Consider the following 72,089-nt stretch of genomic DNA (forward strand, 5'->3'; position numbering starts at 1 on the left):
TCTATTGTGGACCAAAGTAATTTGTATGCTGGTCAATTCATTGCCGCTAATCCCAAGTCCTCCCTTGCCAGAGATTGGAAACCAATTACGGTTTCCAAATTTAAGACCTTTCTGGGCGTATCCCTCGACATGGGCATAAGTAAAAAGCGTATGTTGGGGTCATATTGGTCCACTGACCCAATTCACCATATGCCCGTGTTCTCTGCCTCCATGACCAGGGCACGATACGAGCAGATCTTGCGATTCATGCATTTCAACAACAATGAACTCTTTTGCAGCCTTGTTTACTCCCCATCAAGTTGTCTTCGTGGATGAGTCCCTGATTACATTTTCTGGCCGCTTGTCATTCAAACAGTATCTTCCCAGCAAGCGTGCCAGATACGGAGTCAAGATGTATAAGCTCTGTGGCAGGGCCACAGGCTATACATGTAGTTTTATGGTTTACTAGGGAAGAGATGGTCACGTAGAGCCGCCAAACTGCCCAGATTACATAGGGAGTGCTGGCAAGATTGTGTGGGACTTGGTGTCACCCTTATTCGGAAAGGGGTACCATTTGTATGTGGACAATTATTACACGAGCGTGCCGCTTTTTAGTCACTTGTTTGATCATCAGATTGGCGCATGTGGCACTGTGCAATGTAATCACGGGGCTTTCCCCAGCGGCTTGTAGATTCCCGTCTTAGGCTGAGGGAGAGAGCCTGCTTGAAGTGTAATAACTTGCTCGCTGTGAAGTGGAGGGACAATAAGAATGTTTTTGTTCTTTCCTCCCTTCATGCAGACACGACGGTCCAAATTCCTACGGCGACTGGTGTTGTGGAGAAACCCCTCTGTGTCCACGAATATAACCAAAATATGGGAGGGGTGGACCTCAACGACCAGTTGTTGGCACCGTACCTAGTTGCCCATAAGGCCAGACACTGGTACAAAAAAGTGTCTGTTTATTTATTTCAATTGGCTTTGTTGAACGCTCATGTGCTATACAGAGCTTCAGGTCGGACTGGATCCTTCCTTAAATTCCAGGAAGAAATCGTCAGAGCCCTTCTGTTTCCAGACGGTGCTCCACCTCACCTTCCCAATCCAAATGCAGTAAGCTGGCTGCATGAGAGGCATTTTCCGTATGTCCTCCCGAGTACCCCTACCCAACAAGTCCAAAGAAAATGTGTCTGTAGAAAGCGCGGTATAGGCATGACACCCGCTATTTTTGTTTTCAGGTATGCCATTCAGCTGCAGCGTGGATTTATTTATCTTGACAGCAACAGCATTTGCTCCCACGATACATAAAGCCGTGACTACAGCACTGTAGGAGGTGATTTCACCACCACAGTTAAAAAAAAAAAAAAGCATATATGCCGAAGCATGGGGGCAGCAGGGGTGGAGGAGCGCTATGCTTCTAACTTTTGGGGCGGATGCCCCCATGCTTCGGCCTATATTTTTTAGGCCATTCAGCTGCAGCACTGATTTATTTATCTTGATAGCAACAGTGTTTGCTCCCACAATACATAAAGCCGTGTCTCCAGTGCTGTAGGAGGTGATTTCACCACCACAGTTAAAAACAAAATGGTGCATTGTATGCCCATCATTAAAAATAGGTAGTTAATCCCGCGCTATCATGTATGGGTATCTAGAAGTGTGGAAAAAGCTGCAAAGGGCCCGACTTGGCCCTGTAATAGAGGGTATGGTGCTGCGCTAAACCAGTAAAAGGTAGACACTGTTGTTCAAAGTAGTAATATGAGTCGCAAGTCTTAATAAGTAAATACGTGTACTGGTTTAGTATCACAATGTAGGGCTGTGAAACTACAATTAAAGTGCCAAGTGCATAAATAATAGGATAAGAGTAAAAATAGACGCTAATAATATAAAACGTGTTCAAGCAGGTGACTCAGTGCAAACACTTCAATGCAAACAAATATAATGCCCTAGTGATGGTATACATTCAGATGCTCAAAGACATAAAAACATAAATACAATAATAAGTAATAGTATTTTAGCGATAAATAAAATGTAACTGGTGAAAGTGCAATACGATGCAGTGTAAAAATTACTACAATCGTGTGTATCATGCACACATAAAAGTACACTGTGATCTCAACGTGTCTAACGTGAAAATACACACAGTGACAAATATTCTACATAAATGCCAAATACATTGTATAGAATATACAATACATATAGAAAGGTGCACAAAGTAGTGCCTAGTGAGATAAATAAAATAAGTGACAAAAGTATTAGTCCATAATGTGTTAATAAAACATCCAGTGACTTCACACCAAGCAAAAAAGATTCTTCACAGGGCATATAGTGAGTGTATGCCATAAAGTGTATCAACCATGGAAAACCAACACAGTGACTCCTCTTCGTGACAAGACTCTTGCACTAGTAAGTAATGGCCCCTTACCAAATCTTACTGTGGTAACAGCAAAGCTGATACTGGCTCCTTTTCATAAACCTGGACCCGGCTCTGCTCTCCAGATTCTAGGTCCCACTTAGACCAGTTCCACTTGGACAGAGTTCTAGCTCCAACAGTATCTATCTTTTACTGGTTTAGCACAGCACCATGCCCTCTATTATGCCCATCATTAGAAGTGGGTGGATGAAGGGAGGTTTTCTAATGGTGGGCATACCCACCGATCAATTTTTTTTTTTTTTTTTTTTTGTTCAGCCCACAGGCTGCATGGAAAAAAAGATTACAATATATGCCCAAAAAGGACCAGCAACGTACTGGTATGTTGCTGGAATTTGAGTGGTTATACCAGAATGATGCCTGCGGGTTTAGGTATCATTCTTTTCAGACAGCGGTCGGCTTTCATGTAAAAGCAATCCTAGCAGCTAATTAGCCTCTAGACTGCGTTTACAAGCAGTGGGAGGAAATGTTCAACCCCCACCCCACCATCTTCCATGGTTTTCTCTGGCTCATCTATACCAGGTGTTATGAGTGACCCCCGGGACGCCGCTTCACACCGAGATGCCTCGTGTCGTGACGTCACGGGGTTGGAGGACACCTATACGGCGGCCTTGTTCCGCAGTTCTCATAGGCCGGCGTGGGACCCGGAGGTCTTTGGTATCAGATCCAATTCAAGTAAGTCTTTACCCCATCACAACCGTGCATCCTGCCCACCGCCCTCACTACAGCCTTAAGTGTGGTTGGGGCAGCATTGCCATTATATTTACTATCTTTATTCGACTTCACTTTATAGATTTTGGATCTGGGTTACTGACTTCTGGCATCTACAGGCATATAGCCTGTATTCAAGCATTTACCCACTAATCTTTTTTGAATTTACTATCGGTTAATCAATTGAATTCATCATCCGGTGCCCCCATTTTTCACTCATAACACCTGGTATAGGTATATATTGGTCCTAGTTCTTACTTTATTCACAGTTATCTTGTCCTGTGTTTGTTCTGGGTTCCACCATTCACCATTGTATTCACTATTGGTATCTCTACCCTTGGTCTACACACCAGTAACCCTCTGCACTTCCCCTGATTATTTCTCCAATTCTTGGTTGCTCATTTATCATTAACATCCTTCACTATCACCATTCAGTCATGGTTTGCTTCTGGTCCTATCACTATCATTTTTCACCTTTTTTTTTTTTTCACACTACCCCTTCTGTTTTCAACTCGGCCGTTGGTATGGACTCTTCTTCCTGATTCTCTCCACCTTATTCCCAATGGTGTTTTTTCCTATTTACCCTTATTCTTTTGATTATATTCATGTATATTATTCATATACACCCCTTTATTCCTTACCTAGATGTTTGTCTATTTGTGGCCTGATTTTGTGCCCTCCCCAGTCGCCGTGGGAGACTTTACTGGGTTTGCTATATATAAAGTGCTCTGTGCAATATTGCTAAACGTAAATCCATAAAATCACATAGATAGTGAATGTTAGTATACAGTGGGTGCAATACACAGATCAGCTGCTACTTGCCAATAAACCACATAAATAAAGTGCAAATTTCAATAGATACACAATCGGTGCTACCCAATTACTGGTGAAATATATATTGTGTACTTAACAAAGTTAGAGTAATATAGTGCTGATAAATAGTCCTAAATAAGTACCATCAGCTGGGCTACTACACAGGGCTCTTAATAGCAGTCTCACTGGAAAGCAAACAGCATCTCTTCGGCCTGTGCTGTCAATCGATCACCATGGATGTTGTAAAGTAATGCCTCTGATGTAGATACCGATATGGATGGCTGATGTTCATAACAGATAGGTCATATACTTGCAGATGTCAACCCCAAAAAAAGAGAAAGTCAATATGGTGAAGTATTGTGGAGCTAAAAAATCACTTGCGCATCATGGCGCTACTCACAGAATCCACGGTTGCAATCAGGCATGTCATAAAACTTCCGCGATCGCCGCTTGCAGCGTGCATTCCACGGAAACAGGAAGATGAGTCACTGGTTAGACGTGAGCCGGATGTTTCGTCAACGTGTTTCGCCCCTCCCCCAGGGCGTCATCAAAGACTTAACATCCAACCCACGGATGTTGGGATATATAAGGTGTATGGACTCCTCCCAATGAGGAAATGAAAAAGGTGACAGCCAATCAAGGCTAGTGGGAAACAAACACCACCATTTGTCCTGATTCATCATATCCTGTTGCAACACCAAAAAACTTTATTGTAAAAAATACACAGCATACAATTGGTATACATAAAGACTTAAAATATGTAGACACCTAAGTCTCACATAGATAAGATATACCTCACATCTAGGGATGAGCCGAACACCCCCCGGTTCGGTTCGCACCAGAACCTGCGAACGGACCGAAAATTTGCACGAACGTTAGAACCCCAATGACGTCTATGGGACTCGAACGTTCGAAATCAAAAGTGCTCATTTTAAAGGCTAATTTGCATGGTATTGTCCTAAAAAGGGTTTGGGGACCCGGGTCCTGCCCCAGGGGACATGTATCAATGCAAAAAAAACTTTTAAAAACGGACGTTTTTTCGGGAGCAGTGATTTTAATGATGCTTAAAGTAAAAAAAAAAAAAAAGGGACATATTCCTTTAAATATCGTACCTGGGGGGTGTCTATAGTATGCCTGTAAAGTGACGCGTGTTTCCCGTGTTTAGAACAGTCCCTGCACCAAATGTCATTTTTAAAGGAAAAAATCTCATTTAAAACTGCTTGCGGGTTTAATGTCATGTCGGGTCCCAGCAACATGGATGAAAATCAGTGAGACAAACACCATGGTACCCCCCAGTCCATTACTTGTATGGATATTAAGGGGAGCCCCGCACCCAAATTAAAATAAGGAAAGGTTTGGGGCCCCCAGGCCCTATATACTCTGAACAGCAGTATACAGGCGGTGCAAACAAGACAGGGACTGATTTGTTGTTAAGTAGAATCTGTTTGTAATTTTGAACTGGTACATTTTTAACGTGTTTAGCTCCAGCCAAAAAATCTTTTTTAAGCTTTTTGGAAAACATAGGGAAGGGTTATCACCCCTGTGACATTTGTTTTGGTGTTCTGTAAGGGAACAACCTATTACTACTGTTCACAGGATTGGTTTGTTATATATCCCTCCACACAAGGTGAGACCTTCTATATATGCAGTGCTGGCTACACTGTGAGCTTTTGGACTATCTAGCTAGTCTCTTTTTTTCTTACTTGCAGAACTTGCTGCTGTTCTGCTACATACTTGTACAGCTATAGTAATTGGCAGTGTAATTTATACTATACTGTTTGTATTTAGATCTTTTACTATCCATTGCGGCTCAGCCATTTTCAGGCTTAGCCTGGCAGCACCTTGTGTCCAGCTATCAGCATTTTTTATCTTCTACTGAGGTAGGCCTCATTATACAGATCTATTCTATATTACTAGCCCCCTCTCTTTCTGCCCCTCTTTTCCTCCCCCCTCCTCTCCCCCTCCTCCCATTTCCTTTTTTCCCCTCTTTTCTTTCCCCCCTCCCCCTTGGCCTCTTTTCCTTTTTATCTTCTCCCCTCGTTTTCTCTCTCTTCCCCCTTTCCTTCCCCTTCCTCCCCTCCCCCCCCCCTTTTTTTTTCCCCCTGTTTTTCTCTTTCTTCTCCCCCCCCTCCCTTTCCCCCCTCTCCTTTTTTGGTTCTTCTGTCTCATTCTTTTTTGGTAATCGGGACTTTTCACCCCATTATGGCTCCAGGCTTTACACATTTTAAGGCTTCGTTACCAGACACGTCCCCACATGTGATTGTTTGTCACCATATGCTTGTTGGTTGATAGATCCACAGGTTGGCTCCCCTATGTTGTCCATTAATACTAACTGAAACGCTATTAACAAGACTCTAAGTGAATATTAACATTATGTATTATTTTGGTGTCTGTCCTTTCTTTCTCTCTCCCCAATATAGGTGACCTAAATTTCTCCTGAAGAAGCATTCAATTGCGAAACATGTAGAGCCTTTTTAGCTTGTCGTCTCTTATTTTGAATAGAGGGTTATGGTCTCCCTCCCTGGTTTGAGGGCTATCCCTCTATATCCTTTATCCAAATGTGAGAGAGCATTAGTTATTGCCTTGCGTTGTACTGCAATGCTTTTAAAAATTATTTGTGTTTCTTGATTATTGTATTTTTTGTATAATAAAATATTCTTATTGAATTTTACGATTTGGTGCCTACAAAGTCCATTTTTTTTACTCTCTTGGGTATAGTTTTGACACTCCACAAATAGAACCAGATTTAAACAACATACCCAGACTTAACAGGGGGCGTAGGAGTGCCCCAGCAGGAAGCTTTGACCTTCATGTATACATAGACAACATAGGGGTCCCTAGAGGGGTCCCAGATGAGTTCAAAGCAAGAGACCAAATAGCAGCAGGATTTGAATCTTGATCCCCATCATCACTGTAAATAAAAATGTAGACTGGATAAATTACATCTACTATAACCTACAAAGGTTTGTTAATTACACCAGAGATGCACTCCAAGGTTTAGCCGAACAACTAGAAGCCGGGTCACACATGACTTTCCAAAACCGCATGGCCTTAGATATGGTCCTAGCTGAAAAGGGGGGTGTGTGTAAAATGGTGCCTAAAACAGGTACATGTTGTACCTACATCCCAGACAACACTGGCCCAAACGGTAAGGTGACTTTGGACATCAGGAAACTTGAGGATTTGTCTGAAGAATTAAAAAAGAATTCAGGGCTCACCAACCCTTGGGATCAATACTTCACCTGGGTTAGGGGAGGGTGGCAGGGATTACTAACACAGATAGGAATAACCATCCTAATAATCTTGGTGACCTTGGCTGTCATAGTTTGCTGTATTCTCCCCTGTTTAAAAAAGTGTGTAGGGAAAGTTACTAACCAATGTTCTTTCGTTTTGTGAATCAGGAAATACCAGATGAAAGTTATGAAATGCACTCCGTTACAGTCACCTCCCCTCGAGATGCAACAACATAGGGCTATAGGGATAGATAGCACCTGGCCACATTTTGCCAGTTGTATCGAGGGGAGTGGGGAGCTAGTCACTGCCCCTTCTCTACATACAGCTTAAAAGAGTTGCAGAGGTAAAATGGGCCGGGTGGGGTAGGTTTTTTTTTTTTCAGCGTGAGGGACCGATTCTTAAATAGACATTTTCAAGGGGGGAACTGTAATGGATGTGAATAATAATTATATCAGGTGTTACTAGGTGAGGTATATTAAAATGTCTATTCCAAACATTTTATATCTGTATCAGAAACATTGAATGTTAAAAAAGGTAACACTTTTCAGATATTTTGCTACTTCCTCTTTTTCTGGCTGGAACCAGACCGCATTGAGTTATCAATAGATTTGTAGCTTCCTGTAGCTTTCTGTTACTTCCTCATTCATCTCCCAGAAATTGCATCAAAACCAGACATGATGTCAACATATAATAATAGCTTTGATTAATTGTCAAGTTTGTTGAGATTATTGCTAAAAGTTACTAAAACTGCTGACTTTGACATGTTTTGCATATGCTGTACTATTTTGTGAGGGTATAAAACCCACTGTAAAGCAGAAATTAAAGACTAGAGGTTTCTTATTCCGAACTAAGTGTCAGAGCGTGATTACTTCTTAATGGCATGCATGCTTTAATTTGATAAAGGGGTGATATAATAATTTCAGAACTTTTATTCTGAATCCAAAACATGTGCTCCCACAATATTCTGGATACCTGGTCCAGGTAATCAACTCACACTTCACTCACCTCACCCAGCATTACCAATCCCCCCCTCCCAAATAACAGAAACTAAGGTTCAACATTAGGCTTTAGAGCTACACCAGCTAAAATGTACAACATTCCACTTTAACATAGTGCCAGGGGATTCCCCCTCACGGCGCATCCATGCAGATAAATTTAAAATGTGACAAAGTGACTCGAATATACTCCCTGGAGAACTGGAAGGAATAAAGAGACAAATTTCGGCTATAATTGCCCCCACCCACTCACAGTTTGTTCCAAATAGGGATGTTTGGGTGCCTCTGAGGGACGCCCGGTTTCTCTATCAGTCCGACAGAGTCCCCCACATGTCTCACCTTACTTTCCTTTTGGGTTAGACCCAAATGGTTCCTTAATCTTATGCACCACCAGGATTCTGTGGATAGTACTAAAAGTTATTATTATCTTGTTTATGAATGGAATCAATCATTTCTGTACGACTGTAAACTGATACTTGTTTTTATTCTTGTACATTGAAAAACCTAAAAAACTTTTAAACAAAAAATAGTCATATGGCTGTTAAAACATAATTATGTAATATTCAATAAACAAGAGGCGAAGAAGCACAAGAGCACCACCCAATGCACAGGAGGAGTAACCACAGGATAGTAAAAGTTACTACACTATGCAGCTGGGGGGGACTTGCTGATCTCAGGCTCTGTAACCTAATTATTCCATCAATGTATCCAACGATTCCTCAGTCAGCTGCAACAGAGTAATTAAGATCTTTATTTCAATCATGACAATAATATACTTACCATACACGCCTGCTATAGAACAATTGCAAAACCCACAATTTATTACACTTGACAATGAATAGTAAAATAGAGAAGAAAACCAACAAAAATAAAAAAAAAAAAAACATACATTTGTGCAGATATATTGAGCAGTTATAGATTTACAGAAAAAAAGTCTACAGTCTTCTAAAATGTCTTACCGTCACATAGGACATGAGGCTTGTACAAGTCCCAGAGTACATCCAACACATCCATCTTGTAATTAATAGGTGACCGAAAGCATGTTAAATGATTTCCACCTCCTCCAATATTGAGGGGGGTTATCTTTTGATCTAGAAGAAGACACAACACAGCACCTGATAAGGCTCCATAATGGACATCATGCACAGTTATGTCACATGTACTACCGTATTCCTGGATAGACTCTCTGGAGGCATTTCTGCTTTCCAAGGCAGGTGGACATATTTTAAAACATCCAAAGCAGAACACCTCTCAGAGGCATTGAGGGCCAACATGTCCCAGAACATCTGCCTGGCTTCAATAGAGAATTGTCGCCACTTTCTTGGTGACAAGGTCAGATCCTTCTGTGTTTGCCACCAAGCAAACTTCTGATACTCGAGGTCATGACTCCCTGCTTCTCTCCAGGGGAAGGACCCTGTCATAGCTGTGTATATCATGACCCCAAAGGCCCAGATGTCAATGCTCGGGTGCAGCAGCAATGTTTCCCCTTGTTTTAGGGTGCACAGTTCCGGAGCGGAGTACGGTATAAACCATGGCATAAAGGGCGCTTGAGTTCCCTGGAGCATTGTCAGTCCAAAATCTGCCAGCTTGACATTATTACATTGGATGTCCATGAGCAAAATGTTGTCCAGTTTAATGTCCCGATGGACCATTCCTTTGCTGTGCATAAAGTCCAAAGCATTCGCGATCTGTAGAACACAGCTCTTCACTATATCTTCCTTCAAACCAACCTATAGAAAAAAAAATACAAAATTATTTACTAGACACCAACATAGCAAAATGTTACCCAACATATGAAACTCATCTTATCTCTTGCACAGGAAAGCAGAAGATACATTAGCTGCGTACACAAGGAGTATACTTAAATGAAACCTGCATACAAAGTGGGAGCTTCTATTAATGGTGCAAGATCCATCTTAACCCACCTTACTCCTTCCTTATTAACTTTGTTCACAACTGAGGGAGTCACATACCTAAAATAACAATCTTATGCTCATTATAGGTCCCACCAACTCACTGCACTGGGAGAGGATTCCTTAAACCTCAGAAATGCTTTAAAAGGAGCAATGGATAGAAATTATAACTTTTTAAATATCATTCAATTTCTGATACAAACTTACCCTTTCCTTTACTATTGAGAGAAGATCTCCAGCTGGCGCCACCTCCTGGACAAAGACATAGTCACTGCTGGTATGGAAAACGATCTCGTGGGTTGCAATGATATTTGGATGGCTGCTGAGACTAAGAGACATTCCATATTCCATTAGGAAGTTGTCCTTTGGAGTTGTCTCCTTGCTCATCAGTTTTACAGCCACCAACTCATCTGTTGGAAAGAGGGAGAAAAAAAAAGATAATTAGCATCATAAACCAAACAATGATGAAGCACGCTAAAAACCTACTGAATTTAGTTAAAAGCTTGTGTAAATCTAAAGCACTGAATTATTAGGATCCATAATCATCACTTAAAAACTGGAAGTGAGGGGTTGCTTAGAAAACTTTAAAGAATGCTGCTCAAAGCATTGGAAATTTTCTGCAGCTGAACCATTCTGTGGATTCTTAGATATTGGATGTCACGCTCATATCTCAGTTTAGAAGTAGAGACCCTCTAGGCATCTGCTCAAACTTTCTTGATGTTTTGCGCTAAATAGAACTAAATCCCCAGAGGAGCCCCAGAACATTGACTATACTCTCTAAAGCCCCATACACACTATCAGATTTTCTGCTGATTTTTTTCCTTCAGATTTACTAAAACCATATAATATGAGGTCAAACCTTAGGAGTTTCAATTTGTATGCAATCAGGCAGGCCCTTGCACTACATGTTTTTGGTAAATCTGAAGAAAAAAAATCAGCAGAAAATCTGATAGTGTGTATGGGGCTTTAAGATCATACTTGCACATTATAGTAGACTTGCTCACTGTAGTTTTCCCTCCTCTAGTGATGCAAGGTCCCCTGATCACCAAAGAAACTTTACCTGTTAGTTATTTTTTATTTAGATTTGTTCCACTAATTTAGAAACACAAATTATTAAAATAAAAATGTTTTCTTTACATGAATGAAGCTACAAAGTTTACCTGAACCCCGATGTTTGGCCAGCAGAACCTTTCCATACAATCCACTCCCGAGCTCTTTAATGGGGTCAAAGAAGTCAGTCACCTCCATCATCCTCAGGTTTTCAGAGGTTTCAGAGATGAGCTCAAGGAGATTCTTTGCGGTGTTCTTGGTCACGTCCTCAATGTTAGAAGCCATTCTGGAATCACAACATCAGAAAATACAAATTAGTTTTATTTGACATGAATCTATAATAAACAGCATTAAACACAAGAGATACAACTATAATTCTAGCACTTTAAAAGACTCTGTTTCAGCCATATCTGGAGTATGTTGTCCAGTTCTGGTCACCAGTCCTCAGGAAGGATGTGCTGGAACTGGAGAAAATCCAGAGAAGGAAAACAAAGCTAATAAGGGGGCTGGAGGAACTCAGTTACAAGGAATGACTACAAATAATAAACGTATTCTTCCTGGAGAAGAGGTGCTTAAGAGAAGATATGATGGCAATATAAAAATATCTCAGTGGTGATTCTAGCATAGGGGAGCACTATTCATTCTCAGGTAGCTTAAGAAGACACATGGCCATGTAATGAAATTGGAGGAGAAGCTATGTAAGCTTAAACTGCATAAGGGTTTCTCTATTGTCAGAGTGGTAAGGGATTGGAACTCCCTTCCACAATCGGTGTCAGCGGAGAGTGTTGATAATTAAAAAAAAAACTTAGAGGCACATAATAAAGAAAGTAATATATAGGGATATGGAAAGTGGTAGTGACAAACACAAAAACACACTCACATAGGTTGAACTGGATGGACTGGTGTCTTCATTCAACCTTACTAACTATGTAACACCCCTCTGGATATGACCAAACATCTAATAATTGTAACCTTCATTAGATGGAAGGGTAGTACTGTAATTAAAGACAGTTATTTTAAGTTTTAAGGAAGGTATATGCTTACAGTTCTTTTTAAATACATTTTGGGCCTATAAAGATTGGCTTTTATTCACAGCAAATGGGTATTGTATTCCTATATAAGTCTATGGTAATGCAAACCCTACTTGAAGTAACCTTAAATTCACCTGTCATCATATTATATATATTATTTTAGAAGGGTCTCAAATGGACATCAAACTGATTCTATTTACATAAGACTTTAATCTGATGTTGGAGATGCATACAATTATAGATTATAAATACAAACAGAGAGACAAACAGAGACAGAGAGAGAGACAGAGACAGAGAATGACACGGGGCAAAGGACCTAGAGCGCCATCATTCCAAACCAACACATGTCTACAACAAAGTAACAACTTTCTAGGATTTCACCCAGAGATATAAATTCAAAACATATACAAATCAAATCTACAAAAATATTTCCAAATGTATTAGTCATGTTTAATTTTATTTTTATGTTTTGAATTTATATCCCTGAGTGCCATCCTACAAAGTCCCCAGTTTTACTTTCCTTTAGTAAAGTAAAATGAATTACTAAAATCTCACATAGAGTCAAATACATGACTTCCTTATACTTTAGGCACAAATCCAATCCAAGAATTTGGATAAAAAAAAAAAGAACAGGTTAGAACATCTGTAAACTTTTTATTGCCATTTCCAATGTCAGTGGGAAGGTTTTCCCTCACTTCATATGTGTGGTCAACAAAAGCTCTTTAACCACTTGCCGCCCGCCCACCATCAAATGACGCCTGGGCGGTGCGGCTCTTGTTCTGGGTGAAGAACACAATATTACAGCGCACATGTGCAAAAAAGACATTTACCTCCTGCAAGGCTTATTTAAAACAACTAGACATTTTCAAAAGACATTATCAAAAAATATGGGGATTTGGTCACACCATATTGCTATATTGCTATATGGTGCTTAAGCCCACTTACTGCAACAAAGTACCCCATGATTAGTGGGTCCTACACTATCCATAGACTGGGAGATCCTACTTCTCTGAACCATGGGAGACATACACTCCTCTATATGGGAGAACTTGAGGTCTCCACCCATGACACAGGTGGACACTAATATTTGCAAACAGTCTCCCCTGACAAATCAATCTTCTTACAAAATCTCAATGTGCAAACACAATTTGAATTAATGTTTGCCATCAAAAATGCCAAACATGACCCATCCGGACTGTACTTACTGGGCATATATCGCATTTCCATCTACTCTCTCCACCAGATTTAGCATATCAATAGATGTCAGGAAGGGGCTCAGTGATATTGTTTTGGTGTTCTCTAGATGTTAATCTTATTCTGATATTCAGTACTGTGTACCTTGTAGGATGCTAATATGATATCTGAAAGTCTTCTGCTTACTATTCCTTGTTTTTGTTTTCTAAAATTCCTTATTGCTCTTCTATCAAGAGTTATATATGTACAAACTACTGAATAATGTACTGTATTTACTATACATATGTTTGCTCATGTATGTAATATGTATAGCTCTCTTTTATAATTCAAATACAAATTTATAGAAAAAAAAATATTTCAGACCCAACTAAAAATTGTAACAGTGTAAAAGACAACCTAAGAAGATCCCTTTCATTTTTTAAGGATACATGAACAAAGATGTAGTTGGGGAGATATCATATTCTGTGTCATCTCCAGTGATGGATACATATGACAGGTAAAAGCTGACAGAGATTACAAACCAAGAAATGGGTTTTGGTTGAAGATGATCTCTAAATTACAGCACTAGTAGAGAGCGGCTGGTTAGAATTTATGAACATTCTAGTTAATAGAGGTGCAAATGTCACTGGTATTGTAACAATAAGGCATAAGAGAAATTAAATAACACTCCCGTGTAAATTAAAAACAAATAGGAATGGTGGAATTTGGAACCCAAACTACTATTAAAGAATTGGATTGTGCTTTCACACCCAACTGTTGGATCATGGAGATTATCAAATAACCTAAGATTTCACAGTTCAATTTTTACTTCATAGATATATGAAGACAGAATATCTCCATGTATGAGGTTGGTTATATTAAAAAAAAAAAAAAATAGGTCTTGCAAGAGAATGTGGATTTCCAATCCATGTATGGATCTCTACTCTGACCATAACTGGCAGGAGAAATAAAAAAAAAATCTAAATTGAAACGACATTAAAGAGTTTGCCTATTTAGCTAACTGCTAAGTTATAGGTTCCAGAGAGTAGACAACAGGTTCTAAAAGAAAGATCCTAATATTTTAGAGAAAACTATGACTAACCTGAGAAAATGAAGGTACAGATGGGATCTCACTGGGTCTTCACTAGTGGAATCTTTGTAGACTTCCCAACGTGTTAGTTCTTCTTGAAATAGTTGCGGGATGAAGTAGTCAATAGAAATACAAACTCACTTTTGCTTCAAGTAAAAGTAAGATTGGTATGGACTGGATATACTGTATGTGAGGTTTATATGTGGGCAGAGAGTGGCTTTTGCTAATTGATGGGAGAATCCGATTGGCCAACACACAGGAGCTGCTGATTAACATATGACTGGAGACTTTGGAAAGAGATCTAGAAGGGTGGAGCAGGTAGGTCCATATCAATCCATATCAATGGGGATTGATTATTCTGTTTTGTTGTATGGAGGGTTGAAACTTGAGCCTGAAAATAAGTAATCTGAAGGATTTTAATAACTTATCTAAAAAAAATCAAGCCACTACATTCCAAACATTCAAAAATGTTGAAATCAAATACATTGACACGCTTTAACTATAATTCTATGTTTTAAAATCATGTATAAAAACATCTGTATTAGTAAACACATTCCTTCTTCCAGATATAGATCATAAATACAGTATACAATCATAAAAGTAGCATAGAACTATATTCATCTTAGAGACTAAAAAAAGGGGGGACCAATATAATCTGCCATAAAATGTTGAAATTCTTTGTGAATGGGCCCTGAATTTGAAGTTATTATTTAAACAACAAAGACTCGATCACCAAAAGCTTCATGATGCTCTGCAGACTCTTGTGGTGTACACGAATCTTATACAAGGAGAGGATTTACATATAAAGTTTGAGGATAAAACACACTTTTCTGCTATGGTGCTGCATTACTAGTCATTTTTAGTGGAATGGAACTGCTAAGAATCCCCCATGTGCTCCGACATTTATATGTTCATTGGAGAGATCTGAAGGAACTTTCCTTGAAATGATGATATTTGTATCTTTACTGTCACATTGTATTTGTTGTATTTTGTTTCCACAATCTGTCCACGTTACTCTAATGCCCCGTACACGCAGTCGGATTTTCCAACAGAAAAAGTGCGATTGGATTGTGTTGTCGGAAATTCCGATCGTGTGTGGGCTCCATCAGACTTTTTCTGTCAGAATTTCTGACACAAAGTTTGAGAGCAGGCTATAAAATTTTCCAACAACAAAATCCGATCGGTTAAATTCCGATCGTGTGTACACAAATCCGACCCACAAAGTGCCATGCCTGCTCAGAATAAATTAAGAGACAAAAGCTATTGTCTACTGCCCCATTTATAGTCCCGACGTACGTGTTGTACGTCACCACGTTCAGAACGATCGGATTTTCCGACAACTTTTGTGCGACCGTGTGTATGCAAGACAAGTTTGAGCCAACATCCGTTGGAAAAAATCCATGGATTTTGTTGTCGGAATGTCCGATCAATGTCCGATCGTGTGTACAGGGCATAAATGTTCACTTTGATATCACAAAACAAAAAACAGAGTGTGCCATTGTGACAGACCCAGATCACATTGGGGGGCAAACTCTTTAAAATGAAGAACATGACATGAGTAAAATGCACAGATTTTTGGGGGGTGAAGGTAAGGAGGTGACCTCACCAGTGTACCCCATGCTGCCTGATCTTATTACAAGGCATAAGGAATCATAGAGCCAATGTGGAGGAAATGCAGGAAATACCCAACTACTCTGTATTAGGTTGGATAATATAACATGACTGAGAATTACCTTGTAAATTATTAGATTGCTGGATTTCCATATTCAGGTCCTTTTACTGTACCCAAAAAAATGTTGTGGATGGATCTCCACTTAAGTGTCTGATCCTATTACCACTGGTTATACAAGTCTGATAATATCGTCACCACAACCCCTACATCTGTTTATGAAAGTAAAGTCATTTTTGGGGGGTTTAAACTGATCCAGATTACAATCAGTGATTGCCACCATGGCAATACTATTTACTTGAAGTGGGTACCTTGTTGTTTTAGTTGGGGGAGGGGGGGTATTAGAATAACTCTAGGAGGGAGAATGTACAACATTTTCATTATTATATTTATATATCCTGAAATTTTATGTGAAAAGTATATGGGAAGAACCATTAAAATCTGGTCAGTTTAATAGGGATTATAGACCGAACAGGAAGTGTGTTTTGTTTGTTTCATTTTCTTAATTGTTTGTTCTGTTAATAATGTAAGAAAATATTGTTTTTGTGGGTTGGCAGATTAAACTTTTTTGAAAAGCCTTGTTTTATCTTAGTTTATTCTGACTTGATCCATTGAAATGCATTGTATTTGTGTGAAATTAAATCTAAAAGCAGCCTCAGGGAATATTAAGCACCATCACCAGCACCATCTTAAGTATTGTTTTCTGAGTCCACAGTAGAGTGTATTTCTGCCCTTACATTGAGCACTTCCTGTACTGTTAACCAAGCCTCCTTCTCAATCCAACGTTTCTATGGCAATCCAGCTTTACTGCTCATAGCTGACTTGTTATATTTCATAGTATTTACTTGTGCCGATTATCTAGTGTTTGCCTTTGTCAGTCTTATCAGCTTCAGCTGATAAGGCTGCAGTAATGCTGTCTGATGGCCAGGTTTACACTGCATGTGATGTCACATGGTCACATGGGGTGTAGTAGGAAGCTCTGAGTGATTGTGAAGTCTCGTGGGATTTCAGAGTTGTGCCGTAGGAAGATCTGATAATAGACAGTCAAGTACACAGAGTGTGCCGTAAATCAGGGGAGATCTGGGCATGCTCAGTGAAGTCATTCTAAAGAACAAAAAGGATTACAACAATACTAAGCAAGTAAGGAGATATCTACAAGCCGTGTTCATTAGGGTTTTTTATGCTGATTTACATGGGACAAAGTTGTCGGGGAGAGTTTACAACCACTTTAAAGATGTATATGGTCAGTGGATCCGAATATGACATATTTTAAGTTTCTTCTGGCATTCCTATGGGTATTTGTCTATAATTTTTAATATTCATTGCCATTAACACACAATATTATCAGTAGTTGGTGTCATTCCAGGCATACAAAACTGCAAATATTGTTGGTTGGTGGAAATGGAAGCCATTGTCTGTCTAGCGTTTACCTCTACTATTGTTTCAGTGTTGGATTGGAAGCCATTGTCATTGTCAAATGTTAAACTAGGTGATCCCGTCTACTATTGTTTGATTGTTTACTGCAATTACTGAATCCTGTCACCATTGTTCTCAGCTCCTCCTCTGTCTATTGTTTGTTGGGTGTAGACTGAGACCACTCAGGGTAGATCTTATTGTTATGGTAGATTTCTATACCTCAGCACCTTGGCTGTACTGAATATTCCAGGCTAACACTATGGGCTTAACCCAATTCTATTTTTTTATTTTCTTTGTGTTATTTATTTATTTTTCCTATAGCTTCTTTTCTTGCATTATCTTAACTTGATAGTGTAACTCTGAAAAGTATGAAGGTAATTACTTGAAGACCGTGCGTACCATCTGCTAGAAATGGCTGCCATGTCTAGTATGGAAAGCTTTACAGCTCATACTCTTAAGCATAAGAGCATTTTTTTTGCTAGAAAAGTACAGAAATGTTTTTGTTTTGTAAAAAGTCTTACAGTTTGATTTTTTTTTTTTAGATTTGTTCATGTTATTAAAGGAAAAAAAGCTTGTTTTTTTTTTTGTTTTTTTCTTTTAAGCCTTAACAGCGATTTTTTGCAAAAAAGGGGACACTCATAGGAGTACAGAAAGAACGTCCTTTTAACAGTGATTTTTTATTTTATATATTTTAATATTTAGATTTTGTGTCCACTAAATGCACTGTATTTTTTTTAGAAAGGCAGAATAATTTTGGTAAAAAAATGGTATTTCTGTTGAATTTTTTTTCGGTAGTTATTGGCATAATACTGTCATTGTTTACTGTTCCTATTGTCTGCCTGGGAGCAGTGGTGTAGCGTGGGTTGTCAGCACCCGGGGCAAGGCAAGTAATTTGCGCCCCCCCCCCAACCTGCGGACTTTTAGCTATCCCTGAGTCCCTTCAAATACAATAGTACTGACCTACCTGATTCCTATACTGACCACTACACTGAGAACTACACTGTCCACTACACTATACTGACCACTATACTATACTGTCCACTATATTACACTTACCACTACAGTGACCACCATACTACACTGTCCACTATACTACATTACACTGACCACTATACTATACTACACTTGACCACCATACTACACTGACCACTATACTAGACTATACTGACCACCATACTACACTGTCCACTATACTGACCACTATACTACACTACACTGTCCACTATACTACATTACACTGACCACTATACTACACTACACTTCACCACCATACTACACTGACCACCACACTATACTATACTGACCACCATACTACACTGTCCACTATACTACACTATACTGACCACCATACTACACTATACTGACCACCATACTACACTGACCACTATACTACACTGTCCACCATACTACATTATACTGACCACCATACTACACAGACCACTATACTACACTGTCCACTATACTACACTGACCACCATACTACACTGTCCACCATACTACACTGACCACTATACTACACTATACTGACCACCATACTACACTGTCCACTATACTACATTATACTGACCACCATACTACAATATACTGACCACCATACTACACTGTCCACTATACTACACTATACTGACCAACCATACTACACTGTCCACTATACTACACTATACTGACCACCATACTACACTGACCACTATACTACACTGTCCACTATACTACACTATACTGACCACCATACTACACTGTCCACTATACTACATTATACTGACCACCATACTACACTGACCACTATACTACACTGTCCACCATACTACATTGACCACCATACTACACTGACCACCATACTACACTGACCACCATACTACACTGACCACTATACTACACTGACCGCTATACTACACTGTCCACCATACTACACTGACCACCATACTACACTGACCACTATATTACACTGTCCACCATACTACACTGACCACTATACTACACTGACCACTATACTATACTGTCCACTACACTAACCACTACACTGACCACTATACTACACTGACCACCATACTACACTGACCGCCATACTACACTGTCCACTACACTAACCGCTATACTACACTGTCCACTATACTACACTGTCCACTATACTACACTGTCCACCATACTACACTGTCCACTATACTACACTGACCACCATACTACATTGTCCACTATACTACACTGTCCACCAGACTACACTGACCACCAGACTACACTGACCACCAGACTACACTGACCACCAGACTACACTGTCCACCATACTACACTGACCACTATACTACACTGTCCACTATACTACACTGTCCACCATACTACACTGACCACTATACTACACTGTCCACTACACTTCACTGACCGCTATACTACACTGACCACTACACTACACTGACCACCATACTACACTGTCCACTATACTACACTGACCGCTATACTACACTGACCGCTATACTACACTGACCACCATACTACACTGTCCACTATACTACACTGACCACCAGACTACACTGACCACCAGACTACACTGTCCACTATACTACACTGTCCACTATACTACACTGACCACTATACTACACTGTCCACTATACTATACTGTCCACTATACTACACTGTCCACTATACTATACTGTCCACTATACTACACTGACCACCATACTACACTATACTGACCACCATACTACACTATACTGACCACTATACTACACTGACCACCATACTACACTGACCACCATACTACACTGACCACTATACTACACTGTTCACTATACTATACTGTCCACTATACTACACTGTCCACTATACTACACTATACTGACCACCATACTACACTATACTGACCACTACACTGACCGCCATACTACACTGTCCACTACACTAACCGCTATACTACACTGTCCACTATACTACACTGTTCACTATACTACACTGTCCACTATACTACACTGTCCACCATACTACACTGTCCACTATACTACACTGACCACCATACTACACTGTCCACCATACTACACTGTCCACTATACTACACTGTCCACCATACTACACTGACCACCAGACTACACTGACCACCAGACTACACTGTCCACCATACTACACTGACCACTATACTACACTGTCCACTATACTACACTGTCCACTATACTACACTGTCCACTATACTACACTGACCACCATACTACACTGACCACTATACTACACTGTCCACTACACTTCACTGATCGCTATACTACACTGACCGCTATACTACACTGACCACCATACTACACTGTCCACTATACTACACTGACCAGACGACTACACTGACCACCAGACTACACTGACCACCATACTACACTGACCACCATACTACACTGTCCACTATACTACACTGTCCACTATACTACACTGACCACTATACTACACTGACCACCATACTACACTGTCCACTACACTACACTACACTACACTGACCATACTAAACTACACTGACCACTATACTGACCACTATACTACACTATACTGTCCACTACACTGCCCCCCATAGTGACACTACACTGACCTCCATACTATACTACACTACACTGTCCTGCCTACAGTCTCTCTCTCGCCCCCCCCCTCCCCTCCCCCTCCCAGTAACATGACTCTCACTCACCTTCTTATCCTGGCTGCATCGATCCGGATGAAGAGGAGAACTCAGCGGTGGCTCACTTTATTCTCTCCCCTGCGCTCTGCTTGCTGCCATGTTCAGTATCCAGCGCCCTGTGATTGGGCGTATGGGGGTCATGTGCGGAGGCGGGACTTCAGGAGCGATCGAGGACAGGCCAGCCCTACGCCTCACATGACCCCCATACGCCCAATCACAGGGCGCCGGACACTTAACATGGCGGCCGGAGCCTGGGGACACAAAATTAGAAATTAGGAGGAGGCAGCCAGTGACACATACTGGCGCCCCCCTAAATATCGCGCCCGGGGCCACGGCACCCCCTGCACCCCCCACGCTACACCACTGCCTGGGAGGTTCACCTGTACTTATGTTCATTGTATGTTTACTGTTTGTAGTCTATCCCATCACCATTGTCCACCATATCTCCTGTCTATTGTCTATTGGGTGTAGACTCTGATTATTCAGGGCAGATACCATTGTTATTATAAAGTTTGTGTCTGAAATCCTGTGTACGGAATATTCCAGTACATGGATCACAATCAGGCCGATTCAGCAGGGACCGCCTGAGTTTTCAATCCATGTATGGGCAGGCTGATTGTACATAAGTCGATCTATACCCAAGTCGATCTATCGATTGACTTGGGTAGAACCAGCCTGTTGGATTTTCCTACATATAATTACTGCCTTTATATGAATGAGGTATCATCAATATTATTATTATACAGGATTCATATAGCACCAACAGTGGACGTAGCACATTACAATAACAAAGGGAGACAATATCATTACAATACAATAAAATATAAGAGGATTAAGAGGCCCAGAAGAGCTTACAATCTAATATGGTGGGGCAGGTTGTACAAAAGGTTGTAATTGTGGGGAATGAGCTTATGGAAGTGGTAGAAGATTAGTTGGAGGAATGATAGGCTCCCCTATTATGAGTGGGGTGCTCCAGCCCAAAAGGATTTGGTCAGAATCCATACAATAGACAAAGTCCCCCATCAGTGCCTCTCATTAGTGTCCACCTGTGTCATAGGTGGAGACCTCAAGTTCTCCCATATAGAGGAGTGTATGTCTCCCATGGTTCAGAGAAGCAGGATCTCCCAGTCTATGGATAGTGTAGGACCCACTAATCATGGGGTACTTTGTCGCAGTAAGTGGGCTTAAGCACCATATAGTAATATGGAGTGACCAAATCTCCATATTTTTTGATAATGTTTTTTGTTAATGTTTAGGTGTTTTAAATAAGCCTTGCAGGAGGTAAATGACTTTTTTGCCTGTGTGTGCTGTAATGTTTTGTTCTGTTGTATGGTCTTATGGCTGCACCATCTTTAATTCATCTTTTAGGGTGTGCCCCCCAAATATCTTGTTTGGTTGTCCTTCACTCACACTAAATTCGCCAACACACTGACAAGAGTGCTGTGAAGTCGCTTTATAGTGTATGGGCTGAAACTTTACTGTGACCCAATATTGGCCAACCTCTTGTACCTGACTAGAGGTCAAGTATATGAACATTGCCTGAGCCAACGATCGCTCAAGTAATGTTTCGGGGGGACATTTGGTGAGAGGAATTCCATCCAAACATCCTTAAAGTTCAGATCTTCTCTAAACATTGTTATACCAATATAATGCTGCGCTATCCAAATGTAATCATACGGGAACCGTACTAAATCATAATATTACTGGCTGCAGATAAATAGTGGTGGTGAGATATTCTATTCCTATATAAAAAATCTAGTGAATATAATAATGCAATCTTATGTGATTATAAGTTGCAATCATGAATTAAAAATTGCGATCCTCCCAATGACAACCCGTGTAGCATACACTCCTCTATATACACATGTAGCATTCATATATAATAGAGAAATTTGCAACCCTGTGCAATAATCGCAGTGACCACCTGTAATTTACATAAATCTATATAAAAGTGCATCAATATACAATAATCAATATAGAAATAAAGTGAACCGTGTTTAAAGTGCTCTTGTAAATAATAAAAGTGCTGCGCAAATATATTGTCCATTCAATAATAAAACAAAACAATAGAAATAAAAATAATAAGATTGGGAGATGGGATGGGAACACCAGTGAATGGTAAAAACGCCAAGGATAGGATCAGAGGTGACTGAAAATCCCTTCACCATATATGGATGGCCCCTCACCTGCAATCTTCGACCTGAAACAGGTCACACAGCATGTAAACCAAACAGAAGGTAAGCTGAAAACCGGGCGATAATAGCTTCTCATAAGCTGCTCCCACTCTCATCAGATGGCATATAGAAATGAAGCATAAACAATATAGTGCTCTCCGTTTCTAAAGTTTATTGCTAAAAATGAAAAAAACCAGTACACTCACATAACACAGCACTCAGATCCGAGTGCCGGCTGGATGGCGTGTGATCGTATACTGGCTGACAGCCGCGGGTGACGTCATGCGCTCCTGGCCCCCGTACGCGTTACGTCCTGTGGGCAGGACTTCATTGTCTTCTCTGAAAAGAGTGTTTGCAGTTTGAACTTATGCTCCGACCTAATGTTTGGGTCTACCCTACATATCATCAAGGCCGGCGACAGCATAAGGCAGCCCAGGAGGGCGCCAGGAGATGGGGGGGTGCTAATTTTGGGGGTCCCTCAAGAACAGCTTATGCTGGCGCTGACTCTGCTCACACATTTACATAGCTTAGCCCAACACAGCAGACACAGTGACAAAGCCTGAGGAATAAATTGGAGATGGGAACATAGGGGCAACTGATCTATGGGGGCACCTGATCTATGGGGACACTGATGGGGGCACCTGATCTATGGACTCTGATGGGGGCACCTGATCTATGGGGGCACTGATGGGGGCACCTGATCTATGGACTCTGATGGGGGCACCTGATCTATGGGGGCACTGATGGGGGCACCTGATCTATGGGGACACTGATGGGGACAACTGATCTATGGGGGCACTGATGGGACACCTGACTGATGGGGACAACTGATCTATGGGGGCACTGATGGGGGCACCTGATCTATGGGGCACTGATGGGGGCACCTGATCTATGGGGACAACTGATCTATGGGGGCACTAATGGGGACAACTGATCTATGGGGGCACTGATGGGGACAACTGATTGATGGGGACACCTGATCTATGGGGACACTGATGGGACACCTGATCTATGGATAGACTGATGGGGACTCTAGATTTTTGGGACATCGATGGGGTCACCTGATCCATGGTGACATTGATGGGGACATCTGATCTATTGGGACACTGATGGGACACTTGATCTATGGGGACACTGATGGGGGCACCTGATCTATGGGGACACTGATGGGGGCACCTGATCTATGGGGACACTGATGGGGGCACCTGATCTATGGGGACACTGATGGGGGCACCTGATCTATGGGGACACTGATGGGGGCACCTGATCTATGGGGACACTGAAGGGGGCACCTGATCTATGGGGACACTGATGGGACACCTGATCTATGGGGGCACTGATGAGGACTCCAGATCCATGGAGACACTGATGGGGACACCTGATCTATTGGGACACTGATGGGGACACCTGATCTATGGGGGCACTGATGGGACACCTAATCTATGGGGACACTGGGGACACCTGATCTATTGGGACACTGATGGAACACCTGATCTATGGGGGCACTGATGGGACACCTGATCTATGGGGGCACTGATGGGACACCTGATCTATGGGGGCACTGATGGGACACCTGATCTATGGGGGCACTGATGGGACACCTGATCTATGGGGGCACTGATGGGACACCTGATCTATGGGGGCACTGATGGGACACCTGATCTATGGGGGCACTGATGGTGACACCTGATCTATGGGGACACTGATGGTGACACCTGATCTATGGGGACACTGATGGGACACCTGATCTATGGGGACACTGATGGGGACACCTGATCAATGGGGACACTGATAGATCAGTGATCTATGGATACACTGATGGGACACCTGATCTATGGGGACACTGATGGGGGCACCTGATCTATGGGGACACTGATGGGACACCTGATCTATGGGGACACTGATGGGGGCACCTGATCTATGGGGACACTGATGGGACACCTGATCTATGGTGACACTGTTTGGGACATTGCTGGGGACACTAATCTATTGGGACGCTGATGGGGACACAAATCTATTTGGACGCTGCTGGGACACCTGATCTATGGGGACACTGATGGGGACACCTGATCTATGGGGGCACTGATGGAGGGGCTCCTGATCTATGGGGACACTGATGGGAGGATCCTGATCCATGGGGACACTGATGATGACATCTGATCCAGTTTAGTTTGGAGGAACTTGACTGGCCTGCACAGAGTCCTGACCTCAACCAGATAGAACACCTTTGGGATGAATTTGAGCAGAGCCAGGCCTTCTCGTCCAAAATCAGTGCCTGACCTCACAAATGCTCTTCTGGAAGAATGGTCAAACATTCCCATAGACACCCTCCCAAACCTTGTGGACGGCCTTCCCAGAAGAGTTGAAGCTGTTATAGCTACAAAGGGTGGACCAACTCAATATTGAACCCTACGGACTAATGCCCCGTACACACGGTCGGACATTGATCGTACATTCCAACAACAAAATCCATGGATTTTTTCAGACGGATGTTGGCTCAAACTTGTTTTACATACCCACGGTCACACAAAGTTGTCGGAAAATCCGATCGTTCTGAACGCGGTGACGTAAAACACGTACATCGGGACTATAAATGGGGCAATAGCCAATAGTACTTTTGATAATATAGTTGTGTGTGTGTATATATATAATGTATATATATAATATATATATATATAATATATATATATATATCTATATATATATATATATATCTATATATATATATAGATATATATATATATATATAGATATATATATATATATAGTCTATCCCACTTTATTAGGTACACCTGCTCAGTTGTTGGTAACACAAATTGCTAATCAGCCAAACCCATGGCAGCAACTCAATGCATTTAGGCCCCTAGATGTGGTGAAAACGACTTGCTGAATTTAAAACTAAGCATCAGAATGGAGAAGAAAGGAAATTTAAGTGACTTTGAACGTGGCAGGGTTGTTGGTAGCAGACGGGCTGGTCTGAGTATTTCTGGGATTTTCACACACAACCATCTCTCGGGTTTATAGAGAATGGTGGGAAAAAGAGAAAATATCCAGTGAGCGGCAGTTGTGTGGAGGAAAATGCCTTGTTGGTGTCAGAGGAGAATGGGCAGACTGGTTCCAAATGATAGAAAGACAACAGTAACTCAAATAACCAATTTAGTTTTATCCAAGGTATGCAGAATACTGTCTCTAAATGCACAACACATCGAACCTTGAAGCAGATGGCCTACAGCAGCAGAAGGCCACACCGGGTGCCACTCCTGTCAGCTAAGAACAGGAAACTGAGGTTAAAACAGCTCCGACATTCAGATGTTGGGGTCAGAATTTGGTGCATGGATCCATCCTGCCTTGTATCACCGGTTCAGGCTGGTGGTCGGGGTGTAATGGTGTGGGGGATGGGATATCATTGGTTCAGGCTGGTGGTGGGGGGTGTAATGGTGTGGGGGATGGGGTATCACTGGTTCAGGCTGGTGGTGGGGGTGTAATGGTGTGGGGGATGGGATATCACCGGTTCAGGCTGGTGGTGGGGGTGTAATGGTGTGGGGGATGGGATATCACCGGTTCAGGCTGGTGGTGGGGGTGTAATGGTGTGGGGGATGGGGTATCACTGGTTCAGGCTGGTGGTGGGGGTGTAATGGTGTGGGGGATGGGGTATCACTGGTTCAGGCTGGTGGTGGGGGTGTAATGGTGTGGGGGATGGGATATCACCGGTTCAGGCTGGTGGTGGGGGTGTAATGGTGTGGGGGATGGGATATCACCGGTTCAGGCTGGTGGTGGGGGTGTAATGGTGTGGGGGATGGGGTATCACTGGTTCAGGCTGGTGGTGGGGGTGTAATGGTGTGGGGGATGGGGTATCACTGGTTCAGGCTGGTGGTGGGGGTGTAATGGTGTGGGGGATGGGGTATCACTGGTTCAGGCTGGTGGTGGGGGTGTAATGGTGTGGGGGATGGGGTATCACCGGTTCAGGCTGGTGGTGGGGGTGTAATGGTGGGGGGGATATTTTCTTGGCACACTTTGGGCCCCTTAGTACCAATTGATCATGGTTTAATCACCACGGCCTACCTGAGTATTGTTGCTGACCATGTCCATCCCTTTATGACATCAGTCCCCCCATCTTCTGATGGCTCCTTCCAGCAGGATAATACACCATGTCACAAAGCTCCAATCATCTCACCACTGGACAATGAGGTCCCTGTACTCCAATGGCCTCCACACTCACCACATCTCATCCTATAGAGCACCTTTGGGATGTGGTGGAATGGGAGATTCACATCATGGATGTGCAGCCGACAAATCTGCAGCAACTGTGTGATGTTATCAGGTCACTATGGAGCAAAATCTCTGAGGAACGTTTCCAACACCTTGTTGTATCTAAGCCACCAAGAATGAAGGCAAAAGGGGGTCCAACCCGGTACTAGAAAGGGGGACCTAATAAAGTGTCCGGTGAGTGTATATATAGATATATACTGTATGTAAAGAGATATATCTGTCATTATAAGAACATAATGGGGGAGATTTACTACAACTGGTACAGACAAAGCTCCTCTAAGCTCTGACACTATAACCTGGAAGCTGATTGGTTACTATGCAGAGCTCCCCGGATTCTGTGGGCTCCAGCTTTAGTAAATCCCCCACAATGTTCTAATCAGCACATAAAACACCTTCCATCATACGTTTTACATATGTCACCAAGACATTCCATACATCTATTGATTGACCCAAGAAGGAGTGGAGTGAGAATTCACATAAAGGAGATATAAGAATAGAAATAAAAGGAGGAGTGAGAATGGCGAGTGAGAGTGTAGATTGAGGAAAAGGAGTGAGCATGAAGATCAAGGAGTAATCATTATGAGAATAGAGATGGAGGAGGAGGAGGTGTGTGAATGGAGAAAGATATACAAGATGAGGAGAAAGAAGAATGGAGATTGTGAAGGAGGAGGAGGAGGAGCGAGACTAGAAAAGGAGGAGGGGCCAAAACAGTGAGAATGGAGATGAAGGAGAAGTAGGAGAAATGAAAATGGAGAAGGAAGAGGAGAAGTGAGAATGGAGAGAAGGAAGAGGAGTAGAAGTGATAATGGAGATGGAAGAATGATAATGAAATGGGAGGAAGACAAGAAAGAAGATGGAGGAGGAGGAGGAAGTAAGAGAATGGAGAGGGAGGAGAAGTAGTAAGAAGAATTCAGAATGGAGAAGAACTGAAAATAGACATAGAAGAGGAGGAGGCATGCTAATTGAGGAGGAGGAGAAGTGAGAATAAAGGAGGAACAGGGGTGGGAATGGAGGAGGAGGAAGAGGGGGAGGAGGGGGAGGAAGAATGAAACTGGGGGAGAAGGAGGAAAAGGATTGGGAGTGGCACTGAAAGAAGAGGACTAAGAATGGAGGGGTGAGAATAGAGGAGGTTGAGTTAAAAGAGGAGGAGGAGAATGTAGAATGAAGGATGAGGAGTACGAATAGAGGGGAGGAGGAGAGTTGTGGAGTTATCTTATAAAAGGTGGGGGTTGGTGCTGCGCTAATTCTGAAGTCAAGTCAAGTAGCTGGGTGTGCTGGGGATGACTGCACTGCAGTAATGCTCCGTACACACGGTCGGATTTTCCGATGGAAAATGTCCGATCGGAGCGTGTTGTCGGAAATTCTGACCGTGTGTGGGCTCCATCGGACATTTTCCATCGGATTTTCCGACACACAAAGTTGGAGAGCAGGAGATAAAATTTTCCGACAACAAAATCCGTTGTCGGAAATTCCGATCGTGTGTACACAAATCCGACGTACAAAATGCCACGCATGCTCAGAATAAATAAAGAGATGAAAGCTATTGGCTACTGCCCCGTTTATAGTCCCGATGTACGTGTTTTACGTCACCACGTTCAGAACGATCGGATTTTCCGACAACTTTGTGTGACCGTGTGTAGACAAAACAAGTTTGAGCCAACATCCGTCGGAAAAAATCCATGGATTTTGTTGTTGGAATGTCCGATCAATGTCCGACCGTGTGTACGCCCTATAAGGGGTGATAGTTCAGTCGTCAACAGCACATGTAGCACTACGTAAATAGGCAAGTGAAAAGTGCCAAAACCAGTGATCCAAATGAAAAAAATCTATATAATATAAATATACAACATTGGGACCCACCCCAAAGAATTATGTGTTGCAATGTGTAGCACAATATGATAACCCAATAAAATTGTGCAGAAATATAAAATCCGGTGGTCGAGCAATAATATCAAAATAAATAATCTCCAAAAAAACAGTGATTACCTCTAACACATTTGAAATCAATATAAAGTGCTGTGCATATATATCCAGAAATCGATACAGTATATTAAACCGTGATTAGTAGCTTAAATATGTGACAAACTCTCAATGCCATAAAAACAAAAAAAAAATAATACAATGTTACAATGGATAGCCAAAGTGATCTAAGCAATAGTGCATCATGCAATAAAGTGTCCAGCAATCAGCGGGTCGCGTGGCTTCATCAGGGGATAGTACAAGGCAAGCTTGCCTTGTACTATCCCCTGATGAAGCCACGTGACCCGTGACGCCACACGTAGGGACAGGCACCGCCCACTGGTAGCAGTGTACGAGTTCACCGCTCATCCGGATACATTGTACCGTCCACTGTTCACTGTGTGAGTACCCTGTATGATGTTTTATAGTTGAATAAAGTCTAACTTGTATCTTAAAATACTACACTATATGAGACTTTATTTCTTCATTTTACCATGATATCCTATGGACCTGAGGTCTGACTAAATGACAGCATGTCATCTAGGACCCCCCTGCATAGGAGACACCAATAGCGTTTGCTGTTCTATGCTGTAACCTCAGTATAGTGAGGTAAGAGGCCACTACCCACCATTTGAGGATTTCTGCATGGATAGAATCCTGTTTTACACTTCACAGTCACCATCCCTTTGAAGTTATGCTATTTAATTCCATCTGCATGCCATGATTATGTGACACCACTAAAGAAACATTGAAGCTGACTTTTGTTGCACTAAGGCACTTTTATTTTGAACTGTATTACTTGAATTTTGAGCACCCCCTGCTGATTGCTGGACACTTTATTGCATGATGCACTATTGCTTAGATCACTTTGGCTATTCATTGTAACATTGTATTATGAAAAAAATTAATTTTTTTTTTGTTTTTATGGCATTGAGAGTTTTAGTCACATATTTAAGCTACTAATCACGGTTTAATATACTGTATCAATTTCTGGATATATATGCACAGCACTTTATATTGGTTTCAAATGTGTTAGAGGTAATCACTGTTTTTTTGGAGATTATTTATTTTGATATTATTGCTCGATCACCGGATTTTATATTTCTGCACAATTTTATTGGGTTATCATATTGTGCTACACATTGCAACACATAATTCTTTGGGGTGGCTCCCAATGTTGTATATTTATACTATATTGATTTTTTTTTCATTTGGATCACTGGTTTTGGCACTTTTCACTTGCCTATTTTACGTAGTGCTACATTTGCTGTTGAGGATTGAACTATCACCCCCTTTTGCAGTGTAGGCTGGAATTCATCCCCAGCACACCCAGCGACTTGACTTGACCTCAGGATTAGCGCAGCACACCAACCCCCACCTTTTATAATTGCCATTTACCAGTGTTTAAGGCTGAACCCCATTCGGTGAAAGCTGCTTCTCCCCATTTAAAACCACCTTATCAGCACTGATTGGTAGCACTCCCCATGTGGAGTTATCTTAGTCAGTGAGGCCTAACTTGAAGGCACATACTGGAGTATAAGAGATCAGACAAAACAACAAATATATGCTGAAAAAGTCTCTATTTATTACAGATTTGACATAAGTATATAAAAGAGAAAAGATGCAAGGTGTTCAGTCTTTGGTCATCTGTCAGATGTTTGTGACGATCGATAAGATTCTGGTGACAATAAGGTGGTGGCGACAATCGGTGGTGATGTTTGGTAGCTTCTGGGTCTTTTGCTGGAATTTCTCGTTGTCTGGATATATTCTTCATTTCTACGTTGATGATGTAATGTCTGGAGACTTGGCACTGATGTTTGTTGCCCCGGGTTGTGACACTCGGAAGTAGTAAAAATAAGTATAAAGAGCAGAGGTTAGCTTCAGTAACTATCTTATAAAGTCATCAGTACAAAAAAATCACCAGTGATTATTGTAAAGTCATACAAAGATATACGGTATCAAGGTAGACAAGTAAATACCACCATTGTAAGGAACACCTTTCCAAACTTTTTTGTTAAATAGCAAAGGAAATGGCAATGTAACACAGTTTTCCTTTTGTGAATATTAGTCAAATTGATTTTTTTGAATTTGTGAATGTTACTCAAGACAGGCCCCCCATGCTGTTTGTTTTTTTCTTTCTTTTTTTTTTTTTTTTTTTTTGAACCCTTTGCCCGTTAGCCCAGAAAATGGCCATGTTTAATTTGACAGATTCTGCTTCCATTGATTTCAATGGGGTTCAGGTTTGCCATCTGATCTTCTTTGAAGTTCCCCAAACCCTGTTTGAACATAACCCAGGGCAGTTTGGCTCAAACCTAATGCTGGGGTTGGTTATATAAATAAATGACCCAAACAAAACAAAATAAATCTAAAAACTCCCACTCAAAACACTAAGACAAAACTAAAACTTTTTTTGGCTTAATTTAAAAGAAAACAAACTAGCTACTATTAACAAAATGTTAAGTAACGCCACAAAATGAAAAAAGCATTCCTAAAATGAACTATTGGGTCTTTTTATATTGCAGTGAATACAAGTGGCTTACACTCCACTCTCCAAAGCCACAGATACTGCAATTTACTATAAAAGCATCAATAGAAAACTGTATACAGCATACAATATACTAATACATATAACACTGAATACAGTTTAAAGCACCATACTGAAAGCACACAACACTAACCCGTCTTTCCCTTTAAAGTAGTTGTAAACCCACTAAAAGACAAAAAACAATAACCTGCAAGACAAAGACATAATGAGCTAGTATGCATAGCATACAAGCTCATTATGAAATACTCACCTTAGATGGAAGCCCCGGAAGCGGTCCCAGTACACAGCTCCGGCCGGTGACATCGCTCCAGGAGTTATTTCCGGGTATCGCACAGGCTCTGGCGCTGTGATTGGCCTAAGCCACAATGACGTCACTCCCGCACATGCACGTAGGAGCCGCCAGTAACGGCACACTAGCTGAAGCAATAGCACAAACGTGTCATTGCTTCAATGCACATGTGCCGATGATGTTAGCACATGCTGATACAGGGGATATCTCCTAAACTGTGCAGGTTTAGGAGATATCCAGGGTAGCTACAAGTAAGCCTTATTCTAGGCCTTATTATAGGCTTACCTGTAGTACAAAGTGGATTGTAAGGGTTTACAATCACTTTAACAAATGTCAGTTGTCCTTCACTCACACTAAATTCACCAACACACTGACAAAAGGGTGCTGCAATGTCAGCCCTTACAGTGTGTGGGCTGAAATTATTCTGTGACCCAACATTGGCTGACATCTTGCTCCTGACTAGAGGTCAAGTATATGACCTTAGCCAGCGTTAGCTAAAGAAATGCATCGGGGGACATTTATGGTGGGAGGAAATATCCTTAAATTTCAGATCTTCTATAAAACAGCCAAACCGAGAATGTTCAATTTGAACTTATGCTCGGACCTAACGTTTGACTCTACCCTACCTATCATATAGGGTTTTGCCCACACTATGATTTTTTTTTCCTGAAACATATCACTTCCAGGGCCATCTTACAGTTTTATGATGCTTTGATTCATAATTCCCAAAAAAACAATACTGTAGATAAGCAATCACGTGAGCAAAAAATCAACAGTGTTCTACGATTTCTACGTTCTTACCCTCAACTAGGTCACTTTTACAAATCCCCAGCGTGCATTCAGCTATTTGGTCCCTTGATTACCAGGTGATCAAAATGTTTTATGAAATTTCCACCTCAGCTCCTATAGAAAGTGAAGTTGTCTTGTGATCAGGTAGAAGACACAAGGCGGCACTTGCTGTAGCTCCGGAATGTACATCATGTTCTCTGTAGGCCATATGTATTGCAGTGCTCCTTGTATAATTTTCTGTTTTCCATGGTACATGAAGATATATTAGAATGTCCATGGCTGAGCACCTCTCGGACGCATTGAGGGCCAAAAGGTCCCAGAACATTTTCCTGGCTTCAAGAGAGAATTTCCTCCACTTTTCCGGTGCTAAGGTCAGATCCTTTCTGACTTGCCACCGAGCAAAGTCTCTGTACGTTGGATCATGACCCTCTGCTCCTAGCCAAGGAAAGTATCCAGTCATAGCGATGTAAACCATGACCCCAAAGGCCCAGATATCAATGCTCGGGTGTAGAAGCAATTGTTCTCCTGGTTTCAAGTTACACTGTTCCGGAGCTGTGTAGGGTATGAACCAGGACAAGGTTGGTGCTTCGGTTCCCTGGAGCCTTGCCAGTCCAAAGTCTGCCACTTTGATAATATTACATTCAAAGTCCATTAGCAGGATATTGTCTGGCTTGATATCACAGTGGACCATCCCTTTGTTGTGCATGTATTGCAATGCACTGGCTATCTGAGGAACGCACTTCTTTACTGTCTCTTCATTTACACCAACCTATAACAAGAAGAAAACAGGACAAAATTAGTCACTAGACACCACCATGGCAAAATGTAATCAAATAAGAAGCCTATCTTATCCATCATACAGGGACATAGAATATTAGCTCAATACACTTGAAAGGATGCTTAAAGGAAACCTGTTGGTATACAAATATGAGAATCACCATTGATGGTGCAAAATCCAGGACTATCTTTCTTAACCTTGCTTCACAGCTGAGAACATTACATATCTAAAATCAAGCCTATAAATCAAATGATACAATATCCGACCCAACTCACTGTAATAAGTGGGGAGTCTTTAAACCTCAGAAATACTTTAAAGATATTGATAGCAGAGATGATATATTTTCTTAATGTAAGGATTATTCATTTTTCATACAAACTTACATTTGGCTGTATTAAGGAATGAAGAGTTCCAGCTGTCGCCACCTCCTGGACAAAGACGTAGTCTCTGTTTGTATGAAAGGCAACTTCATGGGTTCTGATGATGTTGGGATGGCCGCTGAGGCTGATAGACATCCCATATTCAACCAGGAAGTTGTCCATTGGGACCTTCTGTTTGCTAAGCAGCTTCACAGCCACTAACTGACCTGTCAAACAGAGAGAGAGAAAAAAGAGAATTAGTAACATAAACAGATGCAGAAACTTGCTAAAAGCCTTTTAAAGTGTGCTAAATGCTTGATTAAATCTACAGCAGTGACATTAATTAAGTTACATAATCATCACCCTAAAACTGGAAGTGAGGGATGCTTCAAGAACTTACTTTGAAAAGGTACTTGGAAGCAGCTTTAGGAACTTAAAATAACGCTGCTTAAAGCAAGGTTAATGCTTTGTGAATGCTTCCTGTACACAATGCTCAGGATAATATTCACAAGCTAAACAAATTGTGTGTACACGTGGCTTCAAAGTTGTCCTACTGATTGTCTACAGATAAGCAATTCTATTGATTCTTGGATCTTGGATGTCAGACTCTGCATTTTTTTTCCAGAACAAACGTACAAGTCTCTTCTACCTGCTGGCAATTTAGCATTTTTTAAAAGTTTTCTTACACTAGTTCCATTAAATTAATATGATTCAAAAGCATGACTAATACTAAGAAATTAATTTCCTTACATGAATTAAACTATAACATTTACCTGAACTCCGATGTTTGGCCAGGAGGACCTTTCCATATGACCCCGACCCAAGTTCTTGGATGGGGTCAAAGTGCTCTGAAACCTCCATCATCTTCAGATTTTCGGACATCTGGGTGATGAGTTGGAGGACATGTCTTGCGGTGTTCTTAGTAACTTCATGGATGTTAGAAGCCATTCTAGAATCACAACAACAAAAAAGCATTAAACATCCCTCTGAATATTGCCCAGCATCTAGGGTCAGTATTTTATAACCATATGGATCCCGGTTGGGGAGATGACATATTCTGTGTGGTTGCCAATGAAGTCTCACCAACATGGACACATGACAATTAAAAGCAGACAGAGATTTTGAGATTTATGTTTTAAGGGAGTCCAATAGAGTTTTAGGAAAAATAATGATATTAGTATTTATATAAGACGGGGAGGAAAGATATATAGGCATGTATAGAAATACATAGGATTAGACTTTATACATGGTTATGTTTAAGATAGAGAAAATATTGATACTGAAGGGTTTTTGTATTCTCTCATTTTATCTTCTACTTCTCTTTCTGTTTTTGTATCTTTTTTCTTTGTTAAATGAGAATTTAATAAAAATAAAGCTGACAGAGATTACTAACCAAGAAATGGGTTTTGGCTGAAGCTGATCTCTAAACTACAAGACTTGTAGAGATCGGCTGGTTAGAATGACCAACATTCTAGTCAAAAATAGAGGTGTGAATGTCACTGGTATTGTAACAATAAGGCATAAGAGAAATTAGACCACTTTTGTGTAAATTAAAAACAAATTGGAATGGTGGAATTTGGAACCCAAAGTACTATTAAAAAAATATATATTAAAAAAATTGGATTGTGCTTTCACACCCAACCGATGGATCATGGAATTATCAGACAGTCTAAGATTTCACATTTTATTTTTTCTTCATAGATATATGAAGACAGATCATCTCCATGTACCAGGTTGGTTGTATTAAAAAAATAAGTAGTGCAACATATTGTGGATTTCCAATCTGTATATGGATCTACACTGACCATAAATGGCAAGTGAAATAATAAAAATCGATATAGATTTAAAGAAACAAAAAAAGTATTCAGTTTTGGACCACAGTCCATGGACTTTATAGGCACACAACACTCATAGAAGTAAAAATAACATTTTTGTTTTTTCAAAGTTTAAAATCAAATTCATAAAATCAATAAAAAAAAATCAAGTAGCATATTTGCACCTATGTGTCAATAGGTGGTGGTGGCCCCTGAACATCTACACCAAGTACCATACAATACACTAACAGCCAGTGTTGTAAAATAGCCATAGATGGATCTCTACTCTGACCATACATGGCAAGTGAAATAAGAAAAATCTATTCAAATTTAAAGAACATTAAAGAGTTTGTTTATTTATCTAAATGCTAAGTTATCTGTAGACTGCAGGTTCAAAAAGAAAAATAATTTTAGAGGGGAAAAAACTATACTGCTCTGAAGGACAAACCTTAGAAAATGAAGGTGCAGATGGTTTCCCACTCGGTCTTCACTAATGGAATCTTTGTCAATCTTCCCAACTTGTCAATTTTTCTTGGAATAGTTGCAATATGAAGTAGTCAATGGAAGAATAAACTCACTATTGCTTCAAGTAATAGTAAGATAAGTGAAAGTAAGGCTGGATATATGTGGGGTTTATATGGGAGGAGAGAGTGGCTTTTGCTAATTGATGGGAGATTCTGATTGGCCAGCACACAGGAGCTGCTCATTACCATAAGACTGGAGAGTTTGGAAAGAGATCGAGAAGGGTGGAGCAGGTAGGTCCATATCAATGGGGTTTGTGTATTCTGTTTTGTTGTGTGGAGGGTTGAAACCTCAGCCTGAAACCAAGTAACTTTACTGATTGTAATAAATATTATGTAATGAACATTTTTATCGACCGCTATATTCCAAACATTCTAAAGTAAAATACATTGGCACACTTTAACCATGTAAAGTTGTTGTTTTAATTGTTTTGTATTTATTTTTTTATTTTTAATATTTTTACAAAAAATAAACATCTAATAACAAAAACAACAAAGAAAAGAAAACAAAAACAAACATACAAACCTAGGTCAAGTTACCATATTAACCACTTGAGGACCAGCCTCGTTTTGGATTTTAGGTGTTTACATGTTTAAAACAGTTTTTTTTTCTAGAAAATAATTTAGAACCCCCAAACATTATATATTGGTTTTTTTCTAACACTCTAGAGAATAGAATGGCAGTCATTGTAATACTTTTGTTCTTACCGTATTTGTGCAGCGGTCTTCTAAGCACACTTTTTTTTGGAAAAAATTCACTTTTATGAATAAAAAAATAAGACAACAGTAAAGTTAGCCCAATTTTTTTTATATTGTGAAATATAATGTTATGCCAAGTAAATTGATACCCAACATGTCACACTTCAAAATTGCGCCCGCTCGTGGAATGGCGTCAAACTTGTACCCTTAAAAATCTCCATAGGCGATGTTTAAAAAATTCTACAGGTTGCATGTTTTGTGATACAGAGGAGGTCTAGGGCTAGAATTATTGCTCTCACTCTACCGGTCATGGAGATACTTCACATGTGTGGTTTGACCACCGTTTTCATATGCGAGCGCTACTCACGTATGCGTTCGCTTCTGCGCGCAAGCTCGCCGGGACAGGGTGCTTTAAAATGTTTTTTTTTTCTTATTTATTTTACTTTATTTTAAGTATTTTTTCACAGTTTTTAAAAAAAAAAAATTGGATAACTTTTATTCCTATTACAAGGAATGTAAATGCCTCTTGTAATAGAAAAAAGCATGACAGGTCCTCTTAAATATGAGATCTGGGGTCAAAAAGTCCTCAGATCTCATATTTGGACTTAAATGCGAAAAAAAAAAAAGTCGTTTAAAAAAATGACAAACAAAATATGCCTTTAAGACATATGGGCGGAGCTGACGTTATGACGTTGCTTCCTCCCTCCTATGGTATGGAGACGGGTGGGGGCCATCTTAGCCTCACTCGTCTCCATACCCAGGAAGTGACAGGTCCCGATCGCCTCCGCCGCTACCGACGGCTCCAGTAAGCAGAGGAGGGCAGCGGAGGGCGCGGGAGAGCGGCGGGAGGGGGGTGGCACCTCTCCCACCGCCGATAACGGTGATCTCGCGGCAAATCCACCGCGGAGACCACCATTATCGGAAAAAACGACTGGCTCCTGTATAGATGAATACCTCGGTTGTGGCAGCAGCTGCTGCCTTTACTGAGATATCCATCTTCAAAGTGCCAACGTATATGTACAGGAGCCGGTCGGTAAGTGTTTAAATAGTAATAACATCCACATAATTAATACATTGTCATCTAGTTTTCAAAAATATTCAAAATTATTCTATTTTTCAAAATATTTAAAAACATTCAAAAAAACATTCAGAGATATTCAAAGATATTCAGAAATACCTTTATATTGCTTTGGTCAAGGTGTGATATATATATATATATATATATATATATATAATTTTTAACAAAAAGTTACAACTTCAAAAAACTCTCCATGCCTCTTACTAAATACATTGGACTGTCTACTTTCCAAAGAGGGTCAGTTGAGGGGTATCTGTACTGTCCTGGCATTTTTGGGCCTTTTAGATCTCAGGATTGATTGATTTTTCAGATATATCCCATATCTTTCCCACAGATCAAATAATATACACTGATTTGGGTTATTTTCACCACACAAATGTAGCATAATATATTTTGGTCTAAATTAATTAAGAAATAATATTTATTTGCAAATTTTTATAACAGAAACAAAGAAAAACTTGTATTTTCTTTTGCAAAATTTTCACTTTTTCCATTTATTTAGCAAAAAACAAGAAACCCAGTGGGGATTAAATACCACCAAAAGGAAGTTCTATTTGTGTGAGGAAAATGATGATACTTTAGTGTGGGTACAATGTTGTATGACCGCGGAATTGTCATTCACAATGTGACAGCGCTGAAAGCTGAAAATTGGCCCTGGGCAGGAAGGGGGTAAAAGTGCCCGGTACTGAAGATGTTAAGATTGAGATTAGAAAGTGATGTATTTATCCAATTTCTTCATATCTTTACAAACTTTTAAGAAGCATTACATTGAATGTAAGTATATTTTTTAAACATTTTTCAAAACATTACATGCTTGTCCATTTCCCAAATCCAATCCCCAAGGGTACGATGGTGGGGTGGAACCCAACGAGAGGCTATAAGCCTACAAACTATAAAAAGTGATCTCATAATAGTCACTACATGAGTGTGATCTAGGCTATTAGTTTACTTTTAAGATCATGTATAAAACATCTGTATAAGTAAACACATACATGCTTCCAGATATAAATAATAAATACAGTATATAATCTTCAAATTAATATAGAATTATAAAATGGGGAAACCAATAATCGATAAAGGTTAAAATTCTTCATTGTTAATGGGCCCTGAATCTGAAGTTATTCTTTAAACAACGAGGCTTAACAAAGATTCTTAAACTCCAAAAGCTTCCCAAATACTTTGCAAAATCTTGTGGTGTACACTACTCTTATATAAGTAGAAGATTTAGATATAAAGTTTGAGGGATGCATTACTAGTCATTTTTAGTAGAATGTACCTTCTAAGAATCCCCCATGTGCTCCGACATTTATATGTTCATTGGAGAGATCTGGAGGAACTTTCCTTGAAATGATGATCTTTGTATCTTCACTGTCACGTTGTACTTGTTGTATTTTGTTTCCCGGAATCTGCCCCACTTTACTCTAAATGTTCACTTTGACATCACAATACAGAAAACAGAGCGTGTGCCATTGTGACAGACCCAGATCACATTGGGAGCCAAATTGTTTTAACTGAAGAAGTTAATAAATCCCTTGACATGGGTAAAATCCAAAGCCTTTTTTGGGGGTCAAGATAAAGAGGTGGCCTCACCAGTGTACCTCCATGCTGCCAGATCTTAATGAACAAGGCATAGAGAATCATAGACCAGATGTGGAGGAAATGCAGGAAATAACCAGCTACTCTATTAGACTGGCTAATATAACAAGACTGATAATTACATTGTATATTAATAGATTGCTGGATTGCCATATGCAGGTTCTTGTGGATGGACTTTCACTTAAGTGTCTCATCCTTTTACCACAAGTTATACCAGTCTGACAATACCTTCACCACAACCTCTAGATCTGCTTATGGGAGGTTATTATTGGGGGGTAGGGATGAGCCGAACACCCCCCGGTTCGGTTCGCACCAGAACCCGCGAACGGACCGAAAGTTCGCACGAACGTTAGAACCCCATTGACGTCTATGGGACTCGAACGTTCGAAATCAAAAGTGCTCATTTTAAAGGCTAATTTGCATGGTATTGTCCTAAAAAGGGTTTGGGGACCCGGGTCCTACCCCAGGGGACATGTATCAATGCAAAAAAAACTTTTAAAAACGGCCGTTTTTTCGGGAGCAGTGATTTTAATGATGCTTAAAGTAAAAAAAAAAAAGTGAAATATTCCTTTAAATATCGTACCTGGGGGGTGTCTATAGTATGCCTGTAAAGTGACGCGTGTTTCCCATGTTTAGAACAGTCCCTGCACCAAATGTCATTTTTAAAGGAAAAAATCTCATTTAAAACTGCTTGCGGGTTTAATGTCATGTCGGGTCATGGCAATATGGATGAAAATCAGTGAGACAAACGGCATGGGTACCCCCCAGTCCATTACCAGTCCCTTTGGGTCTTGTATGGATATTAAGGGGAACCCCGCACCCAAATTAAAATAAGGAAAGGTGTGGGGCCACCAGGCCCTATATACTCTGAACAGCAGTATACAGGCGGTGCAAACAAGACAGGGACTGTAGGTTTGTTGTTAAGTAGAATCTGTTTGTAATTTTGAACATTTTTAACGTGTTTAGCTCCAGCCAAAAAATCTTTTCTAAGCTTTTTGGAAAACATAGGGAAGGGTTATCACCCCTGTGACATTTGTTTTGCTGTCTTTCCTCCTCTTCAGAAGATTTCACCTCACTTTTTTGTCCCAATGAAAAATGTTTTTTGAAAATTTGGGTTTTTTTGTGGAACAAGGATTGGAAAGCATCAGTGGAAAGGAGAACTTGTTTTCCCATATTAACTCTTACAGGAGAGAATTTCCCTTCCTAGGGGTAGATTTCATCTCACTTCCTGTTGTCTCCTTCCGTTTGCAAGTAGGAGTCGTTTGTAAGTTAGATGTTTGAAAGTAGGGTCCTGCCCTATATACTCAGCAGAAATTTGGGCCTTAGGTGTTGCTGTGGCCACAACACTGTAAGCCCTCACAGGGCCCTGCTGTGAAATATTAGATCAAGAATTGTAATTACATGCCCCTGTTGAACAGGAGCTGAAAAATTAGGCCTTAGGCACTGGTGCTGGTGCCACAACACTGCAACCCCTCACAGACACTCTAGTTGGAACGCAGGAACGAGCCCTGCTGCAAATTATTGCTTCAAAAATTGTAATTACACGCCCCTGTTAGACAGGGGCAGAAAAATTGGGCCTTAGGCACTGGTGCTGGTGCCACAACACTGCAACCCCTCACAGACACTCTAGTTGGAACGCAGGAACGAGCCCTGCTGCAAAGTATTGCATCAAAAATTGTAATTACACGCCCCTGTTAGACAGGGGCAGAAAAATTGGGCCTTAGGCACTGGTGCTGGTGCCACAACACTGCAACCCCTCACAGACACTCTAGTTGGAATGCAGGAACGAGCCCTGCTGCAAAGTATTACATCAAAAATTGTAATTACACGCCCCTGTTAAACAGGGGCTGAAAAATTGTGCCTTAGGCACTGGTGGTGGCGCCCAGAACCAAAAATGTTCTTACAAGCTATCAGCGTGATGATTGAGGAGGAAGAGGATAATTACTCAGGGATAGTCACTCAGCATCAGCATAGGCAGTCTTTGAAGGGATCTGAGATTTCAAAAAAAATTATTCGGTTACATCAGCATCAGGTGCTTGGTAGCTGGTGGTGATCCAAGACTCATTCATTTTTATGAAGGTCAGCCGATCGACCGAGTCGGTGGACAGACGCACCCTGTGATCGGTTACCACGCCTCCAGCAGCACTGAATGTGCGTTCCGAAAGAACGCTGGATGCAGGACAGGCCAGTAGCTCAATTGCATACTGTGCAAGCTCTGGCCAGTGATCCATCCTCAAGACCCAGTAACCCAGAGGATTTTCGGTGGGAAAGGTGTCCAAGTCTGATCTTGCCCCTAGGTATTCCTGCACCATGTAAAACAGACGCTGGCGATGGTTGCTGGAACCGATCATACCTTGGGGCTGCGGACCAAAAAATTGTCTGAACGCATCGGTCAGACGGCCACCTTCTCCACCGCTCCTTCTTTGACTGACCGAAGCCTCAGCAACACGTTGTCCAGAAACAGGAGTTTGTAACCTCCCAGTCTCTGGGAACGCGTTGCACAGACCTTTCTGCAAGGCCTCCCGAAGATGTTTCATCCTCTGCTCCCTCTGCGATGGCAAGATAAGGTCCGCAACCTTACCCTTGTAACGTGGATCAAGGAGGGTTGCCAGCCAGTATTGGTCCTTCTCCTTGATACCACGAATACGAGGATCCTTACGCAGGCTTTGCAGGATCAGGGAGGCCATGCAGCGTAGGTTTGCTGAGGCATTCGGTCCGGAGTCCTCTGGGTCACTAAGAACGACATGGTCCGCAGCCACCTCCTCCCAGCCACGTACAAGTCCATGTGTTTCTTGGGACTGATCCCTTAAAGACTGCTGCTGATGCTGAGTGCCAGGCTCCACCTCCATACTGACACAATCTTCCTCCTCCTCCTCTTCCTCCTCGTCCTCTTCCTGTGTGATCGGCGGGCACGCAGGAACACTGTCTGGATAAAGGGGGCCTTGAGAGCTAAGGAAGTCCTCCTCTTCCTGCCTCTGTTCTGCCTCAAGTGCCCTGTCCATTATTCCACGCAGCGTGTGCTCCAACAGGTGGACAAGGGGGACAGTGTCACTGATGCATGCACTGTCACTGCTCACCATCCTCGTGGCCTCCTCGAATGGTGACAGGACAGTGCATGCATCCCTGATCATGGCCCACTGGCGTGGGGAAAAAAAACCAAGCTCCCCTGACCCTGTCCTGGTGCCATAGTCGCACAGGTACTCATTGATGGCCCTCTGCTGCGTGTGCAGCCGCTGCAGCATGGCCAACGTTGAGTTCCACCTGGTGGGCATGTCACAGATTAGGCGGTTCTTGGGCAGGTTAAACTCCTTTTGGAGGTCCGTCAGCCGAGCACTGGCATTATATGACCGGCGGAAATGCACACAGACTTTCCTGGCCTGCCTCAGGACATCCTGTAAGCCCGGGTACCTGCCCAAGAACCGCTGCACCACCAAGTTAAGGACGTGAGCCAAACAGGGCACATGGGTCATTTGTCCCTGTCGGAGGGCAGAGAGGAGGTTGGTGCCATTGTCGCAAACCACCATTCCTGCCTTAAGTTGGCGTGGCGTCAACCACCTCTGAACCTGCCCCTGCAGAGCTGACAGAACCTCTGCCCCAGTGTGGCTCCTGTCCCCCAAGCACACCAGCTCAAGCACCGCATGGCATCTTTTGGCCTGCGTACTTGCGTAGCCCCTTGAACGCCTACGGAGCACCGCTGGTTCCGAGGAAGAGGCCATGGAGGAAGAAGAAGAGGAGGGGGTGGAGGAGAGAGGTGTGTCACAATCAGCATTTTGGAGGCGTGGTGGCGGAACAACCTCCAACACTACTGCACCTTGTCCTGCATCCTTCCCAGCTGCCAGCAGAGTCACCCAATGCGCCGTGAAACTTAGGTAACGTCCCTGTCCATGCCTGCTGGACCATGAGTCAGCGGTAATATGCACCTTACCGCTGACCGCCCTGTCCAGCGAGGCATGGACATTGCCTTCCACATGCCGGTAGAGAGCCGGAATCGCCTTCCGTGAGAAAAAGTGGCGTTTGGGTACCTGCCACTGAGGAACCGCACATTCCACAAACTCACGGAAGGGGGCAGAGTCTACCAACTGAAAAGGCAGCAGTTGAAGTGCTAGCAATTTTGCCAAGCTAGCATTCAACCGCTGGGCATGTGGATGGCTGGGAGCAAACTTCTTTCGGCGGTGCAGCAGCTGGGGCAGGGAAATTTGCCTGGTACAATCTGACGTCGGTGTACCAAAAGCAGATTGCCCACAAGTACTTGGCTGTGACACACCTAATTCTACACCTTCATTCCTCTCACTGCAGGTCTCAGAGAGGACTGAAGGTCTAGTGGGGTTGGAAATCTCAGCTGATGAGGAGCAAGGAGAGATCCTCTTTGTTCTTTGGTGTGGGTCTTTTAGATACGCTTGCCAACGAACTGCATGGCAGGTCAACATATGTCTGGTCAAGCATGTGGTACCCAAGCGGGAGATATTTTGGCCACGCGAGATACGCTTGAGACATATGTTGCAAATAGCAGCGGTGCGATCTGATGCACTCGTCTCAAAAAAGGCCCACACCAAAGAACTTTTTGAATAACGCGCAGAGACTGCAGCGCCCTGCACATGTGGAGCTTTGGGGTGTGATGCAGTCAATGTGCTGCCCTTAGGCTGGCCCCTGGAGGGCATCCTGCCTCGTTGGTGATGTGCTGCCGCCTCCTCCTCCTCCTCCTCCTCCTCCTCCTCCTCCTCCTCCTCCTCTCTCCTATCAGGCACCCACGTTGAGTCAGTGACCTCATCATCCCCTCCCTCCTCATCACTGGAGCAAACCTGGCAGTATGCTGCAGCAGGGGGAGCATGACTGCCAGATTGCTGTCCTTCTTGGGCACCCCCTCTGTCCGCGCTCATGTTACTGCCTTCATCGAGCTCAGTATCGTCATCAGAGCCTTCCAAACGCTGGGCATCCTCCTGGAGCATGTACCCAACACTGTGGTCAAACAGTTCGAGGGAATCCTCATGAGGACATGGTGGAGCTAGGGAAGGAGTCACTGATGACATTGAGCTGAGGGAAGAGGCCGCTGCTTTGCCAGACAAAGCACCCTGGGCATGGGTGAGAGAGGATGAGGAGGATGAGGACGGCTTGGTCATCCACTCGACCAAGTCTTCCGCATGTTGCGGCTCAACATGGCCAGCTGCCGAAAAAAAGGCCAAGCGTGTCCCATGGCCACGTGCTGATGAGGATGCACCGTCTCCACGACCAGCACTAGACACAGAGCCTGCTTGCCCTCTCTTATTGGCTTGTGACTGTCTGCCTCTCCTTCTTGGCCTTCCAGACATACTAATGGCCTGTAGCTGCACTAAGCTGGGATAGAACACCTGTAATTTTCTTCAAGTAGCTTTATATACTGTAACCAGACAAGCCTGCCTGTCAGTAGGAAGATAACAGGAACGGATCTAGCTGAACACTGTGAGCAGGACGCACTGTACTAAATGTAAATAGTCTAGCTGCCTGACCGTGGTACTAATAGGATCAAATAGAACACCTGTAATTTTCTTCAGGTAGCTTTATATACTGTAACCAGACAAGCCTGCCTGTCAGTAGGAAGATAACAGGAACGGATCTAGCTGAACACTGTGAGCAGGACGCACTGTACTAAATGTAAATAGTCTAGCTGCCTGACCGTGGTACTAATAGGATCAAATAGAACACCTGTAATTTTCTTCAGGTAGCTTTATATACTGTAACCAGACAAGCCTGCCTGTCAGTAGGAAGATAACAGGAACGGATCTAGCTGTACACTGTGAGCAGGACGCACTGTACTAAATGTAAATAGTCTAGCTGCCTGACCGTGGTACTAATAGGATCAAATAGAACACCTGTAATTTTCTTCAGGTAGCTTTATATACTGTAACCAGACAAGCCTGCCTGTCAGTAGGAAGATAACAGGAACGGATCTAGCTGAACACTGTGAGCAGGACACACTGTACTAAATGTAAATAGTCTAGCTGCCTGACCGTGGTACTAATAGGATCAAATAGAACACCTGTAATTTTCTTCAGGTAGCTTTATATACTGTAACCAGACAAGCCTGCCGGTCAGTAGGAATTTAACAGGAACGGATCTAGCTGAACACTGTGAGCAGGACGCACTGCACTAAATGTAAATAGCAGGAACGGATCTAGCTGAACACTGTGAGCAGGACGCACTGCACTAAATGTAAATAGTCTAGAAGATAACAGGAACGGATCTAGCTGAACACTGTGAGCAGGACGCACTGCATTAAATGTAAATAGTCTAGATAGAAGATAACAGGAACGGATCTAGCTAAACTGAATACAGTGTATATATATATATGCAACACCTGGGATGCATATATATACACAATACACTGTAAGTGCAGCTAACTGACTGACTGTTCTGCCTAATCTATCTAACTCAAATCAAATGACACTGTCTCTCTCTCTCTCTATCTCTCAGCACACCGGAACACACACTACACAGGGCCGCCGTGCAGGCGGCCTTATATAGTGTGGGGTGTGTACTAAATGCCCTGAGCCGTAATTGGCCAAAGCCACCCTGGCTTTGGCCAATTACAGCTCTCTCTACTGACAGCGCTGTGATTGGCCAAGCATGCGGGTCATAGTGCATGCTTGGCCAATCATCAGCCAGCAATGCACTGCGATGCCGCAGTGAATTATGGGCCGTGACGCGCCACACGAATTTAGCGCGAACGGCCCATAACGTTCGCAATTCGGCGAACGATCGAACAGCCGATGTTCGAGTCGAACATGGGTTCGACTCGAACACGAAGCTCATCCCTATTGGGGGGGTTCAAGCTGATCAAGATTACCATTGGTAGATCATTGTTGGTTGGTGGAAATGGAAGCCATTGTCTAGGTGATCACCTCTACTATTTTTTGGGCGTTGGAATTGGAATCCATTGTCAAATGTTTGTCTAGGTATGTAGAGGTATCACCTCTACAATTGTTTGATTGTTTCCTGTAATTACTGAATCCTGTCACCATTGTTCTCAGTTCCTCCTCTATATATTGTTTGTTGGGTGTAGACTGAAACTGTTCAGGGTAGATCGTATTGTTATGGTAAATGTCTATGCTTCAACACCTTAGGTGTACTGAATACTCCAGTCTCAGACTAATAGTTTAAAAATATTATGTTTTTTGGTTACCTTTGTGTTATTTATTTTACATATACTTATTTTCTTTGCATTATCTCAACTTGTTAGTGAAAAGTTTTAATGTAATTACTTGGAAACCATGTGTTCCATCTGCTTTGTAGCTCATACTTACCTACTTTGTAGCGTTTAAACATAAAAACAATTAATTTGTATGTGATGCTAAATGTAAAGATACTCCTTAAGCCTGGTATACACCATTAGGGTTTTTTTTGTGAATTGAACGGAAAAAAAATCTGACAGCTCCGGCCAGAGCCCATGTACTAACAATCCAATGTTAGTAGAGCGATCTCCCCAACTGAGCTATTGTGTTCTGATAGGGGGACAGCCCCCCCCCCACCAGAACACTCCGGTCAGGGCTCTCTGCCATTGGCTGAAAGTGCTGATTGAGATCCGGTCTGCTGCTGGTTTTCCAGCATGCTCGTCCAAAAGAAGTCGGCCAAATGACTGGCTTCTGTCGAACCGGCTGCCATTGTTGTGAGTGTGGTATAGAATTTTGATGATAATAAATATGGGAAATTTTAATAAAATAAAAATGTATTGTTTTGGCAAATGGTAAATTATAAAAAAAAAACTGTCTGAATAAAAGTAAAGTGTTTCGCAGTGCCTCCAGCCTATTACGGCAACTAATAAATAACTTAATAAAATATGAATTTTGTTTAGACAATCAGTAGTATACCACAATCATTTCCTGAGTTTGTTAATCAATTAATAAGTATATAGAATTTATTAATATACAAGTATAAATTAAACAACTTCATACAAAATTGACATTTCTGGTGATTAATATTTCATCACATAATCAAAGACATCAACACAACAATAAAATTATTTCTCTTAAAAATGTAAAATAACCCCGGGACAGCCCCAACCAACTATAAAAGGGGGTGTTTAACCGTGTCTGAAACTATTAAAAATTAATATCTCTTGTTGCTCATAAGACAACTTTCTGACTTTCTCCGGCCAAAAGAAAGGACAGAAATATATCTTGAGGAGCCAAAAGATAGATAATACCACATTTGAAATAAGTTCTAACTTCAAAGAATCTGCCAATTTAGAGTGAACGATAGACAATTTTCCGGGGACCACAATAGCTGATTTAGTTGCAATGCGGGTAATTATCCCGTAAAAATCCCGTAATTAGAAATATATTTTTGTTAGAGTATGAATATATTTGAGTTATATGTTGCATTATATGTCCATGTTCTGAGAATAAGCTGATGGAGGGGTATTCTTTTAATGACAGGTGATACTGTTGGCTGAAAGACATGACTATAGGCTGAGAACAATCTGGTGCCAGGTTAGTATATCTAAGCAAAGGGAACCAACTCCATATATCAGCTTAGAAGAAATCCTTTGTTAAGAAAAGCAGTAAGGGTGGCCACCTTCATCACTCCTGTACATGTGTGTTTTTTCTCTCCAAGGGGCTGAACTGTTAGGTTGGTAAGACTAATGGCTACAAAATAATATCTGAAAAGATCCAGTCCTCATAGGATTAGTCAGACATGATAAGATTGATTAGATAGATGCCCATCAATCAGTAACACTCCATGTAAGTCTGTGAACGTTAGGTCTATAGCAATCCAGACACTTGAGGAAAAATAAGGTTAGGAGGAATCTCTGAACCACCAGAACACCTGTCAGGTTTTTATAGCTCTGTGTCCCTCTTGAGGGGGCACCTCTCTCTTTGTACTTGTGACCATAATCACCAAAGGTTGTCACCAGAACAAAAATAGAGGGGGGAATCTTACAAGTTCTTGTGACCTTGGGACAAGCATAGCAAAAACTGGGGGATAACTAAGCCTAAATCTACTCCCATCCCCCATTCTAAGACTATTCTATCTAGCCTGTAAAATAAAATATGTCTATACTTAAAGTAGTAGTCCACCCTAACACTAAAATCCCTGCATCTACAGACATCCACAATCTAATGGGGCGTACACACGGTCGGACTTTTCGTCTACAAAAGTCCAACGGACGCCGACGGACTAAAGCTGGCTGGTAATCCGATCGTGTGTGGGCTTCCCCGGACTTTCAGCGGACTTTTTCAGCCTCAAATCTGACGGACTTTAGATTTGAAACATGCTTCAAATCTTTACGTCGTAACTACGACGGACCCCGAAATCTGCTCGTCTGTGTGCTAGTCCGACGGACAAAAACCCACGCTAGGGCAGCTATTGGCTACTGGCTATCAACTTCCTTATTTTAGTCCGGTGTACGTCATCATGTACGAATCCGTCGGACTTTTGTGTGGTCGTGTGTAGGCAAGTCCGTTCGTTAGAAAGTCTGCCGCAAGTCCGCCGAAAGTCCGCCGGAAGTCTGTCGGACAGGCTGTCGGACTTTTGTAGACGAAAAGTCCGACCGTGTGTACGCCCCATAACACTAACCTATCTAGCCCTGTAAATTAAAAATCAGTATACATACTTTTTTGAACTGCCTCAATTCCCATGTTGAGCTGTCACCTGCGGCTTTGCTGTGGAGGTGGGTGCAGAGGAAACAGCAGACAACGGGAGCCCCATAGTAACTCTATGGGTGACGTCACTCCCCATTCATTTCACATCCTTTGTCGGCTGTGTCCTCTGCAGAGCTTTTGCCACTGGAGACCAGATCGGATCGGCTTCAAAAAAGGTATGTATACTGATTTCTTCTTTACAGGGCTAGATAGGATAGTGTTAGATTGTGGATGTCTGTAGATGCCAGGATTTTAATGTTGGGGTGGACTTACACTTTAACAATTCTGAGTGTGCTCCAGTCTGGTCACATGATCGGTCCCAGCCCTGGATTCAGTGTAGAGGAGGGACAGCCAACAAACATCTGCAGGGCGAAAGGGAATAGAGAGAGGGGAGAGAGGTGAGAGAGAGGTGAGAGAGAGGTGAGAGAGGTGAGAGAGAGGTGAGAGAGAGAGGAGAGAGGAGATAGAGAAAGGAGAGAGAAAAAGGGGAGAGAGAGGAGAGAGAGGAGAGAGAGAGAAAGGGGGGAGAGAGAGAAAGGGGGGAGAGAGAGAAAAAGGGAGAGAGAGAGAAAAAGGGGAGAGAGAGGTGAGAGAGAGAGAGGAGAGAGAGAGGTGAGAGAGAGGAGAGAGAGGTGAGAGAGAGGTGAGAGAGAGGTAGGAGAGAGAGGTAGGAGAGAGAGAGTAGAGAGAGGTAGAGAGAGAGAGAGGTAGGAGAGAAAGGAGGGGGAGAGAGAGAGAGAGGGAGAGAGAGAGAGAGAGAGAGAAGGAGGTAGAAGAGAGAGAGGAGAGAGAGAGAGGTAGAAGAGAAAGGAGATAGAAGAGAGAGAGGAGAGGAGAGGAGAGGAGAGGAGAGGAGAGGAGAGGAGAAAGACACAACATGCTTTATTTTATATCTTGGATTTTTCTTTTCAGTTTGGTTTTATTGTCATCAGGCATATTTTTTTGTTTTTGTAAAAAGCCTTACAGTTCTGATTTTTTACAGATTTTTGTTATGCTCTAAAGGAAAAAAAGCTTGTTTTTTTGTTACTTTTAAAAGCCTTAACAATGATTTTTTAATTTGATATATTTTAATATTTAGATTTTGCGTCCACTAAATGCACTGTATTTTTTTCAGAAAGGCAGAATCATTTGTGGTAAAAAAAATGGTATTTCTGTTGAATTGGTTTTCGGTAGTTATTGGCATAATACTGTCATTGTTTACTGTTCCTATTGTCTGCCTGGGAGGGTTCACCTGTACTATTGTTCATTGTATGTTTACTGTTTGTAGTCTATCCCATCACCATTGTCCACCATATCTCCTGTCTATTGTCTATTGGGTGTAGACTCTGATTATTCAGGGCAGATACCATTGTTATTATAAAGTTTGTGTCTGAAATCCTGTGTACAGAATATTCCAGTACATGGATCACAATCAGGCCGATTCAGCAGGGACCGCCTGAGTTTTCAATCCATGTAAGGGCAGGCTGATTGTACCTAAGTCGATCTATACCCAAGTTGATCTATTGATTGTCTTGGGTAGAACCAGCCTGTTGGATTTTTCTACATATAATTACTGCCTTTATATGAATAAGGTATCATTATTATATTTATACAGTATTTATATAGCGCCAACAGTTTACATAGTGCTTTACATTAACAGGGAGACAATACGATTACAATACAATAAAATACAAGAGGATTACGAGGCCCAGAAGAGCTTACAATCTAATATGGTGGGGCAGGTGGTACAAAAGGTTGTTACTGTGGGGAATGAGCTGATGGAAGTGGTAAAAGATTAGTTGGAGGAATGATATGCTTCCCTAAGGAGATAAGTTTTCAGGGATTGCCTGCAGGAGTAGGAGACGGCCAGACAGATTGGAGGAGGAGACTAGAGAGCTTGAGAGTAGGAGGTCTTGAGAAGAGCGGAGAGGGCGATTTGGGTGATATTTGGAGACAAGATTGGTGATGTAGCTCGGGGCAGAGTTGTGAATGGCTTTGTATGTTGTAGTTAGTATTTTGAATTTAATTTGGGTGATTGGGAGCCAGCGAAGGGATTGACGGAGAGGGTTGGCAGACACTGAGTGGTTGGTAAGGTGGATAAGTCTGCCAGCAGCATTCATGACAGACTGAAGGGTGGATAGCCTATGGAGAGGTAGGCCAATGAGAATGGAGTTGCATTAGTCAAGGCGAGAGATAACAAGGGAGTAGGGATCGGCCGAACACCTCCCCGTTCAGTTCGCAGCAGAACATCTCAAACAGGCAAAAAGTTCAAGCGAACATGCAAACTCTATTAAAGTCTATGGGACACGAACATGAAAAATAAAAAGTCCTAATTTTAAAGGCTAATATGCAAGTTATTGCCACACAAAGTGTATGGAGACCCGGGTACTGCCCTGGGGGACATGTATCAATGCAAGAAAAAGTTTTTAAAACAATTGTTTTTTTTAAGGAGCAGTGATTTTAAAGATGCCTAAAGTGAAAGAATAAAAATGAAAAATTCCTTTAAATACCATGCCTGGAGGGTCCCCTTAGTCTGCCTGTAAAATGGCACATCTGTTCAATGTAAAGAACATGCCGCAGCAACCCTGAGCTGTGGTTGTCGGGGTCTGTGGACAGTGGCCTTATTGGATCCCGCCCCCCCCATGTGAATGGGTATCGGGTACATCATACCATTACCCATTCTCCAAAAAAGTGTCAAAAAACAAAAACCACAAGACAGAGTTTTTGACAAATCCTTTATTAACAAATAAAAATAAAAAAAATGTCCCTCAATGTAATCCATCGTCAATCAGGACACCTGACACACCTGAAAAATAGAAAAAAAAAACCCACTCCACCTCCTGGGATGCCTCCCAGCCAACTGCCCGCTGTGCACTTTGACAGTTCTTATATAAGCAGGGGGTGGGGTGAACAGGCTATGTCACCCGGTGGTACCGCCCCTTTTGACATCACGTGATGTCCAAAAATATTATTATTAGTATACAGTTGTTATAATAATTGATTAACTATGTTGTCCAATTTTCCAATTGTTGCACCTATAGAAAAATTACTATCATTATACAGGATTTATATAGCGCCAACAGTTTGCACAGCTCTTTACAATTCTGTCCTTCTTTATTATTATATGTATTATTGTTATTATATTAAAACTATATTTAAAGATTTTGCTTAGACATATGTCCAGAATTAATGTCAAGAACAAAAAACAGGAAAAAATGAAAAAAAAACCCACGCCCCTAGAGCCCCCTGCCCCCCGTGTTGGCCTTGGACTTCAGGCTGAAGCCCCTGGTCTTTTTGCCACCTAGCAACGCCCCTGAACAGGGGTGAGAATGGAGAAGGAGGAGGAGGAATGAAACTGGGGAGAAGGAGGAAGAGGAGCAGAAGTGGCACTGAAAGGGGAGGACTAAGAATGGAGGAGGACTGAGAATAGAGGTGGTTGAGTGAAAATAGAGGAGGAGGAGGAGAAGAACTAAGAATAAAGGAGGAGGAAGAGAATTGAGAATGAATGAGGAGGTAGAATGAAGGATGAGGAGTACGAAGGGGGGGGGAGGAGAGTTGTGGAGTTATCTCAGTCAGTGAGGCCTAACTTGAAGGCACATACTGGAGTATAAGAGATCAGACAAAACACCAAATATATGCTGAAAAAGTCTTATTAATTTATTACAGATTTGACATAAGTATATAAAAGAGAAAAGATGCAAGGTGTTCAGTCTTTGGTCATCTGTCAGATGTTTGTGACGATTGATAAGATGCTGGTGACAATAAGGTGGTGGCGACAATCGGTGGTGATGTTTGATAGCTTCTGGGTCTTTTGCTGGAATTTCTCGTTGTCTGGATATATTCTTCATTTCTACGTTGATGATGTAATGTCTGGAGACTTGGCACTGATGTTTGTTGCCCCGGGTTGTGACACTCGGAAGTAGTAAAAATAAGTAGAAAGAACAGAGGTTAGCTTCAGTAACTATCTTATAAAGTCACCAGTACAAAAAAATCACCAGTGATTATTGTAAAGTCATACAAAGATATACGGTATCAAGGTAGACAAGTAAATATCACCATTGTAAGGAACACCTTTCCATGACAAGGAATGAGGATGGAGGAGGAATGAGAATGCAGATGGAGGAGTGAGAAAGAAGATGGAGAAAGATGAGCAATTTGACTAGAAATGAATGAGGAGGAGAAGTATTGAGAATGGAGATGAAAGATGTAACAATGGAGATGTGAGAATGGCGATGGAAGAGTGAGAATGAACATGGGGAGGGAGAAGGATTTAGAACAGAGATGAAGGAGGTGGATAAGTATGGAGAAGGAAGAGCAAGAATGGAGATGGAAGAGTGAGAATGAAGATGGGGAGGAGGAGGAATTACAATAGAGATGAAGGAGGAGGAGGAGGAGGAGGAGGAAAGTATCGAGAATGGAGATGGAAGAGTGGGAATGGAGATGGAAGAGTGGGAATGGAGATGGAAGAGTGGGAATGGAGAAGAGGAGTAGTGAGAAAGGAGATAAAGGATGAGGAGTGAAAATGAAGATGGAGATGTAGGAGGAGATAGAATAGAGATGGAGGAGGATAAATATTGAGAATGGAAATGATGGAAGAGGATACTATTTTTGGGGACCTTTGGAGGGGGGTCTGCCATCTTTTTTGTTAAATAGCAAAGGAAATGGCAATGTAACACAGTTTTCCTTTTGTGAATATTAGTCCAATGGATTTTTTTGAATTTGTGAATGTTACTCAAGACAGGCCCCCATGCTGTTTGTTTTTTCTTTGTTTTTTTTTTTTTGAACCCTTTGCCCGTTAGCCCAGAAAATGACCATGTTTGGTAATAAAAATAAATGACCCAAACAAAACAAAATAAATCTAAAAACTCCCACTCAAAACACTAAGACAAAACCTAAACTTTTTTTGGCTTAATTTAAAAGAAAACAAACTAGCTACTATTAGCTACAAAATGTTAAGTAACATCACAAAATTAAAAAAGCATTCCTAAAATGAACTATTGGGTCTTTTTATATTGCAGTGAATACAAGGGGCTTACACTCCACTCTCCAAAGCCACAGATACTGCAATTTACTATAAAAGCATCAATAGAAAACTGTATACAGCATACAATATTCTAATACATATAACACTGAATACAGTTTAAAGCACCATACTGAAAGCACACAACACTAACCCGTCTTTCCCTTTAAAGTAGTTGTAAACCCACTAAAAAACATAAAACAAAAACCTGCAAGACAAAGACATAATGAGCTAGTATGCATAGCATACAAGCTCATTATGAAATACTCACCTTAGATGGAAGCCCTGGAAGCGGTCCCAGTACACAGCTCCGGCCGGTGACATCGCTCCAGGAGTTATTTCCGGGTATTGCGCGGGCTCTGGCGCTTTGATTGGCCTAAGCCGCAATGACGTCACTCCCGCACATGCACGTGGGAGCCGCCAGTAACGGCACACTAGCTGAAGCAACGGCACAAACGTGCCATTGTTTCAATGCACATGTGCCGATGATGTCGGCACATGCTGATACTGGGGATAACTCCTAAACTGTGCAGGTTTAGGAGATATCTAGGGTAGCTACAGGTAAGCCTTATTCTAGGCCTTATTATAGGCTTACCTGTAGTACAAAGTGGATTGTAAGGGTTTACAATCACTTTAACAAATGTCAGTTGTCCTTCACTCACACTAAATTCACCAACACACTGACAAAAGGGTGCTGCAATGTCAGCCTTTACAGTGTGTGGGCTGAAATTAATCTGTGACCCAACATTGGCTGACATCTTGCACCTGACTAGAGGTCAAGTATATGACCTTAGCCAGCGTTAGCTAAAGAAATGCATTGGGGGACATTTTGGTGGGAGGAATTCCAGCCAAATATCCTTAAATTTCAGATCTTCTATAAAACAGCCAAACCGAGAATGTTCAATTTGAACTTATGCTCGGACCTAACGTTTGACTATACCCTACCTATCATATAGAGTTTTGCCCACACTATGATTTTTTTTTTTTTTTTCCTGAAACATATCACTTCCAGGGCCATCTTACAGTTTTATGATGCTTTGATCCATAATTCCTAAAAAACAATACTGTAGATAAGCAATCACGTGAGCAAAAAATCAACAGTGTTCTACGATTTCTACGTTCTTACCCTCCAACTATGTCACTTTTACAAATCCCCAGCGTTCATTCGGCAATTTGGTCCCTTGATTACCAGGTGATCAAAATTTTTTATGAAATTTCCACCTCAGCTCCTATGGAAAGTGAAGTTGTCTCGTGATCAGGTAGAAGACACAAGGCGGCACTTGCTGTAGCTCTGGAATGTACATCATGTTCTCTGTAGGCCATATGTATTGCAGTGCTCCTTGTATAATTTTCTGTTTTCCATGGTACATGAAAATATATTAGAATGTCCATGGCTGAGCACCTCTCGGATGCATTGAGGGCCAAAAGGTCCCAGAACATTTTCCTGGCTTCAAGAGAGAATTTCATCCACTTTTCCGGTGCTAAGGTCAGATCCTTTCTGACTTGCCACCAAGCAAATTCTCTGTACATTGGATCATGAACCTCTGCTCCTAGCCAAGGAAAGTATCCAGTCATAGCGATGTAAACCATGACCCCAAAGGCCCAGATATCAATGCTCGGGTGTAGAAGCAATTGTTCTCCTGGTTTCAAGTTACACTGTTCCGGAGCTGTGTAGGGTATGAACCCGGACAAGGATGGTGCTTCAGTTCCCTGGAGCCTTGCCAGTCCAAAGTCTGCCACTTTGATAACATTACATTCAAAGTCCATTAGCAGGATATTGTCTGGCTTGATATCACAGTGGACCATCCCTCTGTTGTGCATGTATTGCAATGCACTGGCAATCTGAGGAACGCACTTCTTTACTGTCTCTTCATTTAAACCAACCTATAACAAGAACAAAACAGGACGAAATTAGTTACTAGACACCACCATGGCAAAATGTAATCAAATAAGAAGCCTATCTTATCCATCATACAGGGACATAGAATATTAGCTCAATACACTTGAAAGGATGCTTAAAGGAAACCTGTTGGTATACAAATATGAGAATCACCATAGATGGTGCAAGATCCAGGACTATCTTTCTTAACCTTGCTTCACAGCTGAGAACATTACATATCTAAAATCAAGCCTATAAATCAAATGACACAATATCCGACCCAACTCACTGTAATGAGTGGGGAGTCTTGAGGGCAGAGATGATATCTTTTCTTAATGTAAAGATTATGTAAAGATTATTCATTTTTCATACAAACTTACATTTGGCTGTATTAAGGAATGAAGAGTTCCAGCTGTCGCCACCTCCTGGACAAACACATAGTCTCTGTTTGTATGAAAGGCAACTTCATGGGTTCTGATGATGTTGGGATGGCCGCTGAGGCTGATAGACATCCCATATTCAACCAGAAAGTTGTCCATTGGGACCTTCTGTTTGCTAAGCAGCTTCACAGCCACTAACTGACCTGTCAAACAGAGAGAGAGAAAAAAGAGAATTAGTAACATAAACCTATGCAGAAACTTGCTAAAAGCCTTTTAAAGTGTGCTAAATGCTTGATTAAATCTACAGCAGTGACTCATTAAGTTACATAATCATCACCCTAAAACTGGAAGTGAGGGATGCTTTAAGAACTTACTTTGAAAAGGTACTTGGAAGCAGCTTTAGGAACTTAAAAAAATGCTGCTTAAAGCAAGGTTAATGCTTTGTGATTGTTTCCTGTACACAATGCTCAGGATAATATTCAGAAGCTAAACAAATTGTGTGTACACGTGGCTTCAAAGTTGTCCTACTGATTGTCTGCAGATAAGCAATTCTATTGATTCTTGGATCTTGGATGTCAGACTCTGCATTTTTTTTTCCAGAACAAACATACAAGTCTCTTCTACCTGCTGGCAATTTAGCATTTTTTAAAAGTTTTGTTACCCTAGTTCCATTAAATTAATATGATTCAAAAGCACGACTAATACTAAGAAATTAATGTCCTTACATGAATTAGGCTATAACATTTACCTGAACCCCGATGTTTGGCCAGGAGGACCTTTCCATATGACCCCGACCCAAGTTCTTGGATGGGGTCAAAGTGCTCTGAAACCTCCATCATCTTCAGATTTTCGGACGTCTTGGTGATGAGTTGGATGACATGTCTTGCGGTGTTCTTGGTAACTTCATGGATGTTAGAAGCCATTCTAGAATCACAACAACAAAAAAGCATTAAATATCCCTCTGAATATTGCCCAGCATCTAGGGTCAGTATTTTATAACCATATGGGTCCCAGTTGGGGAGATGACATATTCTGTGTGGTTACCAATGAAGTCTCACCAACATGGACACATGACAATTAAAAGCAGACAGAGATTTTAAGATTTATGTTTTAAGGGAGTCCAATAGAGTTTTAGGAAAAATAATGATATTAGTATTTATATAAGACGGGGAGGAAAGATATATAGGCATGTATAGAAATACATAGGAATAGACTTTATACATGGTTATGTTTAAGAAAGAGGAAATATTGATACTGAAGGATTTTTGTATTCTCCCATTTTATCTTTTACTTCTCTTTCTGTTTTTGCATCTTTTTTTCTTTGTTAAATGAGAATTTAATAAAAGTTAAGCTGACAGAGATTACTAACCAAGAAATGGGGTTTGGCTGAAGCTGATCTCTAAACTACAAGACTTGTAGAGATCGGCTGGTTAGAATGACCAACATTCTAGTCACAATTAGAGGTGTGAATGTCACTGGTATTGTAACAATAAGGCATAAGAGAAATTAGACCACTTTTGAATAAATTAAAAACAAATTGGAATGGTGGAATTTGGAACCCAAAGTACTATTAAAAAAATATATACTAAAAAAAATTGGATTGTGCTTTCACACCCAACTGATGGATCATGGAATTATCAGACAATCTAAGATTTCACATTTTAATTTTACTTCATAGATATATGAAGACAGATCATCTCCATGTATCAGGTTGGTTGTATTTAAAAAAATAAGCATTGCAACATATTGTGGATTTCCAATCTGTATATGGATCTATACTGACCATAAATGGCAAGTGAAATAATAAAAATCAATATAGATTTAAAGAAACAAAAAAAGGTATTCAGTTTTGGACCACAGTCCATGGACTTTATTGGCACACAACACTCATAGAAGTAAAAGTAAAAATTTTGTTTTTGCAAAGTCATAAAATCAATTAAAAAAATATCAAGTAGCATATTTGCAGCTATGTGTCAATAGGTGGTGGTGGCCCCTGAACATCTACACCAAGAACCATACAATACACTAACAGCCAGTGTTGTAAAATAGCCATAGATGGATCTCTACTCTGACCATACATGGCAAGTGAAATAAGAAAAATCTATTCAAATTTAAAGAACATTAAATAGTTTTTTTATTTATCTCAATGCTAAGTTATCTGTAGACTGCAGGCTCAAAAAGAAAAATCCTATAATTTTAGAGGGAATAACTATACTGCTCTAAATGACAAACCTTAGAAAATGAAGGTGCAGATGGTTTCCCACTCGGTCTTCACTAATGGAATCTTTGTAGACTTCCCAACTTGTCAATTTTTCTTGGAATAGTTGCAATATGAAGTAGTCAATGGAAAAATAAACTCACTTTTGCTTCAAGTAATAGTAAGATAAGTGGAAGTAAGGCTGGATATATGTGGGGTTTATATGGGAGGAGAGAGTGGCTTTTGCTAATTGATGGGAGATTCTGATTGGCCGGCACACAGGAGCTGCTCATTACCATAAGACTGGAGAGTTTGGAAAGAGATCGAGAAGGGTGGGGCAGGTAGGTCCATATCAATGGGGTTTGTGTATTCTGTTTTGTTGTGTGGAGGGTTGAAACCTCAGCCTGAAACCAAGTAATCTTACTGATTGTTATAATTATTATGTAATGAACATTTTTATCAACCGCTATATTCCAAACATTCTGAAGTAAAATACATTGGCACACTTTAGCCATGTAAAGTTTGTTTTAATTGTTTATTTATTTATTTTTTTATTTTAAACATTTTTACAAAAAATAAACCTCTAATAACAAAAACCACTAAGAAAAGAAAGGGGAAAAAAACAAACAAACATGCAAACCTAGGCCAAGTTACCATACTAAATAGTAACAACATCCACATAATTCATACATTATCATCTAGGTTTCAAAAATATTCAAAATTGTTCTATTATTTTTCAAAATATTTGAAAACATTCAAAAATATTCAAAGATATTTAGAAATAGTCATAGTCAGAAATACTCCAGAACAGCCATAGGGGAATGGAGGAGCTCAGCCATGGGGGATGGAGGAACTTAGCTATAAGGGGGTGGAGAGGATCAGCTATGGGGGATGCAGGAGTTCAGCCATGGGAGATAGAGGAACTCAGCTATGGGACATAGAGGAGTACAGCTATGGGACATAGAGGAGTACAGCTATGGGGGATGGAGGAGATCAGCTATGAGAATTGATGGCATAGATTACAGTCAGGGTCGTCTTTAATGTGGTTATTAAACATTTGGGCAATTTTTTTTTGCCCCCCCAATGCAATCTTGCTCTTCAACCCAACATCTAAAAAAAACAGACACACACAGAATTATCTAAAAAAATACACAGCAGTCCCACGGTGACCTCAGTTCCCTTTCATGTCACAGCACTCCATTACATTACAGACATTTCCACATTATAGTGCCCCTTTACACATCACAGCGCCCCCATTACTTTAGAGTCCCCTTCATGTCATCGTTCCCCTTTACACATCACAGCACCCCAATTACATTGAAGCCATTGTCACATCACACATTCACATGTATGTGTTTTGACGGCCCACATTTGGGCAGGCACAGCAGACTATTCATTTGAATGGGCTGCCATGCCTGTGTTTCCTGCAGAAAAAAAGGTTCATGCAGCATTTTACAAATGCAGTGGCCTTGAAATCCATTCTGCTTTTGCACAATGCAACTTACCTGCAGTTCCCGCACACACAAACGCACTGTGTTTTTAAAAGAGTGGCCTAAACATCTAAAAAATGCAGGAAGTTTGCCGGTGCAGGAACTGCAGGTAAGTCACATGGTGCAAAAGCAGAATGGACAGACAGTGCTGTATTTCACTGCTTGGTGGGCATAGGTGTGTGCAGCCTATTACATGATGCATGCACATTTTTTTGCAGGAAACGCAGGCATGGCAGCCCATTCAAATGAATAGGCTGCTGTGCCTGCGCAAATGTGGGCCACCAAAACACATACATGTGAACCAGACAGGCCCAAAATAAGCCCCTCAAGCAGTTAAATACACTAGTGCTATCTAGGTGCTGTAATGCGGTGTGCTCTGTAATAAAAAATACAGCCACAACCTCACTCAGCCCCACTTTTTGAAAAAAGATCATCAGTTGCAGCCACTGTGCTGCTAAAACGCCACTGTCCCCACTTCTGTTTCATTTTATTTCAAGAATACATGAAGAAAGAACACCTCAATGTATGCATGGGGGTGGTTATATGCTAAAAAAAGATCCTGAATATTCAATTAATATACGGATCTCTAAAAAAATAAATTAAAAAAACACATTCAATCCCACTTGTAGGGCAGTAACAGGCAAGTGAAATAAAGAAAAATAATTTAAATTAAGGGAACATTAAAACCTTTAAAAATCGCGCTGCCCTTAGAAATTATTAGATAGTGAGTATGACATCTATATATAAACCTACGTGATAAGTGTTACATGTGTATATATGAACCAAGACCAATAGATAACAAACAGGGAAATGAATATACCATGCCGGTAATATTAAACAATAATAAAAATGACATTTAACGTGTACAATGACAAATGACCAGTGATCGATAGACAATTCAATAGCAGATTATTATTTTATTATTGTTTAATATTACCGGCATGGTATATTCATTTCCCTGTTTGTCATCTATTGGTCTTGGTTCATATATACACATGTAACACTTATCACGTAGGTTTATATATAGACGTCATACTCACTATCTAATAATGTTTAAGGGCAGCGCGATTTTTAATTTTTTCCTTTTGTGTGTGTATTGATGCTGTACATATTCATTGCTGCTCCCTAAGTGATGGTTGGGTGTTAATCATCTTGCCATCACCTTCCTAATTTAGTTTTTAGTTCTCATAGTGCGGTTTTTATACATTTTTTTCAACATTAAAACCTTTGTCTGGGGTGAAATTAGGAAAACACTTGGAAGTACAAAAAAGACAGAGAACTTTTGATGGTGAACATGCAATTGCTAATATACAATCTAACAGACAACTTAAGATGGAACTGTTTAATGTTATTTCAAGGGTACATGAAGAAAGAACATCTGAATATAATGTATGAGGCTGGTTGGATTCTAAAAACAAAATATTGCAAAAATAATGTGGATATTCAATCAATATATATGGATCTCTAATCAAAAGAAAATAATCTAATCCCACTTGTAGGGACACAACAGGCGAAGTGAAAAAAAAGGAAAATAATTTAAATAATTTACATTTAGGGAACATTAAAAACAAAAACGTTTTCTTTTTAACTTTTTGCTAAGATTTCTGTATTGTTAGGTTGTTATTGTAACATATGGTGAAAGATGAAAAACTTTTGATTTTTGAATTGCATTTAACATGCAACTGCTAATCTACCATCTAACAGACATCCTAAGATGGAGCTGTTTAATTTTATTTCAAGGGGACATGAAGATATAAAATCTGAATATAATGCATGAGGCTGGTTGGGTTCTAAAATCAAAATATTGCAAAATAATGTGGATATTCAATCAATCAATCTATGGATCTCTGAACAAAAGAAAATAATCTAATCCCATATGTAGGACCACAACAGGCAAGTGAAAAAAGGAAAAAAAATAATGTAAATCATTTTAATTCAGGGAACAATAAAAACAAAAAGTTTTAGATTTTTTTTCTACTTAACTTTCTGCTAAGACATCTGCATTGTTAGGTTGTCATTGTAAAATATGGTGAAAGTGAAAATTAAGAGAATAGGAAAAATACTTGCTATGTCCAAAAAAAGACAGAGAGGAATAGCAAAATTTACAGGAATGGCAAAAATTAGGACAACCTAAGATGAAACTGTTTAATTTACTTTTGATGGTACATGAAGAATGAACATCTGAATGTAAAGCATGAGGTTGAAATATTTTTAAAATAAAATATTGTAAAATAATGGGGATATTCAATCAATATATCCATCTCTAAAATAAAAGGCCCTTTAGAATATTAAAAAAGTTTTTACTATTACATTTCCTGCTAAATACATCTCCTCAATCAGAGAAAAATCCCAGCTTTTTAAAGCATAAAACTATCAGGTCTATAGATCTTTGGGGTTCTGTATGACTTACCTTAAACAATGAAGATATAAGATGTCTCCAAGTTGGTATCACTGAGGAAGTCTATATGGTCTTCTCCAAAGCTATTCCGGTGGGAAGTGGTCAATGGAGAAAATAAATCACTTTTGCTACAAGCAAAATGAGATTCACTGAGTAAGGAATGGAGGTCTATATGTGTGTCTGGAGACTTTGGGTTGAGCTCTAGAAGGGTGTGGCCAATAGGTCCATAAGAATGGGGTTTGTTTATACTGTGCCAGTGTGTTGAGGGCGGGAAAGTTACCCTGAAACTAATTTCAAATGATTTAATTAAGGAAACCAGTTTCTAGGTGCTGAGATTTCTAAAGGTAATGTATAAAATGTCTTAGCATTCTAACCAGTAGTATATTTTATATAATATATAATGGATCATTATTTGCAATAAATATTATGCAATTGGGTATTTCATTTAATAAAATAATAATAAAATAAATATACATACAGTGTGTGTGTGTGTGTGTGTGTGTATATATATATATATATATATATATATATATATATATATATATATATATATTTATTCTACAAAATTCAACATTAAACTCTATCCACCTCAGAAACTACAAAGTAGGTAATATACCGTATATCAATTGGCTTCCTAAACCATGTTGGGATATCTAGGTGAAAATGGGTCCTGGGACTTACTGGTTTCTTTTCAAAGTCATAAACAAAGATGCTCAAAACTCTCTAAAAGACTCTTGTGGTGTCCATGAATCTTATACAAGCAGTGGGTGGACATGGGGAAATTTGCTCATCCACACAGTTAGTATGAGAAGTCTCCACTGTTTTTTTTTGCCACTGATAGAAGTTTAGAGAAATTAGTTCTTTGGTAAATATTTCACAGATAATTAGTGGAAAGGAGCACACATGTGGTTGTACTATTTGTGGAGATTGATTGAGCTACTAAAAAATGGCCTCCAATAGAGGGAGATACACGGGAAGCATGCAGTAGACATTTATGGTACAATGCTCTATATATGTGTCATTAATCACTACTGCAAGATATGTGTTCAACCAGGCTCACTGATAAGGCAGTACGGCCGACCCTCCTGTACCGGGACTCAGCCTCATCAGTTCATAATAGGGGCCTTTACTAGCAGGAGGGATGGTTGTACTGCCTTATTGCAGACACCGATCCTCTTCTGCCTTCCCCAACATTGCTGAACTTCCCTCCTCTACTCTCCCACCGTTTGCTGGGGGTGGGGAGTGTTAGGGGAGTCAATGACAGTTTTTTATCTTTCTGTGCATGGCTAATATGTTGTAGGGTATATAGCTTTTTATATGTAATCAGTGAATCAGATAGAGGTTTGAATTTTTTTTGTTTTGTTATTAAAAGTTTAGATTGCCTTTTGAGGTGCACTTTAAGCAATGTCATTGTCCAGTAAAGTCAGTATTTGTAGGGAATAAATGAGATTTATCTATTAATATGGGTTTATATGAGATATGGACCTAAGTATGGATGTGTGAAGAACTTTTTTACAAGACCAACAACTGTCTCTGAAGAAAGACAAAGGCTCTCCTGTTAGTTCCTTGATTATTATGTGAAAGCCAAATGTTGCCCATCATAATTAGGGTCACCCTTTGTCTTCAGACGCAGGTGAATAGGTGGAAACCAGGTAATAGGCAATGTTGTCTCCATGATGTCCGGCTGCTTTGATATGCTAACAGACCAACTGATAGGCCAATGTTTAGAATCACGTGGGGCATCTTGGAGTGTCTGAGTCGGTGTAATTTCAGAAGATAAAGCTCAACAAACTTATATTTGCAAGAGATGTCATGACTTGGAGCTTATTACAGGTGTTCAAGTTAGAAAGAACTTTGGAAATGGTAATTACAGGACAGAGAAGCATAGTGGAATGAAAAAAGCTCTACATTAAAAAAAGGTAGGGAAAAGTAGGGCTAAAATTAGAATACAAGAAACACATTGCTACACAACATTTTCAAATACTCAAAACTAGGGTGTTACAAGAATCATTGTTGACCCCCCGGGGGGGTTAGATCTGTCATACTATGATGCTGTGGATGGTTTTTAAGGTTTGTGTTCATAGAGGGTAGATGTTGTGTATGTTGTTTTTAATAATGGCTACACTATTGTTGTCCTTTTTTTTAATACCAGCCACTTCTTGTTTAGTGGTTACATTTCAATAAAAGATTGGATTTTAATGTACGCATGTGTATTGACATTTGTTGAAAGATTGTCCACCTTAAAAATCTTACAAAAAATTTCTTAATAAATGAATAAGGGGCGAGGGTTGGAGGGGCTCAGCTATGGGAGATGAAGGAACTCAGTTATGGGAGATGGAAGAGCTCAGCTATGGGAGATGGAAGAGCTCAGCTATGGGGGGTGGAGGAGTTCAGCTATGGGAGATTTAAGAGCTCAGCTATAGGGATAGAGGAGCTCATCTATGGGGGATGGGGGAGATCAGCCATGAGGACTGCTGGCATAGATTAGTTATTCACTTATGAGAAGAGGCGCATAAGAGGAGATATGATTACAATGTACAAATATATCATAGGTGGCTCCAGTAATTATGGTAAATTGTTTACTTTAAGGTCCCTGAAGAGGACACTTGGCCATAATTTGAGGTTAGAAGAAATGATATTTAACCTTAGAGCAGTGATTCTCAACTCCTGTCCTCAGGACCCACTAATGGGCCAGGTTTGCAAGATAACTGAAATTTGCCGCTCAGCGATTGCAATATTCTAGTCTGCATCCCCCCCAAGGTAATACTTAAAATCTGACCTGTTAGTGGGTCCTGAGGACAGGAGTTGAGAACCACTGCCTTAGAGTGAAGAAAGGATTCTTTACTTTTAGAGTGGTAAAAATGTGAAACTTTCTCTCCAGGAAGTGATACTGACTGAGAATGTTGACAACTTAAAAAAAAAACTTCTAGATGTCTTCTTCAGGATCAGAATATACCGGGCTATGAAAACTGTTAGAGAATAAAAGTCACACGCATTAGTTGAACTGAATGGAGCTGGGTCTTTTTTTTTGTAACTTTTACAAACAATTTTCAATATAAATCTGAATACCAGGGAGAGATCTTAATTAATATTGGATATCCATCACATCAAAGGGTCTTGGGTTGTCATCCAATCACTTTCATGAGACAGATATGATTGTTGTCTTTAGACCAATAAGTAGAGTCTTCAATGATAAGAATGGAAGAGAGAGACCTGACCTACACATAGAGACCAGCGAATGTTCAATCTCTTCGGAGTGCTAATATGGGATATTCTTGTTGGTTAGTTTTCTGTTGAACTTATTATAGTGTGATTGTATTGTCTAAGCTATTCACTGTACTGTAATTTTTGTACAATATACTATTTTTCACCTGCAGTTTGTGATGTGAGTTTCATTGCTGACCTTCCCCTACTGAACGGTGGAAAGTGGGTGCTGACTGATATCACTGATATTGTTTATTAATATTTAATGATAATATTAATAATAGTATTATTATTTGTTTCATCACCTGCATTTTCTTACTACCCCACTAACACTGTCAGTTGAATTGGTTGTGGTAGTTATTAGCATAAAACTGCCAATATTTACTGTTCCTATTGTCCACCTGGGTTGGGGGGTCTCCTCCGCTATTGTTTGTTGTGTTTTACAGTACACACTGTGTCACCATTTCTATAGTTCTCCGTATCTTCTGTCTATTGTCTGTTGGGTGTGTAGGCTCAGACTATTCAAGGTGGATACATTTGTTATTATACATTTGTGTCTCGATCCTGTGTGTGGAATATTCCAGTCTAAAGCCTGGTACACACCACCAGTTTTTCCTTTTTCATTCAACCCAGCGGGTTATGTGTTTAAAGAGTCTTTTCAGAATAATATAGCCAAAGCCCCAAATATTAGAGGAGATTACACAAAAAAAAAACATTATTATTATATTTATATTATATATATATATTATTATTATATTTAGCAAACTCCATGCAGGCTTTCATGTGTCTTGCACTGAGGAGAGGCTTCTGTCGGCCACTCTGCCAAAAAGCCCCGACTGGTAGAAGGCTGCAGTGATGGTTGACTTTCTACAACTTTCTCCCATCTCCCGACTGCATCTCTGGAGCTCAGCCACAGTGATCTTTGGGTTCTTCTTTACCTCTCTCACCAAGGCTCTCCCTCCGATACTCAGTTTGGCCAGACAGCCAGCTCTAGGAAGGGTTCTGGTCATCCCAAACATCTTCCATTTAAGGACTATGGAGGCCACTGTGCTCTTAGGAACCTTAAGTGCAGCAGAAATTTTTTTGTAACCTTGCCAGATCTGTGCCTTGCCACAATTCTGTCTCTGAGCTCTTCAGGCAGTTCCTTTGACCTCATGATTCTCATTTGCTCTGACATGCACTGTGAGCTGTAAGGTCTTATATAGACAGGTGTGTGGCTTTCCTAATCAAGTCCAATCAGTATAATCAAACACAGCTGGACTCAAATGAAGGTGTAGAACCATCTCATGGATGATCAGAAGAAATGGACAGCACCTGAGTTAAATATGAGTGTCACAGCAAAGGGTCTGAATACTTAGGACCATGTGATATTTCAGTTTTTCTTTTTTAATAAACCTGCAAAAATGTCAACAATTCTGTGTTTTTCTGTCAATATGGGGTGCTGTGTGTACAATATGGGGGGCTGTGTGTACAATATGGGGTGTTGTGTGTACAATATGGGGGGCTGTGTGTACAATATGGGGTGCTGTGTGTACATTAATGAGGAAAAAAAATGAACTTAAATGATTTTAGCAAATGGCTGCAATATAACAAAGAGTGAAAAATTTAAGGGGGTCTGAATACTTTCCGTCCCCACTATATATATATATATATATATATATATATATATATATATATGTGTATGTGTGTATATGTGTGTGTATATATATATATATATATATATATATATATATATATATATATATATATATATATATATATATATATATATATATCATTTTTAACATAAAATTACAACTTCAGAAAACTCTCCATGCCTCTTACTAAATACATTGGACTGTCTACTTTCCAAAGAGGGTCAGTTGAGGGGTATCTGTACTGTCCTGGCATTTTTGGGCCTTTTAGAGTTCAGGATTGATTGATTTTTCAGATATATCCCATAAGTTTCACACAGATCAAATAATATACACTGATTTGGGTTATTTTCACCACACAAATGTAGCATAATATATTTTGGCCGAAATTCATTAATAAATAATATTTATTTGCAAATTTTTATAACAGAAACAAAGAAAAACTTGTATTTTCTTTTGCAAAATTTTCACTTTTTCCATTTATTTAGCAAAAAACAAGAAACCCAGTGGTGATTAAATACCACCAAAAGGAAGTTCTATTTGTGTGAGGAAAATGTTGATACTTTAGTGTGGGTACAATGTTGTATGACCGCAGAATTGTCATTCACAATGTGACAGCGCTGAAAGCTGAAAATTGGCCCTGGGCAGGAAGGGGGTAAAAGTGCCCGGTATTGAAGATGTTAAGATTGAGATTAGAAAGTGATGTATCTATTCAATTTCTTCATATCTTTACAAACTTTTAAGAAGCATTATATTGAATGTAAGTATATTTTTCAAACATTTTTCAAAACATTACATGCTTGTCCATTTCCCAAATCCAATCCCCAAGGGTACGATGGTGGGGTGGAACCCAACGAGAGGCTATAAGCCTACAAACTATAAAAAGTGATCTCATAATAGTCACTACATGAGTGTGATCTAGGCTATTAGAGTTTTACTTTAAGATCATGTATAAAACATCTGTATAAGTAAACACATACATGCTTCTAGATATAAATAATATATACAGCATACAATCTTCAAATTAATATAGAATTATATTCATCCGAGAGACTATAAAAAGGGGGAAAACAATAATCTATAAAGGTTGAAATTCTTCATTGTTAATGGGCCCTGAATCTGAAGTTATTCTTTAACCGGTTCAATACCGGGCAATTTCACCCCCTTCCTTCCCAGGCCAATTTTTAGTTTTCAGCACTGTCGCATTTTAAACGTCAATTGCGCGGTCGTGCGACGTTGTACCCAAAAGAAATTGACGTCCTTTTTTTCACTACAAATAGAGCTTTCTTTTAGTGGTATTTGATCGCCTCTGCGGTTTTTATTTTTTGCGCTATAAACAAAATAAGAGCGACAATTTTGAAAAAAACACAATATTTTTTACTTTTTGCTATAATAAATATGCCAATTTTTTTTTTTAAAAACACATTTTTTCCTCAGTTTTGGCCGATACGTATTCTTCTACATATTTTTGGTAAAAAAAAAAATCACAATAACCGTATATTGATTGGTTTGCGCAAAAGTTATAGCGTCTACAAAATACGGGATAGATTTATGTCATTTTAAAAAAAAATATATATTTTTTTTTTTTTGCGGCGATCGCGATTTTTTTTGGTGACTGCGACATTATGGCGGACACATCGGACACTTTTGACACATTTTTGGGACCAATCACATTTATACAGCGATCAATGCTATAAAATTGCATTGATTACTGTGTAAATGTGACAGGCAGTGAAGGGGTTCACCACTAGGGGGCGGGGAGGGGTTAATATGTTTCCTAGGGAATGATTCTAACTGAAGGGGGAGGGGACGCACTAGGGGAGGAGACCGATCTGTGTTCCTCCGTTCTGGGAACACAGATCGCTCTCCTCAGAGCTGACAGGCTGTGGATCTGTGTGTTTACACACACAGATCCACATGCCGGCCCGGTTAACGGGCAATCGCGGGTGCCCGGCGGGCATCGCGGCCGCCGGGCACACGCAACGGGTCCCGAGGAACGCGGCGGGCGCGCGCGCGCACCCCCTAGATGGCCGGGAATCCCAGGACGTCATATGACGTCCACCCAGGATGGGAGATCCCATCTGTGGACGTCATATGACTATGGGCGGGTAGGGAAGTGGTTAAACAATGAGGCTTAACAAAGATTCTTAAACTCCAAAAGCTTCCCAAATGCTTTGCAAAATCTTGTGGTGTACACTACTCTTATATAAGTAGAAGATTTAGATATAAAGTTTGAGGGCTGCATTACTAGTCATTTTTAGTAGAATGTACCTTCTAAGAATCCCCCATGTGCTCCGACATTTATATGTTCATTGGAGAGATCTGGAGGAACTTTCCTTGAAATGATGATCTTTGTATCTTCACTGTCACATTGTACTTGTTGTATTTTGTTTCCCGGAATCTGCCCCACTTTACTCTAAATGTTCACTTTGACATCACAATACAGAAAACAGAGCGTGTGCCATTGTGACAGACCCAGATCATATTGGGAGCCAAATTGTTTTAACTGAAGAAGTTAATAAATCCCTTGACATGGGTAAAATCCAAAGCCTTTTTTGGGGGTCAAGATAAAGAGGTGGCCTCACCAGTGTACCTCCATGCTGCCAGATCTTATTGAACAAGGCATAGAGAATCATAGACCAGATGTGGAGGAAATGCAGGAAATAACCAGCTACTCTATTAGACTGGCTAATATAACATGACTGATAATTACATTGTATATTAAAGAGGAGTTCCACCCAGGGGGGCCGTCAAAAAAAAAAAAAAATGAAAAGTCAGCAGCTACAAATACTGCAGCTGCTGACTTTTAATTGGACACTTACCTGTCCCTGGGTCCAGCGATGCGGGGGATCGAAGCCCCGCTCGTCCCCCCCTCCGCTCGTCGGCATTTCAACTGTGGGCGCCGGGCTGTGGCTTCACAGCCTGGCACCCACTGCGCATGCGCGAGCAGCGCCGCGCGCCGTGATTGGCCGCTCAATCACCTGGGAACTGTAATGGGTCCCAGATGATTGACAGGAGGGAGGGAGCAGAGCGGAGCCCTTCCTGTGCCTGGGGGGAAGTGATGTCACCAGCCCAGGCAAAGGAACAGGCAGACTACGAGGGACCACCTAGCAACAGGCATTTAGAGGTAAGTGAAAAAAAAAATATCCAAATTTTTTTTTTTTTTTTTAGAATTTCCAGGTATTTTTGTTTTTTGGGTGGAACCCCGCTTTAATAGATTGCTGGATTGCCATATGCAGGTTCTTGTGGATGGACTTTCACTTAAGTGTCTCATCCTTTTACCACAAGTTATACCAGTCTGACAATACCTTCACCACAACCTCTAGATCTGCTTATGGGAGTTTATTATTGGGAAGGTTCAAACTGATCAAGATTACCATTGGTAGATCATTGTTGGTTGGTGGAAATGGAAGCCATTGTCTAGGTGATCACCTCTACTATTTTTTGGGTGTTGGAATTGGAATCCATTGTCAAATGTTTGTCTAGGTATGTAGAGGTATCACCTCTACAATTGTTTGATTGTTTCCTGTAATTACTGAATCCTGTCACCATTGTTCTCAGTTCCTCCTCTATATATTGTTTGTTAGGTGTAGACTGGAACTGTTCAGAGTAGATCGTATTGTTATGGTAAATGTCTATGCTTCAACACCTTAGGTGTACTGAATACTCCAGTCTCAGACTAATAGTTTAAAAATATTATGTTTTTTGGTTACCTTTTGTGTTATTTATTTTACAATTACTTCTTTTCTTTGCATTATCTCAACTTGTTAGTGAAAAGTTTTAATGTAATTACTTGGAAACCATGTGTTCCATCTGCTTTGTAACTCATACTTACCTACTTTGTAGCGTTTAGACATAAAAACAATTAATTTGTATATGATGCTAAATGTAAAGATACTCCTTAAGCCTGGTATACACCACTAGGTTTTTTTTTTTGAATTGAACGGAAAAAAAAAATCTGACAGCTCCGGCCAGAGCCCATGTACTAACAATCCAATGTTAGTAGAGCAATCTCCCCCACTGAGCTATTGTGTTCTGATAGGGGGACAGCCCACCAGAACACTCCGGTCAGGGCTCTCTGCCATTGGCTGAAAGTGCTGATTGAGATCCGGTCTGCTGCTGGTTTTCCAGCATGCTCGTCCAAAAGAAGTCGGCCAAATGACTGGCTTCTGTCGAACCGGCTGCCATTGTTGTGAGTGTGGTATAGAATTTTGATGATAATAAATATGGGGAATTTTAATAAAATAAAAATTTAGTGTTTTGGCAAATGGTAAATTATAAAAAAAAA

The 72,089-nt window shown here is 40.8% G+C and overlaps 3 protein-coding genes across 3 annotated transcripts; all 3 read right to left on the reverse strand.

Annotated features, from left to right (window-relative positions):
• Positions 1-9,302: 9,302 nt before the first annotated feature.
• On the reverse strand, positions 9,303-32,386 carry LOC141129142 (serine/threonine-protein kinase SBK1-like). The gene is made up of 4 exons (XM_073616963.1): positions 32,334-32,386; positions 11,228-11,403; positions 10,275-10,477; positions 9,303-9,884 (listed from the first exon to the last, which is right to left on the reverse strand). The coding sequence occupies exons 1-4, from the start codon at positions 32,384-32,386 to the stop codon at positions 9,303-9,305; spliced, it is 1,014 nt and encodes a 337-aa protein (XP_073473064.1).
• Positions 32,387-33,252: 866 nt separating this feature from the next.
• LOC141129150 (serine/threonine-protein kinase SBK1-like) lies at positions 33,253-54,943 on the reverse strand. The gene is made up of 4 exons (XM_073616977.1): positions 54,891-54,943; positions 35,072-35,247; positions 34,323-34,525; positions 33,253-33,930 (listed from the first exon to the last, which is right to left on the reverse strand). The coding sequence occupies exons 1-4, from the start codon at positions 54,941-54,943 to the stop codon at positions 33,253-33,255; spliced, it is 1,110 nt and encodes a 369-aa protein (XP_073473078.1).
• An 882-nt stretch (positions 54,944-55,825) lies between these two features.
• On the reverse strand, positions 55,826-57,801 carry LOC141129157 (serine/threonine-protein kinase SBK1-like). Its single transcript, XM_073616990.1, has 3 exons — positions 57,627-57,801; positions 56,879-57,081; positions 55,826-56,503 (listed from the first exon to the last, which is right to left on the reverse strand). The coding sequence occupies exons 1-3, from the start codon at positions 57,799-57,801 to the stop codon at positions 55,826-55,828; spliced, it is 1,056 nt and encodes a 351-aa protein (XP_073473091.1).
• Between the last annotated feature and the right edge of the window lie 14,288 nt (positions 57,802-72,089).

The sequence above is a fragment of the Aquarana catesbeiana genome, linkage group LG01, assembly GCF_042186555.1.
Source record: "Aquarana catesbeiana isolate 2022-GZ linkage group LG01, ASM4218655v1, whole genome shotgun sequence".
Lineage (NCBI taxonomy): Eukaryota > Metazoa > Chordata > Amphibia > Anura > Ranidae > Aquarana > Aquarana catesbeiana.

Bases quoted from the DNA above. Each gene is read 5' to 3' on its own strand.
- LOC141129142 (XM_073616963.1), bottom strand. From the start codon at position 32,386: ATGTCACCGGCCGGAGCTGTGTACTGGGACCGCTTCCGGGGCTTCCAT. The intron at 10,478-11,227 runs GTAAACTTTGTA...TCTTTCCAACAG, and splicing joins GGCCAAACATCGGGGTTCAG to ATGAGTTGGTGGCTGTAAAA. The intron at 9,885-10,274 runs GTAAGTTTGTAT...TTTTTTCTATAG, and splicing joins TCTCAATAGTAAAGGAAAGG to GTTGGTTTGAAGGAAGATAT.
- LOC141129150 (XM_073616977.1), bottom strand. From the start codon at position 54,943: ATGTCACCGGCCGGAGCTGTGTACTGGGACCGCTTCCAGGGCTTCCAT. The intron at 35,248-54,890 runs GTGAGTATTTCA...TTGTGATTCTAG, and splicing joins TTCCAGGGCTTCCATCTAAG to AATGGCTTCTAACATCCATG. The intron at 34,526-35,071 runs GTAAATGTTATA...TCTGTTTGACAG, and splicing joins GGCCAAACATCGGAGTTCAG to GTCAGTTAGTGGCTGTGAAG.
- LOC141129157 (XM_073616990.1), bottom strand. From the start codon at position 57,801: ATGGCTTCTAACATCCATGAAGTTACCAAGAACACCGCAAGACATGTC. The intron at 57,082-57,626 runs GTAAATGTTATA...TCTGTTTGACAG, and splicing joins GGCCAAACATCGGGGTTCAG to GTCAGTTAGTGGCTGTGAAG. The intron at 56,504-56,878 runs GTAAGTTTGTAT...TTCTTGTTATAG, and splicing joins ATTCCTTAATACAGCCAAAT to GTTGGTTTAAATGAAGAGAC.